Source organism: Desmodus rotundus, chromosome 6 (assembly GCF_022682495.2).
Source record: "Desmodus rotundus isolate HL8 chromosome 6, HLdesRot8A.1, whole genome shotgun sequence".
Lineage (NCBI taxonomy): Eukaryota > Metazoa > Chordata > Mammalia > Chiroptera > Phyllostomidae > Desmodus > Desmodus rotundus.
In genome coordinates this window covers 115,302,504-115,364,323 of record NC_071392.1, presented here as the reverse complement: position 1 = coordinate 115,364,323, position 61,820 = coordinate 115,302,504, and the positions used below count along the sequence as shown (strand labels likewise).

General features: G+C 48.6%; 3 protein-coding genes and 1 pseudogene across 7 annotated transcripts; 2 read left to right on the top strand and 2 right to left on the bottom strand.

Moving 5' to 3' along the window:
* Positions 1 to 1,736: 1,736 nt before the first annotated feature.
* Positions 1,737 to 6,671, bottom strand: SOX12 (SRY-box transcription factor 12). Its single transcript, XM_024559240.4, has one exon. The coding sequence runs from the start codon at positions 6,248 to 6,250 to the stop codon at positions 5,297 to 5,299; it is 954 nt and encodes a 317-aa protein (XP_024415008.3). The 5' UTR covers positions 6,251 to 6,671; the 3' UTR covers positions 1,737 to 5,296.
* Positions 6,672 to 23,715: 17,044 nt separating this feature from the next.
* On the bottom strand, positions 23,716 to 26,415 carry ZCCHC3 (zinc finger CCHC-type containing 3). Its single transcript, XM_024559537.4, has one exon. The coding sequence runs from the start codon at positions 26,413 to 26,415 to the stop codon at positions 25,198 to 25,200; it is 1,218 nt and encodes a 405-aa protein (XP_024415305.1). The 3' UTR covers positions 23,716 to 25,197.
* A 72-nt stretch (positions 26,416 to 26,487) lies between these two features.
* Positions 26,488 to 48,477, top strand: C6H20orf96 (chromosome 6 C20orf96 homolog). Of its 5 annotated transcripts, none has more exons than XM_053926716.2 (13): positions 26,488 to 29,061; positions 29,911 to 30,015; positions 30,601 to 30,747; positions 31,028 to 31,076; positions 31,646 to 31,763; positions 38,591 to 38,694; positions 42,865 to 43,023; positions 45,256 to 45,355; positions 46,244 to 46,401; positions 46,481 to 46,582; positions 46,746 to 46,832; positions 47,437 to 47,555; positions 48,176 to 48,477. In XM_053926716.2, the coding sequence occupies exons 3-13, from the start codon at positions 30,728 to 30,730 to the stop codon at positions 48,234 to 48,236; spliced, it is 1,077 nt and encodes a 358-aa protein (XP_053782691.1). In that variant the 5' UTR covers positions 26,488 to 29,061; positions 29,911 to 30,015; positions 30,601 to 30,727; the 3' UTR covers positions 48,237 to 48,477. The 5 variants fall into 5 exon arrangements, with proteins under 5 accessions (XP_053782691.1, XP_045050822.1, XP_053782690.1 ...); XM_045194887.3 differs by having other exon boundaries at positions 30,527 to 30,747; XM_053926715.2 differs by having other exon boundaries at positions 29,911 to 30,747.
* Positions 48,478 to 58,700: 10,223 nt separating this feature from the next.
* Positions 58,701 to 59,243, top strand: LOC112303995 (ubiquitin-ribosomal protein eL40 fusion protein-like; annotated as a pseudogene).
* The last annotated feature ends 2,577 nt before the right edge of the window (positions 59,244 to 61,820 follow it).

The window sequence follows — 61,820 nt, the reverse complement described above, 5'->3', positions numbered from 1 at the left end:
ATTTTTAGACAACCCAAGCTTGGGGTGCCAATTAGATATCCCAGTAGACATGATAAGAAGGCAGCTAGACATACGAGCCTGGCAATGTTGGAATGGAGCTACAGACCTGAGAATCCACAGCTGAGATGAGCGGAATTCTTCTTTTTTTAATTGTATTTATTTTATATTTCGAGAGGGGAAGGGAAGGAGAAAGAGGGAGAGAAACATCAGTGTGTGGTTGCCTCTCATGCGCCCCCTACTGGGGACCTGGCCTGCAACCCAGGCATGTGCCCTGACTGGGATTTGAACCAGCAATCCTTTGGTTCACAGGGCAGCACTCAGTCCACTGAGCCACACCAGCCAGGGCAGATAAGTGGAATTCTAACATTGCTCCCAAGATTCCCACCTCCTGGCGTGCCTGCCGGACATAAGCCCTTCCCTACTGTGGGCAAGACCAGCGAGCATAATGGATGTCCCTCTCGTGATTAGGTTACATTATATGGCAAAGGTGAAGGGATTTTTCAGATGCGGTTCAGGTCCAAAATTAGTTGAGTTTTAGTTAAATCTAAAAGGAGACTTTTCTGAGTGGACCTGATTGAGTCAAGCACGTCCTTTGAAAGAGAGCTTTGCTTGAGTCAAGTGACCGGAAGCTGAGTCTCCTGCTGGCTTTGACAAAATAAGCGGCCACGCTATGAGATGGCCTCTGAAGAAAGAAACTGTGAGCGGCTGGCTCCTAGGAATCAAGCACGGCACCAGGTGACGGCCAGTGAGAAAACAGGAACCCTGTCCTTAACCACAGGAACTGAATTCTGCCCACCACCGTGTGAATTTGGAAAAGGTTGCTGAGCTCCAGAAAGGAATGCAGCCCAGCCAACACCTGGACTGCAGCCTTGTGAGACCCCGAGCAGAGAGCCCAGCAAACACATACCTGGACTCCTATGAAATAATAAACACAGGTTGTTTTAAGCTGCTAAGTTTCTGGCAATTTGTTGTGCAGCAACAGGTAACCAACACATTAGCGTGGAAGCGTCTTTAAATTCCTGGGACCAAGATGGCTCAAATAACCCAGACAAGGAACCTGACAGTGAAGCCAGACTGCAGGAATGCTGTGGGACACACCCCGACCCCAGCCCCAGCTGCTTCCTACTCCTTTCAGCCACTAGGTGTCCCCAGAGTCCACATAAGCAGATCTTCCCACCTTTCTCAGGTCAGAATCCATTTCCTTCTGAAATGGAAGGAACCAAATAGTAAATGGTGTCTCTTCTATTCCTGTCCCACCTCCCCCACTTTACATACAAGGAAACGAAGGCCTGCCAAAGGGAAGGGCCTGGCCCCAAAGTCCCCCAGCGCTGGAGCACTGTAAACCGCCAGGAACTTTACCTCCCCTCTCCCTGCCCTGCCCTGGCCCTGGGGATTCTGAAGGGCAAACAGACTGAAGATGGCTCTGAAGATTTACCAGGGAAGGGCTGCGAAGGAGATGACATCAGCAGAGGGCTCTGGAGTGCCCTGGGGGATGAAGCTGGCGTCTCTGTGATGCCTACTGGAAAGGGTACAACCTTCAGTTTGGGGCAGTGTTGGTGGTGAATGGAAGAGGCTTCTCCTGACACACCAACTCCTGAGAGTGGGGGGCATCAGAGGTGCCCCGTTACGGTTGCTGAGCCCATGAGCCACGCCCTTGGCCCAGCCCCTGCACCCTCCATTGCAGACTGGGTTCTCCAGAAGCAGACACAGAGACTGAATTTGGGGTGCAAAATATTTATTAGGGATAAACACCTGCGAAAAGAAAAGGGAGGAGGAAGCAAGACTGGTACAGGAAGTCAACCAGTGGTGCAGGCCTGGCAAAATCCCCTCACCCTGGAGGGGCCCTGGGTGAGGGGGGGGGGCGGTGCAAGTACTGCCTGCCAGTGTCTGTCCCACACTGAAGTGAGATGGCCAGGTGGTCACACCTGATCCCGCTGCGACACCAGACACAGGCTGCGCGGGCTGAGGGGCTCTCTGCAGCCAGAGCAGACACCCGACAGCTGGGGCTCCCCACTGACCCTACTTGCCACAGCTGGGGAAGTCCTTTCTGAGAGGGGGTTCTGGGTGACACACCCGTCTTCCCCACCCCCTCAACCCTTTAGGACTTTGGTTTTTTTTGGTCGTCTTGCTTCCAATCCAGAGGCTGAGAAGCCGGCACTTTAATTTCCACACTGCCCCAGGCCACCTTCCTGTACGCGCTCAGCCCTCTCAGACCTGCTCTAGTCCTCCTTTAAGTCTCTTGTAGGTATCCCAGTCCCCAAATACCCTCTCTGAATGAGGTCTGCACACTTGGCCTTGGTTCTTACTGGGGAAATGGCTTTGTCCAACCTTAGGAATTCACAGGACCTGGTAGAGTGAAAACTAGGGTGAGGGGCCCCAGGGGGACAAAAGGGTTTTGAAAAGCCTTGGTCTCGGTTTCTGAAACACACTGGTGAGAATCTCAAAGGCAGGAATCATTGCAGTTTGGTGCTTTTCTTTACTCACTCAATAAAAATATACTTTGGACCAGTTAGGTGCCAGGCACTGGGACCAACCCCACAGCTCCAGGCCCTGAGCCACGCCTTCTACCATCTGCCGTTTCAAGCAGGGAGAGGTAGCGCCCTTAAGGAACACACAGGCAGCTCCGAGATTTGGAGCCGTCTCTGACCTTGGCTGCTTGCGGGTCCTCTGGCAAGTCGTGTCACCACTCTGACCCTGTTTCCGCCTCCTGACAGGGGAGTCATACAGCTTATGGAGCACCATGTCAAACGCTTCTCACCTCACACTTCATTTCGCCCTAAGCAGCAGGTACTGTCAGTTCCCATGCTACACACACGGCAGTCAGGGTGAGGTGAACTCGCTCAAGGTCACGCAGGGAATGGTGGATGGAGCTAGGCTCGGAGCTCAGACAATGTGGCCCACCCAGCTTTTCAATCCTCATTAAGATAAGGGTCAAACTGGCCCTCCCAGACCAGGTATGCCTGTACCTTTCATTTGGTCCAAAAGATTGAAAAGTCAGCTTTCACTTTGAAATTGGGATGTTCAGAAATACCCAAATTCCACTTTCTCTTGAAAAATCTGGCCACCCAGCCACTGTGGGCAGCAATCCCACAGGGTCACAACTGGCAGAAGGTGAGCAGTTGTCCCCACCTTGAAGTGGGTCATGAAGCTGGTATCCACCCAGACATTCATTTATGCTACCTGCCTGGCCCCTGCAGGAATGAGCTTGCCACCCTTAATGAAGACCAGGGAGTTCTGAGATAGAGGGAGGCAGAGGCCTGGAGGAGCCAGGTGCCTTATCCTGGAATTCCCAGCTCTTCCTGTACAGTGCTAAATCAAAAGACTTGAACCTGGCAAACTGTTTGGGAAGGGTTGAGGAAAGGCACAGACATGTAGAACCACAGGGCGAGGTAGGGGCAAATACACTTTATTCAGTCCTGGCATCAGACTGGCGGAAGTCCTGCTGTGGGTGCCAGTGCCCCAGATGGGAGGGATCCCTCCCCTCAGCTACTAGACTAGTTCTCCAAGACCACAGACAATGACATCTCTTCACTCACATGACGTTTTCTGGGTTTTTTTTCATTGTCTTTTTCTTGTTTTACTTAAAAAAAGAGAGAGAAAGAAAGGAGAAAGAGAGAAAGAGAGAGCGCAAGAAAGGCCCAGAGCCGGAGCACCAAGCGTAAAGGAGGCAGCTGGTGGCTTTGTCAGCGATGGGAACGCGTGGGGCAGAGACCAGCAGAGACCCTGGGCAGGGGTCCCGGAGGACTCTGGGACCGTTTGTTCCTGAGATTTGTGTGTGTGAATGAGAGTGTGTGCACACCCGGGGGAGGGTGAACACACGCCGGTGAGATACAGGTAGTGAGGGCAAAGGAGGTGGGGGCGAGGGAGGCCGGAGGGGCGGGGCCTGAGCGGGGAACTGGGAGTTAAGACGGGTAACATCAGGGGCAGGGTCCCTAAGGCACCCCGAACTGGACACAGCTTCCTCCTACAGTATCGCTATCCCTATTTTTCACGTGGAAAAACAGGCGCAGGGCACATCTCCACTGCTCTGACCACCTTTCAGTCTCACTGGTCCAATAGATGGTCTCAAGACAGCTACTTAAAAACGAGGCTCTTAAAAATGAGGCTTTTTTGACACTCCATCTGCTACCGTGCCTCGGTCTCAAGCCCCTAGTAGCAACGTGCCTCGCTTCTCCCACTGAATACTATCACTGGGGGCACAAAGAGGTTTGAATGATAGGAAGAGGTTGTGGGCTTCATGAGCCCAGGCTCAGGAGTGTGCCCTGAAGTGACAGGGCACTTCCGGGGGAAGGGGGGCAAGCGGCAGAACCCTGTCCCCCAAATATACTGTTAACGTGTCTTGGTTCTGAGTTTTCTTGGTCATCCCTTCCTCTCATGGTGAATTTCCAGAGAAAGATCCTACCCCCAATTCCCAGGTTGAGGAATGAAAGAGAGGTTCCTGGGGACCAAGATAGGCCGCAGAGGCATTCAGGTAGTCGGTGTGTGTGGGGGGGGAGCGGGGGCTGCCGGTGGGTCTGGGCGACCCCATAAGTGAAAGGAGGTTACTCCACTTGGGACATTTTCAAGCTCCAAACCAACCCTTCCAGACCGTCTAGTTAGTCCCTTTCTCCCCCTTCTGAGTGCTCCTCCCATTAAGGCAGTGACGCCCCGTCGGATTGAAAGGAAGCCGCAGCTCCCGGATCAAAATATTTCTCAGGATAGCTCTGTACCCCCACCCCATTTCTGCCCAGTGCTGGCCAGAGGGACCAGCCCCCTCCTCCCAAGGAGCATTAAGCATGCGCAAAAGGGGGCGGGTCCCTGCTCTTCCAGAGTAAAAGAAGCGCGCCCCTCCCCCCGTTTGGGAGGGGAGGGGCCTGGGAGGAGCGCGCGGGGCCTCGGGCCCCAGCGCCCACTTAAATGAGAGAGGAAGGCTAGGCGAAGGCGGAGGGATTCCGGAGCAGGGGCAGGGGTGTGTCCTCCGGCCTCGAGGAGGGGCAAGTGCATAGTGGGGGAGGGGCACAGGTCTGTAGGAAAGGACGAGAGGTGTACCGGAGGGGGGCTGGCTGCTGGTGGCTGTGCAGGAGGGGGAAGGACGGGGAGGAGCTTGGATGTCAGGGAAAGGGTGGGGGTTGGGCTGCCTTGGGGTGTGTCTGCGGGGGAGGGGCATGTCTGGATTCGAGGGGGGATGGGCACGTCCAGGAGGGGGGAGGCTGCGTGGGAGATGGGGTGCCAGCCTCGGCCTCCGAGGGGCCCCAATACCTGATTCCTGTATGTAAACAGCTGGTTTGGGGGCTTGCGCGCCCCGCTGACGGTGGGCTCAGTAGGTGAAAACCAGGTCGGCGATGCTAGACGGGCGCCAGTCCCCCGCGATCATCTCGGTAACCTCGGGGGTGCAGTAGTCCGGGAACTCGAAGTGCGACGTGCCTGACGGAGGCTGCAGGTCAGGGTCGCGGTCCAGGGCGCTGCAGTCCAGGCCGGCTGGGCCCGGGGGCAGTCTGGACAGAAAGCCCAGCGGCTCCTCTCCCGACGCCACCGTCTCCTCTTCGCCTTCCTCCACCGTTGCCGTCTCCTCCTCCTCTTCCTCAGGCTCTTCATCTTCCGACGGAGTCGGGGAGGCGGTGGTGACAGCTGCTCCCTCGCCCGACGGCCCCTGAGCGCGCTCCGCCGGTCCCCGGGCAGCCCGCCCTGCCGGGACCATCTTCCACAGCTCCCGCCCGGGGGTCTCGACCAGGCGCACTTCTAGCAGCTCCTCGTCGTCGTCTTCATCGTCGTCCTCGGGCGCCGCCGCGCTGCCCCCCAAAGGCCCTCCTGCCGCTCGGCGGCCCCCGCGGCTAGGCAGCTGCGGCCCGGGCTTGAGCCGGCTGCCACCACCGCCACCGCCGCCGCCGCCGGGGGGGCGGGGCCGCGCCTTGGCTGGCGCCCCCTTGCTCTTTTTGCGCGGCCGGTACTTGTAGTCCGGGTAATCCGCCATGTGCTTCAGGCGCAGCCGCTCCGCCTCCCGCACGAACGGGATCTTCTCCGAGTCCTGCAGCAGCTGCCAGCGGCGGCCCAGGCGCTTGGAGATCTCGGCGTTGTGCATGTCGGGCCACTGGTCCATGATCTTTCGCCGTTCGTGCTGTGACCACACCATGAACGCGTTCATCGGTCTCTTAATGTGGCCGCTCGGGGTCTTGCACCAACCGGGCTCACGCGCCCCCTCCTCGGCCGGCCCCGGCCCCGGGGGCGGCGGCCCGCCGTCCCGCTTGGCCCGCGTGCCCCGCTGCTGCACCATCGCGCCTGGGCCCGGGGCCGCTAGACGCCGCCGGGGGCCGTCCGCATCCTCCGCGGCTGGGGGTGGGGGAGGAGGCAGCAGCGACGGAGGGGCGGCCCCGCCCCGTAGCTCGGCCCGGCCCCCGAGAGCTGGGGAGCGAGGAGCTGGGCGCTCGGGCCCAACGGACGGCGGGGGGAGGTCAGCGGCTCGGTCTCAGGCGGGCTCGGCGCGTCCCCGCCGCCTCCCGCAAGTTGCGTCCCACTGCACACTACACATTGTTTTACGGGGGCGGAGGAATCGCACCCCCGGACCCCCGCGGGCTCTCCTAGCAGCCTCCTGCTCAGCCGCGGCCCGCGCACGCCGCTCCCCGCCCGGTTGCCTTCCAGTGTCTTTCTCCCCGCGCGGCCCCGCCGGCGCGCGCACCACCCCTCCCCCTCGCCGTCTGCGGGCCGCTGCGGCGCGCGCGGGGCCGCCCCGTGTAAACACCGAGGTGCCCGCTTGGGCTGAGGCCGGGCCACGCCTCGCGCTCGAGTGGCGCGTCACCCGTTGCTGGGCAGAGAACCCAGTATTTGCATCTCCCAATCGCTGGCAGCCGGGACGGGGCGGGGCTGCGCGGTTTCGCGTCTGGGATTGGGGGTGTCGGATGAGATCGGTTTCTTTTCTTAGGTTGGGGACTGGAGGGGGGTGGGCACCGATGTTGCCTCCCATCTGGTGCCGAAAGCTTGTCCCTGCCCCGCATTGCCTTTGAAATTTTAGATTATTCGGTGACACCTGCCATCAGGTAAGACCTGTCCCTTCCTCTTTCGGGGCGTCTTTTTGGACCGTCCCAGAAAAGAATTTGGGGGTCCCAGGCTCAGTAAAGCTCCTTAAGGGGACCGACTCACCGGGTCACAGATATAGTTCCTGCCTACTACAGACAGGGTCCAGCTACATAGGGGCTCAACAATGCTTTTGGACCCAATGAGCCCTTTCATTTAGTATCTGGTTTGAGGCGCCAATAGAATTCTCTAAGAAGAGTATATTAAGCTCACATCCAAAGTACGAAACACCGAGGACGTGTGGACTAGGGCTGGAATCCTAGGCTCGCGGTCCCAGCTCTCTCTTCCCTGCTCAGCGCAAAAGGAGTCGGGACACGTCGCCTACCAACGAAGTCCTGAGCAGAACGGACGTCCCGCTTTTCACAGTCCTAGGGCGAGGTTCGAGAATGTGTAGATGCCCCGTAACCAGGTCTCATCACCTACTGCAGCAGGTCTACTGCGGGACTAGGGCGCGACGCCCGTCCGGGACTAGACCTGCGGGCAAGGGGGCGGAGCCTGATTAAGGGGCGTGTCGGCGACGCACGGTCAGGCTCGGGGCGGGGAGGGGCTGCGCGCTCCCTGCTCACCACGTGTGAACCTGCACGGGCACTGCGGGTTGTGTGTTAACCCCGGGAGAAGTCACCTTCACTGAGACCAGGACCTGAGTGATGAGAGGGGCCACTGAGGCCTAGTCCCTTGAAGTTAGTTGCTGGAAGGGGTCGGAATTAGGGGCTCTAAAATGGTATTCTGCTGGGGCGTAGTGGGTGGGCACTGCCGGAGGCGGACGTTACTTATCTCTGGCAGTATATCTTACCTCCACTCGGAGGGTGGAGGCTGAGAGCCTAGCCGGAGGGTGTAGGGAGTGGGGGATGGGATGAGGTGATGCTCCGCAGTAGCGGCATGGGGGAGGGGTGATGCTCTGGGTGCCCTAGAGGGAAATTGGAGCATCGCAGGCGGGAGGGGATGACTCTTAAAGGCACAGGACGCTCAGAAAGGGAAGGTCCTGCTCCTACCAAATGCTTCCTTCCCAGTCTCACTAGATGCTATCCCCGATTTTGAACATTCACCACGGTAGCCTGTTCGTCTCAGTGCTCGATGGGGTCAGAATTACTGTATTCATATCCCGGTACCTCCTTTGCTTATCTTAAAATGGAGAAAAACCAGTTTCTCTCTCCTGTGGTTGTTTCACATTTTAAATGGGTTAAAGGATGTAAACACATCCCTGGTACCTACTAAAGGTATCAAAGAGTAATTAATCATGGGGAAAATAAAAGCTTTAAAAATTTTTCTAACACTCCCACCTTTTCTATTTAATATTTGTTTTCTTTAAATCACATGGACACCGCCATCTTTTAAATGCTTAGGGCCTCTCAGAGGTCTTACTCTGGCCCTGTAACTGCTGCTGCTATTATTGTTGTCGTTTACATGTTGGCCTCCTGGATGTTCCTCAAAGACAGAAGACTTGGGCCCATTCGTGGCCTTTGTACACGCTGTCTCCTCTGCCTGGAAAACTCTTCTCCCCCCACCCTCACATGGCTGGCCCATCTCATTGTAGCCTCAGCTCAGAGGGGACTGTCCAGAGAGGCCCTCCTGACCACTCATTGCTCTTGCTGACCCGTCGCTGTACATATCAGGTGCACAGAATTACTTGTCTGTGACACGTTTTCATCCTTGTCCATGACGGGCTTGCTCTATGTTTGTATGTATTCATGTATAAATAAGAAAAACCAGTGAAATCAGAAACCTCATACGAGAACTGGAAAATTGATGATAACCTCCCTTCCCTGTGAACTTTCGGGTCCCATCCCCTGCCTTCCTACACCTGATGTAATGTCTATCCTGAATCTTCCCTTTAAAGAGGAAGATTCTTTAAAAAAAACTTTTAAAAGTTAAAAAAAAATTAACAGCTTTATTGAGATGGAATTCGCATACCATACTGTTCACCCATTTAAAGTGTACAAATCAATGGTATATGCAGAGTTGTGGAGCCATCGCTGCAACCACTTTTAGAATATTTTCATCATTCCCGAAAGACACTGTACTCCCCTTTGTTCTAACCCTCAGCTCTCGGCAACCATTAATCTTTGTCTCCCTGGATTTGCTGCACCGTTTTACATTCGTGCTAGCAGTGTATGAGGATTCCAGTTTCTCCTCTCTTCTTTTAAAAATATTTTCTCAAAAAAGATACTCTCTTTAGCTTTATCAAAGTATGATGCTGTATGCCATATTCTGGTATTTACTTTCTTGTGCAATATTACAGTGCTAAAATCCATCGAAATTCTTGCCCCTGTGTGGGGTAGTACCATTCATTTTCTACTGAGGGATATATGTACATACTTTTCCTTCCGGTCAGTTCTCCTGTCCGTGGACACTGGCATTATTGCCGGGATTTTGCTTGTATGAAAAATGTTACTGCTGCTCACGATGTGTCCCTGGTGCTCAGAACAGGAAGGTCCCCCAAGTATCTTACAGAAGGTGTGATTGTGCATCTGAGGACATGGGGTTGCTGGCTTTTGCAAGGTAATGCCAAACTTCCAAGTTGTACTAGTTTACTTTTCCACCAGCAAATACAAATGATTCTGTGCACCCAAATCCTGTCCCGAGTTTGGTATTATCAGGTGTCTTTATTTTGGTTGCGTTGTTCTCTTCCATCACTTTTTCTTCTTCATAGTACCTGCCACATCTGCAGTTATTTTATTTGTTCACTTGTTTTTCAACATCTCATCTACACTGGAGTGTCAGCTTCAAGAGGCGGGAGATGTTTGTCTTTGTTTACTGCTTTATCCCTAGGAGATTGCCTGGCATACAGTAGGTGGTCAGTAAGTACTTATTGAAGGAGTCAAAGTCAGTGCTCTATGATGAGTGCATTCAAATTCCTATGGAAGCCCAGCGAAGGAAGTAAAATTTTGGAGAACAATATTGCAAACTCCAGTCTGCATCGAGATGTGGTAATTAGCAGCACACACAGGCTACCTACCCGAAGCCCTTTCAGATGGGAGCCCCAGGGTCTAGACCTTACAGGCGCTAGGAGTTCAAGTCTCGGCTCACCATGGAGCGGCTCAGTCCAGACTGCAGTAGGTAGGCAGTGAGGTTCTTGGAGAGAAGCTGACCACCACTACCCCACCAGTCCAGGCCACCATCATCTCTTACCTGGACACCTCCCCAGCCTCCTTTCTGGTCCCTATGGCTACCAGGTCCCCTTCCATTCCACTCTCCTCCCTGAAGACAGAGTGATGGGATCTTCCAGTCACGAGTCTCATGGTGTCTCTTCCCTTCTAGCCACTCTTCAGTGGTTTCGTCATTCTTCGCAAGATAAGCAGCAGACACCTGGCTCACCAAGCTAAGCTTGGTCTGACCCTTGCTCACTTATCTGACCTCCTCTCCTCCTTTCTCTGTTTTGAGCCATCTTGCAGTCAGGCCTGCTGAGTCCCCACACTCTTCTCCCGCCCTTTCTAGCACTTTCACCATCTGCCTCCTTAGAGCCCTCCGTGTTTCTTTTCTTCCATGCATCTGCGGCTTACCTAGCTCACTCGTCACTTGGAACAGATCATTTTAAATAGCCCCCTTCTCTAAATGACATTATTTTCAATAACAGTCATGAAATAAAATAAATAGGATAATGGCGAGAAAAGGAATGCAGACAGTGAAAATATTCTTTTATTGAACTTTGCATGTAATTGTCAGTGAAAATAAGTAGTATAATACAAAAAAGGAGAAGTATTGAATCAAGGATTTTCAATTACATTAATATATTTCTTTGGGAAAAAGCATACTTCTATAGCAGTCCATTGCAATAATTATGTTACATTAATTACAGTTTAAAAGCAAAGCACTTTAAGAATCTGTAAAACAATTTCACTAAATAATAATACAATTTTACTAAGTAATAAAATTTGCAGTAGCCACACTTCACAGATTGCTCTTTGTTTTACTGTTTTAAGTTTTCAGTGCAAAAGCTTTAAGTGGTCACGTGAAATGAGAGAATCGAAGCAACTCAAGTTCTAGTTCTTCAGCTGCATCATCGCTGTGCTGTCGTTGTTTATATTGCATCTATTGTTGAAACACAGACATATGTTGTGCCAACAGGGCTGGAGACACAAGTGCTCAGGAACAAGCTTGAACAATTCCAGACTGTTAGGGACTTACTCTCCAACTAATGTGTGTGGCTGGGTCTGGCTCGGCATGTGGTGGGGCCTGAGTGTGTAACTGGGAGGGCTCTGAATTGGCTTCCTTGTAGACCATAATGTTTATTAGTGTATAAGGAATTCAAATATGCTGATTTGAAGCTTACAAATACTTTAGACTCCAGTTAGACTCAACTTGATCTTTAGGGGGTGGAATTTTATCAGTGACAGGGCTTAGAATTAGGAGCACATGGTGGTGATAAAATGCAGAGAGCCTCTCAGTCAGTTGTACTACTGTCCTAAATTCTCTTCAGACACAGCCCCGCTTGGTACATCATGGCAGAGCAGAAGCTCCATGAAATTGGAGGACCCACCTGATCTCCTCTCTCACCTTTGTATCCCCAACACCCAGCTGAGTTTGGCACAAGGTAGACTGAATATCTGTTCAAGGAAGGGAGGAGGGAGCCACTCAGATGGGTGTGGCTATGCCAGGCACCATCAAGTAACTCCACCCACCCCAACTGTCTAGCTCCAAAACATCAGTCTGCAAATGGGCATGATCCTTAAAAACGTTCATAATGAGTCAATGAGAGCAGTAAGAGCAAGGTAAGTCATTAAAAAAAAAAGTCCTCACCTGAAGATACGTTTTTATTTATTTTAGAGAGAGAGGAAGAGAGACAGGGATCAGTCACCTCCCGTCTGGGCCCCAACCAGGGATTGAACCTGCAGCCTAGGTATGTGCCCTGACCAGGAATAGAACCTGCGACCACCTGGTGCATAGTACGACGCTCCAATCAGCTGAGCCACCTGGCCAAGGCAAGTCATTTTTTGATTCATCTAAATGTATTCTTAAAACATTCAGAGGTTATGATCGTGTGTGTGTACTTCGGGGCTCCTCCTTTTACCGCATAATAGTATAGAACTGTGTGTGTGGCCCTTGAGCACTTAAACATGGCTAATGTCAATTGAAAGGTATTGTACAAAACTCTCACCACTTTCAAAGACAGCATAAAAATGTAAAATACCCCATTAATGTTTGTTCTATTGAGATTACATGTTGAGATTATACTATTTCGACATATTGGGTTAAATAAAATATGTTAAAACTAACTTCACTTGTTTCTTTTCTACCTTTTTAAATGTGGTTTTTGGAAAATTTAAAATTGCATTTAACGAGTTGCTTTGCATTTCTTTAAAACAATTTTTTTAAGATTTTATTTATTTTTAGAGAGGGGGAAGAAGGGAGAAAGAAAGGGAGAGAAACATCGATGTATTTCATGGATTGGCTGCCTCTTACACATCACCAACTGGGGACCTGGCCTGCAACCCCAGGCATGTGCCCTGACTAGGAGTTGAACCTGTGACCTTTTGGTTCGCAGGCTGGCACTCAGTCCACTGAACCACACCAGCCAGGGCTAAAAACAATTTTTTATTGTTTTTTTTTCCAGCTTGCTTTATAGCCAATATTTCAAATAGACAGTGTGAATATAGAAATTGGAGGTTTTTCTGGTCTTTACCTAGCCAAATAAAAAAGTTGGTAATCTTTTTGCCCACTCCTAAACTTTAAAATATGTTCTCTTTTGGGGGAGATTATTTTTTTAAAGCTTCTCTATGAAATCCCAAAGTCTTTAAACCCCCTGACGGAATGCTGGATTGCCAACCCGTGAGATGCAGTTCGAATCTCAGAGAAGCACGAGGTGGAGAGGAGAGATCAGAACCGGGGGTATGGTCACATTGAGAAGAGGACAGTGTCAGAGTCTTTTCAGCAGCACAGCCAATGGCCCTGGGGGATAATCAGATCGAGAGAAGGAAGGGGAGGGTGACTAGATTCGAGAGAGGATTATATCTGGATAGTGGGTCCCATCTGGTGATTCTGAAATCACACCCCATTGGCCCATCTCTATATCTCCTGGAGTAAAATCCTCCTCTCAGCTGACCCTGAATTCAGTAGGCTTTTCTCTTTGGAGTGACTATACAATTTATCATAAAAGGGGATACTATTAGTGATTATGCTGGAAAAACAGAAATAAACTGAGACTGCCCAGGTGAACTGGGAAGTCCCAAGTCATCCTCATCTTATTGGCTAAATTATAGTGGATTCCCATAATTCTCCGAAGTCAACCATGGACATACTGGGGCTTTAACCAGTCACAGACCCAGGATATTAAGTCAAATTTGGTTCGATGTTGAGTCTTTAAGGAGTTATTTTACCTCATTTGCCTCAGTTTCATCATCTACAACATTGGAAGAGCCTAATAGTTCAGGACACGGGGCACGGGAAAGGGTCAGTGAGTGGTAGCTATTACAAGAGCAACAACAAAAATACTCTGTGTCTTCTGTTTTTTTTTAAAAAAGGAGAAAAAGGCGAAACCGTAGAGACAGTATAAAGATCTGTGGTTGTCGGGGTTTGGTGGGGAGAGGGCTGAACAGGTGAAACGGAGCGGTGAAACTTTTCTGCGTGACCCTGCCAGAGTGGATACAGGGCATCATGCGTTTGTCAAAGCCGCTGGAACTGTACGACACAAAGAACCTCACTGCACGACATGTTAGAGAATCATTTGGGACATCTGGAGAATCCCGAGACGGAATGTGGCATGTGACGAAATAATCAACTGTACTACAAATGTATGAAACAACCTCCTCGAAGGGGGTGGGGGAAAGGGCGCTGACTGCGGTAACTTGAGAAATGAGTGGGGTCTATAAAACTGAAAGCGTAAGAAAGTGTCCTGAAGTACTACACTCTAGTTGATGAAGTTTCCCGCGGGCGTATGGGTGAGCAGTGCTGGCACTGCTACACGTGTGTACTGGAGCCGAACGGTTGAGTACGGGTGGTGGGTGGTGGGTGGTGGGTGGTGGGTGGTGAGAGGTGGGAGCCGGGCTCCTCACTGTTGGAGTAACGATTTATAGGTAAGAAGAGAAGGAGGCTGGAATGATTCACATAGTAATGGATGAGAGTAGGAAATAGAAAAAGTAACTCATGTTTAGCTTAATATAGATACACATGGTTACATACAGAAATATTCATAGATAGGTGATAAATACAGGTTAGTATGGAACTAACATATTTATCACATATCTATAAATATAAATATGTGATAAATACAGGTTTATTCTAAAGAATATATTTATTTTATAATATACTCACATAGATTTCTTTGTTCTGTTAGTTGAGAAGGCTTCCAAGAAAGAACACCCCAGAAATGAGCACACTTAGTGCCAGAGCTTGGTTTCTAATATCATTCTCCAGTAGGGGGAATCAGGGCTGAGTTCCTCTGAGAAATGGCTGATTCTCGGACTGGAGCAGGAAGTCCGCAAGCCGAGCCTGGGGCATCACACAGTGCCCGAAAGTAAGGGGGTGCTCAAGAACAGCAACAAAAAGGAAAGGCAAAGATGGGGACATGTCAGAGCAACACAGGAGCCAAGTCAAAGAGTCTCAAAGGCCAAGGCTGGAACAATTTGAGTAACACCATTTAGTATTAGATTATAACCTAAAGTATGAAGTAAATATCGATGAGTCCATAGTGATAGAAATAAAGAACTGAATTAAAAAAAAAAAAAAAACGGGTAAAGAGACAAACCTTCAATGCAGAACAATTCCAAATAATTTATGTAGAAACCCCACCCTGGAGGGGGTGGGGCATAACCCCCCCTTCTTAAGTGTGGGCTAAGCATAGTCACTTCCTTCCCAAGAGGATGGCACGGGAGGGGGAGAAGAAAAGTGACTTCACAGTGGAGAAGCCTGACAAACCCTGCCTCAGCTCAGCAAAGTCAGTACCAACAGGGAGGAGTCTTGCTGATGTCTGAGGAACAGCCCAGCCAGGAGCGACCTGAGGAGACAGGAGCTAAACGCAACGTGGAATCTGGATGGGATCCTGGGATAGAAAAAAGGCCATTATGTGAACACTAGGGAAATCTGAATTCACTATGAATTTTAGTTAATAACACTATCAATATTGGTTTACTGATTGTACAAACACACCATGTAAATACTAACAATGGAGGAAACAGGATGGGAGAAGAAGAACTGTGTTTTCAATGTTTCTGTAAATCAAAAACATTTTAGAAAATAAAGTTTATTTTTTTAAAAAATGGCACTAGGTTTTAAAAAGACGTTTAGTTTATCTAGACTTTAGAGCATCAAAGCCATTAACAGCCTGCCTTCAGAATGGAGTGTCTTCAATGGATGAAGAGAAATTCTAATTTGTCCTACAGTTTTAATATGCTTTGAATCCAGGAGTTAAATTGTCTAATAGAAGTCAGCTACCAGTTACTTGGGTCCATGTCTCGTGAACTCAATAGCAAAAACTCAGCGCCTTTAATTTGCATGTATTATATTTGAAATACAAACAAGGAAAGATGACTAGTTCCTTGATCATTTTAAATTAAATGAAAATACCCGTAATGAAAGAAATCCACTTAGAGGAGATTTCAACCCCATTGTCTAAATTTTCATTGCCTAAAATTTAGTAGAGAATGCCATATGGAAGTTTGTTCTCTTTAAATAAAATGCCAGCCAAAGATTACTCAAGGTACAACTGACAGAGGCTTGACTGTTAATTCCTTCTAATTTGGAGAATTCCTTTTTTTTTTTTTCTTTTTTGAAAATCGAGTCTGTTGCTACTTTGAATCTAGAGGGAAAGCAGAGTCGAAGTTCATTAGTAGTGTCCCTGGGCCGAGGGCGGGCTCTAAGCTAAGGGACCTGTCCATTGGTAGGCTGCGGGGCAGCTGTGGGGCGGGGGTGCCTGGGATGGAGCTTGGAGTCCAGGATGGAGCTCGGAGCCCATTGGCTGTGTCGCTGGAGGATGGTGTAATGGACCGCCAAGGCCTATGCAGCCCGTTTCTACGGCAACGGAGGCTTGAAAGAACCACTCAGATTTCGGCGTTCGCCCCCAACTCCCCCTTCCGGAGGGGGCAGGGCGGCCTGGATTTGAGGGCCGGTGCAGGAGGCGTGGGGGCTGGGAGTTAAGGAGACAGGGCCTTCTTCGGACCAACCTAGCCAAGCAACATTTGAACTGGGTTCGAGGAACCTGGCCTGTGTGGCCACTGGGAAAAAAATCAGCCAACTAAAAAGGCATAAAGAAGAAAGAGGAAAAGGACATACAATTCCATCCTGCACTGATTTCTGCACCGTTAACATTCACATGTGAATGAATACAAAGCCTGACACAGAGTAGGAACCCAGGGCTCCATGGGAGGGAGAAAGAAAGGAAGAGCAGAGAGGGAGGGAGGATCCAGGATGTGGGCAACGTGGCGTGAGACAAAGTGCCCGCCCTCTTGGGCGGAAAATCCGTAGACCCCTAGAGTTGACGGAGTACGACAGTCGTGGCCATGGGAGCTTGAAGGACAGAAGGGTCGCCCACACACTGCGAGGAGGGAGGCAGCGGCAAACAGAATCCTGACTGTGCCCTAAGACAGCCTGGGTTCACAATCCTGCTGGCTCTGCCACTTCCCAGCCGCCAGTGCTTCAGCTCTCCAGATCCCAGTGTCTGTGTGTTTGGGGAGAAACACACAGCACCTACTTCTCTGAGTTGGTGTCAGAACTGAACTGAGATAATACCTGTCAAGTTCTTAATACGATGCCTGAAACAGTAAACTGCCCTCACCAGTAGCTATTATCGTAATTGAAGAAGCAACAGGATTTGACTAGGTGGAGAGAATAGGGAGGTTAGCATTGCTGGTGTGGGTAAGGAGGGAGGAACGGTGTGGAAGTCCTCCAGGAGAGACGGGTTTGGATGTCCTAGAGAAAAGCATGGAAGGTGGTAGCCGGAGGGCAAAAAGGAAAAAACAGCAATGATAATTCCTGTTTACCGAGGGCCTGGCCCTCTGCCAAACCTTTACATGAAGTGTTTCTCTTCATTTTTTCACCAGCCCTGCTCAGGCAGATGCCATTAAACCCATTTTTCTGGTGAGGAAACAGCCCTGGAAAGGTTGTGTAGCTAAGAAATGACACAACCAAGCAGGCATTTGTACAGCCCGGGACAAGAGTACAGCTGGAGTCCCGTATACCACATGCCTCTAAATAGAAGTCATTCATCAATCTACAGTAATGTGTTAAATGAAATATATTCTATTCACTTCCCTGACAAATATACCTTCATAACTAACTGGAAGGCCAGGTTCAAATTAGAATTTCAAGAGCCTCAGAGTTCTGGGCCTGAATGTGTTGGCCCAGAGTGCACTACCCCCTGGATCCTGCCTCCAGCCTTTGTCCAGCTGCCGCCCCTCCTGCTGTGAGGGATGCTATGTCCAAGCTGTCTGGCAATGAGCTGCTTAGAGACCTAAGCCTGAGGTCTATAAAGGTGCACCAGACAGTGCAACTTGCCCTCAGCTGAGATGGACCCAGGGGTGAGGCCCACGAAGGCTCTGTAAAAAAGCTTATGGATATTTTGGAAGGGAATGCTGGGGGCTCAGAGAATGTTCTAGAAAGGGAAGGCAGTCCTGTAAACTGAAACACTGCGGTTCCATTCCCAGTTAGGGCACATACCTAGGTTGCGGGTTCTTTTCCCAGCTGGGGTGGGTTCGGAAGGCAACTGATCCATGTGTCTCTGTCTTTGTCTCTCTCTCTCTCTCCCCCCCCTCCTTCCTGTCTCTCTAAAAGCAATGAAAATATGTTCTCGGGTGAGGATTTAAAAAAAAAAAAAAAAAAAGGAACAGGGAGGGCAAAGACTGTGGGTAGGAAGTGTCTCTTGTGCCTACAGAATCCTGGCCCTGTTCCCTGAGGAGAGGTAGTGGGGGCTCAGCGCTGCTCTCTCTGGGGGAAGGGAGTGTTGAAGCCAGGCATCGGGAATCCAGGAGCTTGGTGCCCTCCTCCGTGCCTCTTAGTGCCAGTCGACGTGCCCGCGACCTTTCAGTGATATTGCCTCAGAGAAATAGGGAGCATGGGCCTGACCTCCCAGGCTGAAGGAAAGCCTCATCAACATGTGAGAAGACTGAAGGAATGAATTACTTTTTTAAAGATGAAGGCTTAAGCCCTTCTCCAGTGTGGAGTCAGTGATGGCTGTGCTTAAGGGTATCATTAAATAGGGACAAGTAGACACATGTTCTGACCTGTAACCTCAGCCAAGTTTCTAGATCATTCAAGCCATAAATATTTACTGGGCTTTTACTGTGGTCCAGGCACAGTGCTAAATGCTGGAGCTACAGCCAAGAGCAAAAAAGCCATGGTCCCTGTCCCCTCCGGAGCTCAAAATTGAGAGACAGAGGCAGGTATCAATCAAACCATGGCATAAACAAACATGTCACTGTACCGGCAGTAACTGTTGGAAGGAGAGGAGAATTGTAAGAGAGAGGGTGTGGTCTAGAAGGTTGGGGAAGGTTGAACTAGGAAATGGCATCGGAGCTGAGCGCCGGGGAAGGGAAGGGTTAACCTTGTCCGGGAGGGTGAATTCCTGGAATGACTAGCAGCAGCCCAGCCAGGGTAAGGGGTGAGGCCCAGAGGAGGCAGGGCCTATGGGCCCCAGGGAGAACACATAGTCTTTGAAGGTCTTTAAGCTCAGATTTCATTTTGAGGACTGTTTTTTTGCATTGAAGGAGACCAAGCTTGGAAGCAGGGAAACCAGATTTGGTTGCTGCAGAGTGTTGAATTTTCCCATTAAAGCTGCTTATTTTTCAACATGGGGGGAAATGGACTCCTGCCTTTGCAGAGTCTACAGGAACTTCTTTGAAGTCTTCTGCTTCGCACTGAATTTTTGTTATTAGTTTTTGGCCAGAGATAATACATTAGTCAAAACAAAAACAAAATAAAAACAACCTTCCCCAAAATGTTTACCTTCCATCCCAAATCTCTAATATCTAGTTCTTCTCAGAAGCTACAACAGTTACCAATTTCAGTAATATCCTTCCAGTTATTCTGTGCATAAATAAGCACATATATTTATTCCATCATTTAAAATTGTGATACGTACATAATCACATTGAACACTTTACACCTAGTGATTTTGTCAATTATACCTCAATAAAGCTGAAAAAGTGAAACTAAAATGTAAACAGCATACCATATCTTGCTTTGTTCACTTTAAAATGTGTCTTAGAGATTGTTCCAGATTCATACATACGGAACTGTTTCTTTAACAGCCGCACAGTGCTCTCCTATTCGGATGTGCCCTAGACGACCTACGTGGCTCCCTGATAGACAGTCAGATTATTTTCGGTCCTTGGTACCCCAAGGAAGGCTTCAGTGAGCTCATCCTGGTACACTCATATTTGTGATCAGGTCCAAGTTTAGTTATAGATCCATTTCCTATAAATGATTGCATGTTAAAGGACGTGTGAATTCTAAACGTTAATAGTGCCAAACAAACTGCTTTCCAAAGACGTCAGTCCACGTTGTATTTTAAAAAGCTGCAAAATTGCCATTCTTTTCTATAATAAACTGTGTGTATTTTCATGAAATCTGCCCTCTGCAATATACTTAGTCACACTGACAAGCCAGCAAGTGGTCTGTCTGTATGTATCCACTGGCTTTGCACATGTCTGGTACACTCTTCACGGAACTCCACCTTCAACTTGGTGTGATCTGACCCTGCTCATCTTTAGCTTCCTCTTGTACCATTCCATACTCCACCATAATGAACTCTTGTTGGTGCCACACCTACGGTGACATGAAGAGAAGTAATGGGCATTCTGGCTGAGTATCAAGTCCCGAAGGAGCCCAGGAGCCTCCTGTTAAAGGAATTGGATTGGCATTTTTAAAAAAAGATTTTATTTATTTTAGAGAGGGGAAGGGAGGGAGAGAGGGAAACATCAAGGTGTGGTTGACTCTCTTGCGCCCCCTACTGGGGACCTGACCTGCAACCCAGGCATGTGCTCCGTCTGGGGAATGAACTGGTGACCCTTTGATTTGCAGGCTGGCACTCAACCACTGAATCACACCAGCCACGGTTGGATTGGCATTTTAAGATTATTTTTCCTTAATCTGTCTCCTGCCCCCATCATTCTGCTCTGAAAGGCTCCCATGAGTAACCTCCACATTACTCAATCCAATAGGTACTCTTCAATCCCTTACTTGACATTTCTGAAAGTCAATTTTACGTGATCTCTTGCAGCACTCAAAACACTTCTTAATCCCTGCCACTTGCAACTCTCCTCCCCAGTTTATGTGTCTCCACACTCTTGTTTTCCTTCTGTCTTCCTGGCTGTCCCTTATGAACTTGTCATGGTATACTTTTCCATCAGGGAAAACTCTCACAGAGTTGCTTAAGGTACGATCCAATTTGCTGTAATTTTTCTTTCCTCTGCTTTCTCTCATGACCCATCAGGACATTGTAAAATCATATAATGGGTCATATAAGCACTTATGAAACAATGAAGCAATAGAATAAAAATATCAGGGCACTACCCACAGGGTTAATATTATAGATCTTGTCGATTTTTTTTTTTATATATAAATACACATGTGCATACACGTCTGATGGCTGCAGTGTAAAATGTACATCTTATGTGGGTTGTGGATGGAGTGTGAAAGCTCTGGCTACAGGACTCGTGTGTTTATTTCTCAAGCCCGGAACTCTCCTTAGAATTTAAGACTCTGCATATTGAATCACCTATTCCACACCTTCTCTTAGACAGCTTCTATGGAGACCTCAAATTCAACACATCCAAAAATCAAGCTCAAGCGCGGGCAACCTTTCCCCAGGTGCTTCCTTGCCTCTCTTTTTCTCCTAAGCTCCAAGGGCCCTTCTTTTGCCTCTGTAACTTGTTCCCTGAGGCCACGCAGCTCAGCTGGCTCATTACTTCTTCTTCAAAAAGTATTCTAAGCACTGCTAACCGCCCCCCTACGATCTCCAGCCTTACTTCGTACTACCATCTCCCTCCACCTCTTCGTGGAGAGTCGCAGACACACATTGAGTCGCAGACACACACAGGGAGACACACATTGTAGCCACACTGGCTGGGCTGGATATAGTCAGTCGGCAAACAACATCCATTCTCACTCTGTTTATGTGCCTTCCTGTGAGATACATGCAGGAAAGCTACAATATTTCCTTCCAGGGGCTCCAGCAAGTAGATGCACTTGCATGAGATTTGGAAAGTGGAAGAACGCAGAAGTCAAAGTTTCAGCTATTTTTGCTTGTAAGGTTGTGCAGACACCAGCTTATGGTTTCTGGCTTCACTTGACATTTCACTGTTCCAGCAGAACTGGCAGTGGCTCTCTGATCCCAGCATCCTGTCCTTGGGTGGCAGCTTCAGCAGTGTGTTCTCAGACCCAGCCTTTCCAGCAGTGACCTCCTGGCTCCTTCCTGACTGTGACAGAGGCCACGGCTCCCCTGGTAGGTGAGTTTCTATGGAGTTCTAGGAGTCATTCCATATACCCAGCCCAGGACCTATCACTTTCTTCAATAACTAGTGGTTTCTGCTTGCAAACCTGAACTCCATTTGCTTTCTAGATTTGGACAGGGCTCCTCCTACTATAGAGTCCTTATACTTGTTATCCCTTTTGCTTAGGCTAATGCCCCAGTCACCCCTTCACTCCCACCCCCCACCTCTCAATTACCTCCTTATATATCCTTTCCATCTCAGTTTAAACATGTTCACCCTGATGTTATCCCTGATCTCTCAGACCAGCTCGGTTTTCCTTGTTAAACACGATGTCACTGCATGTTTCTTTTAATGCGTTAGCACACTTTGTAATTATGTACCTGGTTGTGGGACTCTAGAATTTGAGCTCCAGGGGACTGGACTATCTTGTTTTATTCCCTTGTCTAGAGTCGTTGCTTAATGTATGTGTTGAATGAATGGACTGGAGGCAGCCAGACTCAAGGGTGTTAGAACAAAATCAAACCTCCAAGTAACACTGACAAGCCCCGTGTCACCTCCTTTTGGCCTTTTCCCAGCCACCTCTTCCTTTGACTTTCTAGCCAGCTTGAACATGCACTTTTCCAGGTCTCTGCACAGGCTGTTTCTTTCTTTCTTTTTTTCTTCCTTTTATTGATTCCAGAGACGGGGGGAGAGAAAAAGAGGGAGACACACATTGATGTGAGAGAGATGTGAGAAACATGGATCGGTTGCTTCTTGCACACTACCCAGGTGGGGACCAAACCCGCCACTGAGGCATGTGCCCTGACCAGCACTGAACCTGCAGTTTGCAGGGCAATGCCCACCCACCTGAGCCACATCATCCAGGGCTGCACAGACTGTTTCTGCTTCTTGGACGTCTCTTCCCTCTTCACCTGGCTTCATTCATCCTGCTGGTTTCGGATGAGACATCATCTCTTCTAGGAAACTTGTCCTTCGGACAATTCTGTACTCTGTATTTTTTCCAGTGTTTAGAAGTACTTAACACTATATTAAAAATTGCTTGTTTCTTGTCTACATCTTTCTCTGCAAACACACTGTCTTGTTCACGGGTGTATGCAGAGAGCCTGGCAGCTAGGGGATCTCTGCACACTCCCCTGCAGTCCATGAACAGTGAGGACTTGTAATTTGGGGCTGCTAGATGGGGAGAGGAAGCTGGGGGAGGTTTGTTCCACTCCAACCCTGTGGCTCACTACCCAGATGGCCAGGCAGGAGGCCCTGGAGCCGATTCTGTGGGGGATGGGCAGGGAAAGTTTCTTCCTCTGCTCCCTCCGGGAGAGTTGCGGGGGAGGAGCAGAGAGAGGGAAGATCCTTCCTAGGCGGCTTCTTGGCACAGAGCCTGCTAGGAAGAAGGGGGAGGGGAGTATGATGAATGCAGGCTTTCTCCGGACCACTGGCCTCCAAACCCTTCGAGGGAGAAAAACCGGAGGCAAAGAAGGGGAAGAGATGACGGCAAGGGAGGACTAGAGGGAAGGATCTGTTTGCTTTGGGAGATGGGATGCAGAGGGGCTGAGCTGCCTCTGAAAGGCAGGATTCCCAAGAGCCACAACCAGGCCCCAAGTACACCGTATGAGCTCTGGAAATACCCTGAAATCACTGGCTCAGAGAATCAATACAGTGGGAACTTTCTTAGAACCTGATCATCTTAACATCTCAGCTGGGAAGTTCTTCAGAGGGTTGGGTCTGGGGTAGAGGGGAGGGAAATCTCCAGAACTAGCTTGGAGTCAGCTCTCCAAGAAGAGTTCTGGGCTCTTTCTCTCTTCCTCCCTTAATAGCTGGAAGAGATGGCATTTTTTAAAAAGCCTATAAATACTTTGCATCCAATTCCTGGCACTTACAATAACTGTAAGATGATGAAACTGACATCTTCCCTCTGTCCTTCCCACTGGTTTGTAATTTTCCAAGGGTAGAGAGTCCTTCCACTATCTTGGTGCCATTCAGAACTGTGGTCTCAAACCTGGCAGCCCATCAGAATTGCGTGGGGATGCTTGCTAAAAAATGTTTTTCCTCGATCCAGTGATTCCAATTCCTTGGAGCTGAGTTAGGGACTTGAAACTTGAGTTTTAACAGTGTGCTAAGTGATTAGCACACTGGGTTTGGGGGTGGGGGAAGCAACTCCAAAGGGCCTGGCACAACAGGAGGTGCTAAGTGTTGCCTGAAGGGGCTGGAATTGTATTTGCAGGGTAAACAAATGGTGTGTAGGAAGTATGGATTGAACTAGGGTCTGTGTACCCATGGATCTAACACTTTGAAAGGAAATAACACAGCAGTGTTAGCAATACAAAAGATAAATATTTATTCAGAACAAAACTTTTAAACAATGGATTTTACATTCTAAGCCACAAGGAAATAGCAAAACATAATGCAAAGGGAAGACAAAAACTAAAAGTAGTGTATTGTCTTTTCTCCTTTAACTTGATTAACAGTTGACCCAAAGCCCTCTCTCTTGGCCTGTTTCAAAAGTCCATTTTGGAGTTAACAACTCACTTGTAATTCTACTTTGAAACAGCCTTTCTCCTGGGAGTCAGGAGGCTGCAGATGAACTCCATTAGCTGCTTCTCTGGGGTTTCTAACTATTGAGACTAAGGTGCAAATGTAAACCTTTGGTAGGATTCCTTCCACAGGAGCACCCCCATTCGTCAGTGGTGGCAATGAATGGGGAAGGGGAAAGCCCCAAAAGATCAGGCACACTGTAACCCAGATGTGGTACCCCAGGGAGCAATGAGCGCACCCTGGATTATATTCTCTTGTCCCTTTTCTATTATATCCCAAGTATTCAGAAGCCCCTGATAAAATCTTGTTTTTCTGCTTCCTCCCCAGATGATTTCTTAGCATTCCTCTGGGTACATTATTCTGCAGAGATGAGACTTCCTGGGCCCTCAAGTGTTGAGGAAAATGTTGTGAAGTGTGAGAGGTAGTGGAATGAGCACCGGGCTTGGGGTCAGGGAACTCTACTCCAGGCTAGCTTGGGCACCAGACAGCTACGTGATTTTGACCCAGTCATTTAATCTCTCGGGGCCTGTTTCATTGTTGGAAAACCAGGGGATTGGTGTAAGCCAATTTTTAAGTCCTTTCCCACAGGAAAATTCTAGATTCCATGATTCTGTGAAAAATGGCCCCTAAGCCACCAAAAGAGCTGTCACAACGTCCATGCATTGTAATGCCGTAAGAGAGGCCCTTGGCCACGATTCAGACCTTACTGACTCAGATTACATACACTTCTAACAACACTGGTTTCACAAATTCTCAGACCACACAGATCAGAAGCAGCAAGTTAAAAGGGAGGGAAAGAGCTGCAAAAGCTAGACACCCTGACGGAAGCCACAGTCAACACTGTGTTTTCAAGTCAACACTGATGGAGTGCCTACCACGTGCTGGGCTTCGTACCTAGGGCTAGGGCATGAAATTGAGTCAGGCAGCCCAAAAGGGGGAAATCTGGGGAGAACACAAGGCGTACGGAATAACAAGTACAGGGGAAAAAAAAAATCCCCGAATACAAAAACAAACTTAAAAAACAAAAAGGGACTGGCGACATATCTCCACACTAACTTCTCGGTAATCGTTACTGATGACAAAGTCATCAATTCAGAAAGGCTGAAATGGAGTAAACTTGATTTAAAAAGGCAGAAAGAGTTATCTTTTGTAGGTTTAAAAAGATCTCCTTCGAACACGATAAAAAAGGGTCTGAAAAAAAGTTTTGGCACTTAAGAGGGGTAAACTGGCTCTGTAGTCACCCTGGCAAGCAGGTGGGCGTTCAGTGCCCGGCTACACCTGTCAGCTGAGCTGCCACGGAATTGTGAACCGCTTTGGGACACTGGGCAAAGGCGTGTCCTCGCTTGCCACAGAGGTTGCACACGATGCCCTTCCTGCAGTAAGGGCTCAGATGCCCCTCCTCCCCACACCTGAAGCACCTGTCCTGCGTGCAGCTGCCACTCAAGTGGGTCCGGGAACCACATTTAAAGCACGTCTTGGGCTGCCCCTTGTACCAGCTGTAACCCCGCTCGGCCCCTAGGAAGAAGGCCCCCGGTAGGTGCCTGACTCCACCCTCCCCCTGGCGCAGCTCGATCTCGCACTTGTACTCCCCAGTCCAGATCCCAAACCTGTCGGTCACTTTCACAGGCACGGCCAGCACTTCGCAGTGGCGCTTGAGCCAGGTCACGATGTCCTCCACGTCCACGGTCTCGTTCCGGAAGAGGATGAAGAGCGTCTTCAAGCTGGACTTGCTCCGCCCCAGCACCACGAAGTTCTCCCAGCAGTCCTCCTGTTCGCGCTTCTCCTCATAGACACGAAGGAACAGGGCCAGCTTCTCCGCCGAGCGAAAGCTCACGTCGAACTCGCGGCTGCCCGGGATCTGGATGACCGCGTAGATGTCGCTGGGGTCCATGCCGATGGAGCGCAGGATGAGTGAGCCGACCACGAAGTCCCGGGTCGGGCAGGCGCCCTCGTCTCCCTGGAAACAGATGCGCACGAGGAAGCGGCCCTTGCTCGCGCCAGGCGCTGGGCCCGCCACCGTCATCCCCGGCTCCTCCAGGGGCGGCCGCTCGGCCGCGTCTTCGGCCGCGCCGGGCCTGCTGGGGGTCGCCATGGCCGCCCCCTCGGCCTTCTTCCTCCTGCCCGTCTCTGCTGAGCCATTCTTCTTGCGGGGGTCCGCCGCCTCGCCGGCTGGGTCTCTCCGACGACCTTTCGGGTCCCCACGGCCAGCCGGGGGGAAGTCGCCAAGCCCCGGCGCTGCCAGGCCCGCGGGGGCGCCGAGCCCCCCGCCCACGCCGCCGCTGCTTTCCTCCTCCCGCCGCGGCGGCCGCGACTCGCGGAACTCACCCTTCTTCTCGGCCAAGTTCTTCACCACCTGGGCCCAGCCCATCTTCTCGCGGCCGCCCTCGTTCTCCTCAGCCCGGCCGGCGGGACGCGCGGGGGTCAGAAGCTGTAACCGCCCCCTCTTCCTTTCCTCCTCCGGGCCGCCGCCGGTGGCCATTTTACCTCCTTCCCAGCATCCTCCACTCGCTCCCGCAGCCAAAGGGCGCCCATCGCGCGCGGTGCTGTGGGGTTTGGGGTGGGTTTTTTTTTTTTTTTTTTTTTTGTGAAATTTGATGCTGCTTTGCCCCGCCCCGCCAAAAATATTTACCAGCGGCGCGGGGCGGCCGGCGCCCGCCCGGAACCCCCCGGTCGCGGCCGAGCCGCGTTTCCGCTGGGCTCGCCGGCCCCGCCCCCTGGGCCCCGGCGCGGGACGGGGAGCTGGCGCGCGTCCCTGCCCCTGGCGAGCGTCTGGCAGCCCGGGGCCTCGCTCTCGAGGATTTGGTATTTCGCAAGCGGTCCTCGATGATTTCATTCAAGCAGCGTTACCAACGGCCCACAGCCGAAAGGCGGGACGGAGTTGGAGGAGATCTCGCCCATTTTGTTTTCTTTTGTATACCTTTTCTGTTGGGACAGAACAAAACGGAGCCCTCCGTGCTCCCAAAGCGTACCGCGGTGCGATTTTTTTTTTTAAACGTTGTATTATGAACATTTTTGAACTTGCAGAAAGTTGAAAGAATTTCACAGTGAGCATTTTACCTTTAGCTTTTTACTATTTTAACTTTCTATCATTAAGATTTTACTGTACCTCTATCACACTACTATACCTCTATTCATCAATCCTTGTTTTTTTTTTGACACATTTTCAAGTAAGTTCTATTCCATTATTGCCTTAAAAAAAGATGTCCAGCATACTCGATAACAAATATGATACATTGAGCGGGCTGAAGTGCCCTGAACTGTTCTAAGCACATTGCAAGCCTTAGCACATAGAATCTTTCAAAACAATGCTGTGATTACCCATTTACACGGGGACTTGGAGATAGGGTTAAATCATTTGGCCAAGCGGTGGCGTTAATAGAGGGCCCCTAGTTATAAATAGATGGCTTGTATTTATTAAACTTATTTGCTTCTGACATTGTGGATCAAGGACTGTTTGCATCAGGCTCTCCAAGAAACCTCTTCACACATAGTTCCTGGCTGAAGTTAGCGCTGGGGAATCTATTCCTCTATCATCTGCCTCCACTGGTTCTTTGCAAGTATTGATAAAATGTGGGTGGTTGAGAAGGTGGGTCTACCATCTTTTGTCAGCATTGTCTTCTTTTTGTATATCTGTACATTTCAGGGTGCTTCAGGGACCTTTCCAACTTCAGTGAAGGAAAGGTGAACTGTGGAGTCAGGGAGACCCTAGCGTGAATGTGAGTGCTTCGATTCTCAGCCTGTCCCACAGGGCCAATGGCTTGGTGTTCATAGCTCCAATTTTCTCATCCATTACAAAGAGGTATTAATATCTGCTTGTCGGAGGAATGTGGGGGTTCAAGGAGATAACCTGTGTTAAAGAGTCTGGTGCACAGTGGGTTTCCTAGATAGATAACAGGCTGGTTAATTTAATGGCTCGAAAATGCTATCAAGGAGCAGGTACCGCCACTTTCCTTTCTTCGATTCCCTTCGGTTAACTCCCTTCACAGTTCCACAATTCTGAGAATGCCACACAGATGTGACAGTATGTAGAAGCAGATGAGGGAATGTTTTTTTGCAATGTCTTTTTTTTTGTTTTTTTAAGTGTGATGAAAATCTTTCCCAAAAGGCTCTGAGTAGACTTCCTACTCTACTCTTTGGCCAGATGTTTAGTACATGCCTTAGACTAAGGCTGTAACTGGCAAGGGAAATGGACGCACAGCCTAGCTTGGATCAGTCATGACTGCCGGAGAGGGAGCTGGGACTTGGGCTGGGATGTACCTCCTCTAAACACTGTGCATATCGAGTAAGATCAGGGGCTGTTAGCTGAGATGGGTGGGGAGAAATGGGTGTTGAGTAGGCAACCACCTTGGTTTGCCACATATGGTGGTAGCCTACTTTTTAACTGTTTCTTGGTACAGAGCTTCCCAGCTGGAGTGCTGTGGCACAGTGGGCTCTGCAAATGGAGTTGCCTGACATAGTGATTCCTTCAGCGCTAGGGGCAAGCCAGAGGGCCCTGGACGGCCAGAATGCCCAGCTGACCACTTACCATAGCAGTCTCTTCTGTTTACCGTAGTGCGCAGTGCAGTTTAAAACATTTTCCTATGATTTTAAAGAAGGGGATAAGGTTGGAAGCTCTGGTTCCAACCTTACATAAAATACAAATATTTTATGTATTTCTTTTTAGAGAGAGGGGAAGGGAGGGAGAAAGAGAGGGAGAGAAACATAAATGTGAGAGAGAAACGTTGATCCGCTGCCTCCAGCGTATGCCCCAAGCAGAGACTGAACCTGCCACCCAGGCATGTGCCCCGACCTGGAATCCAACTGGAGAACTGTCGCTTTGGGAGACAACACCCAACCCAATGAGCCACACCAGTCAGGGCTGGGCTGGGATTCTTTAGTAACATTTCCTGATTCAAGTTTAAATGATTTCAAGTTACTGTGTAGTACTCGTCAGCTTCAGAACTCCTCAAACCCAGAACTCGTCACATTTTGATGATAAAAAGTATTTCAGCACTTAGGCACTTGCTTGCCACGTGTAGCACTTGCTACAACTTGTATAAGTCATGATGCCGCCTGGCAGGAGAAAATGCTTCAAATACTTTGTTGCTTGCTTGCCACTCGGAACGAATCAAGGACACGTACCAAGGTATCACTACATTTGCTCTAAATCACTTTTTAAACTGGAATGCACTTTTAAATTTATGCTCCATCTAGCAAATCTGGGGTGTGGAGAGAGAATTGGAGTGAGGCTGGAGTGGGAACTGATACTACAGTCCAGGCGCGAGAGGAAAGCGGAGTGTGCGTGGGTGGTGGTAGTAAGCGGTCTGATTCCAGACATGCTTTGAAGGTACTGCTGACAGATTTGGATGACTCCAGGAAGGGAGTTGTCATTTTGACTTGAGTGGAAATGTTTCTGGGGAAAGATTGCACGCTAGTTGCCTATTCGGTGTCCAAATGCAGATACTGAGTAGACAATTGGATGTATGCGACTGGAATTCAGGGGAGAGGCTGAAGATGTGAGTCTGGGAAGCATCTGAAGTCGTAGGACTGGAAGGGAACACGCGCAGTGAAAGCAGATAGAGAAAAAGAGAGGAGCAGATCTGAGCCCTGGTGATTCCGATAATAAAGGGAGAAGGAGGTAGGAAGAAACTCAAGAGAGTGGTTTCCCGGATGCCAAGTTTAGAAAAGTGTGTCAAGGAGGGAGGGAATGACCCATTGTGCCAAATGCTGCAGACGGGCCACGTAAGATGAGAACTGAGACGTGACTGTGAGGTTTAGCAGAGTGGAGGTCACACTGGTGGCGCTGGCAAGGGCAGTTTCAGTGGAGAGGCGGAGAGTGAGAGCCTGGCTGAAAGAGGGAGAGAGGAATGGGCAACAGAGTAGGCAAACCTCAGTTTTGCTGTGAAGCAGAAATGGGAGGGCAGCTGGATGGAAGTGGTCGCTTTAAAAAAATTTTTTTTGATCCTCACCCAAGGACATTTTTCATGGCTTTTAGAGAGAAGGGGGGAGAGGAAGGGAGAGAGAAACGTACATGCAAGAGAGGAGCATCCATTGCCTGCCTCCTGTACATGCCGGGACCTGGGACTGAACCGCAGCCTAGGTATGTACCCTGACCAGGAACTAAATTTGCAACCTTTTCGTTATAGGGTGATGCTCCAACCGGCTGAGCCACACCAGCCAGGGATCACTTTTTTTTTTTAATAGAATAAATTAAAATATATTGGTATGCCAATGGAATAATACGGAGGAGAGGGTGATGGGAGAAAACGGGGTGAGTTGCTGGGGAAATATTTTAGAGAAAGCGAGAATAGGATTCAGTGCATAATTGTAGGATTCCGTCTTACTAGGCAATATAAGTAGTTCAAAGGAGGGAGGCAAGTAGGTGGGCAAATGAGGTGCTGTGAACCTTTGAGTTCACTCGTCACACGACTTTCTTAGTGAAATAGGAAGCAAAGTCAAGAGCATGGATGGGGAAGGAAGTGATGTAGGCTTGATGAGAAGAGAAATATGACATATAGTTCTTTAGGATGTTGGGCGGGACCTGCTGAGGGATATTTGAAACCAAATTGAGAACAATGTGTAGAGAGCTACATTTTGCCCTGCGAGACTAGTCCCTCTAGGCGCTCGGTAGTCTGCGTCCGTCTCCTTGGAGATGCAGACCAAGAGGAAGCATCGGGTCTCCAAGGGAATTTTGAGTGGCCTGAGTTATCCCGTGACCCACGCTGAGACAAGGAAGATGGAGAAGCCGAATAAATAGGCATCCCAAGAGATCAGTGGCCGGCAGACTCACGACGCTTCTTCTATTTTCCCCAATGGCGTGCGTCTTTCCGAAGTAGGTAAAAGGAGCTTCGCGATGTGGTGAAGTGCGCATGCGTGTCCTCCTGCCCAGCTCTCGTTGGGAGGTCCTCCCTCGGACTTTTGACACCTCCCTCTCCCCCGCCCACATTCCCGTAGCCCCGCCTCTTACTGCTGCTCTCCGGGTTCTGGCTTGGCTTGTGTCCCTAGTAAACTGCGGTTTTGGGTTCGAGTCTCCATGCCTTTTTCACGTTTGCTGCTTGTATCCCCATGGATTGGGAATGATGGAAGTTCTTTCCCGTCTCAACTCTTTCCAGACCTTGCCACTCTGGGAGTCGCTCCACAGCCCATAAGTTCCAGATTCTGGTGAGTTCCGGATGGTCAGGGCCGGGATGGGGGGGCTCGCTGAACCTGAGCCTGCTGTCCTCTTTCCCTCCACCCCCGAGGAAGCGACTGTCCCGGGTGGTAGAGTCTGGAGACCTGAATTCCAGGACATGCTGTGTCACACATTTGCAGTGGGACTGGCGCATGACTCCTCAATTTTCTCACCACCTTATCAGAATATAAGGGTATAATATGTCTCTCTCTTATTTATGTCTCATTGCTACTCTGGTTCCCTATTGGGTCTTTCCCATACTTTCTATTTCGCACAGTTCTTAACACCTCACAGCCTAAATGTGCTTAGTAAATTCTGACTGGCAGACTAAAAAAAAGTGATAGCGTTTATGGGACACTTACCACATACTTTATAAATATCTCTCAGAATTCTCGCATCAACCTATGGAGGTACGTTTATAATTAGATCTAGTTTAAAGATGAGAAAATTGAGGTCCTGAGAGGTAAAGTCACTTGCTCAAAGTCACAGATACCTGTAAGGGGTGAAACTGGGATTTGAACCCACCAGGCTGTGTGACTGATTGTGTTGTGACTGGTAGGATTATGGTCCATGGCAGCAGTCTAAGCAGAAAATCAAGCCATTCACTCCGCTTCCAGTCCTACAAACCAGTGGCCCCAAGAAAAGCAAAATGAAGAGTTGGATTAGCATCCAGCCAGGTGAGCAGAGGCACTCGGGGGCTGGTGTGGGAGTTGGGGATTGGACAGAGGGGATGTTCTTGGCCCTTGGTGCCACCGTTTACAAGCAGGGCCCCCCCCCCAAAACCCTGGAATTATCTTGTGGAAGGTGGGCCCCTTGTACTACAGGCTTCCCCCAATGGGTGAGTGTTCTAGGAATCTATCTGTATCAGTGTACCAGCTGGCATTGTTGTGAGAGGCTGCGTTCGGCTTCAGTGAATTTTTTTTTTTGAAGACTCTTTCAACACGTTTGCCCATTTCGTGATGGGTGATTTAGGAACATACCTGCCCACACTGTGCTGAGTGTTCAGCAGTTTTTGACCAAAAACAGCCTGACCCCCATGCCCCACCCTCCCTATTCATCCAGTCTTGCCCTGACCAATTTTTTTTTGTTTCCCCAAATGAGAAAGTCCTCAAGTGGGAATGTTTTGTGGATGTGGAAAAGGTGAAATAAAAAATGGCAACAGCACTATAGGTGTCAAAATCGACGAGTTCAAAAACTGTTTTGAGCGGTGGAAAAAATCTCAATATGTGTATTGCATCAAATGGAGAGTACTTGGAAGGTGACTGAAGTTTAAACGTAAGAACAAATACACAATGTTTTATAAATACATTGTTTTTTGGGTCCCCCCTTGTATATTATGGTAGGCTGATTACTTTAATAAACAATCCTCAGATTTCAAGTATTAATTCAGTAGCTTGTATCTCATATATGTCAAAGTACATTTGTGGGTCTGGGCAGGAGGAGGCGATCTTTTGTATTCAGGGGCCTGGACTCCTTTAACCCTGTGGCTGTGACATTTTGTGAGGCACTGAAGTCCTCTGCTGGATACTTCTGCATCCTGCCGTCAGAAAGAACAGAGAGAGAGCAAGAATATGGCCCACATTTGAAGTGATACAGTATCACTCCCACTCACATTCCAGTGGCCACAGCTCAGTCACCTGACCACCTGTAAGCACAAAGGAAGATGGGAAATGTAGCCCAGCTCTGTGTCCAGGAGGGAGAGAAAACAGGGCTCGGTGAATGCAGGATAATCTCTCCCCCATCCCTGTCATTTCTGCCAGGGGAGAGTTCTGAGGCCTTGGCTCAGGCAGACATGGCTTCGTATCTTGGCTCTGCCATTTACTGTCTCAGGAAGGGCATTTATCTTTCTGAGCTTTAGTTTCCTCATTTGTAAAAAGAGGACACTAATACTTACCTGATGGGATGATTGTGAGAGTTAAATGAGGTCTAAATGAGATCTTTAGATTTTATTAATTTTTAGAGAGAGGGGAGGGAGGGAGAAAGAGAGGGAAAGAATCATAGATGTGTGAGAGAAACATCGACTGGTTGCCTCTCGCACGCTCCCACCTGGGGACCAGCCCACACCCAGGCATGTGCCCTGACTGGGAATCCCACCAGTGATTCTTTTGGTTCCGTTCATAGGCCGATGCTCAATCCACTGAGCCACTCCAGCCAGGGCTAAGTGAGATCTCTTTAAAGCATCATTGCTCAATCTTACCAGACCCAACACTCCTTAAGTAACTAATACTTTCTGATATTCCTTTAGTGTCCTGGAATAAACTTCATAGATAATATAACCTACCTACATATATAATAAAAAGTTAATATAATGCCCTAACTGTAAAGTAAAAGGAAAGTGGTTTATAGTTAAGTAACACATAGTTCAGTATGTAATGCTGAAGTTGGATTCCATGGGAAGAGATGGTAAATTAGAAGTGTACTCATTGATGCTGAGTCCTGGTGAATGTAACATTTTCAGAGGCAACCACACATTGATGTTTCTCTCCCTCCCCTCCCCTTTCTAAAAATAAATAAATAAATAAAATCTTTAAAAAAAAGAAAAAAATAAATGTAAAAGTATAAAAATTTCAGAAAAAAACATAGGGAAGAGAAATCTTTGGGCCAAGTAAAGAGTTCTTAAACTTTACAGACAACTTGATCCATAAAAGAAAAGTGAAATAAATGGGTAAGTTGGACTTCATTAAAAAAACAACAACAAACTTTTGTTCCATGAAAGTTTCCATTAAGAGGATGAAAAGACAAACTACAGACTTAGGGAAAATATTTGCAAACCCACATATCCGACAGAAGACCGCTATGTAGGAAATACCAAGAATTCTCAAGCCCTGGCTGGTGTGGCTCAGTGGGTTGAGCACCAGACTGCGAACCAAAGGGTCACTGGTTCGATTCCCAGTCAGGGCACATGGCTGGGTTGTGGGTCAGGTTCCCAGTGGGGGGCATGTGAAAAGCAACCACACATTGATGTTTCTCCCCCTCTCTTCTTCCCTTCCTCTCTGCCTAAAAATAAATAAATAAAACCTTTTTAAAAATTCTCAAAACTCAACAGAAAAACAATTCATTTAGAAAATGAGCAAAAGACATAAAGAGACATTTCACTGAAGAGGATATACAGATGGTAAATAAGCACATGAAAAGATGTTCAGCATCATCATCCATTAGGGATATGCAAATTAAACTACAGTGGGATGTCACTGCACACCTCTCAGAATTGCTAAAGTGGAAAATAGTGATAACGTCAAATGCTGGCAGACAGGAGAAGCTGTATGATGCATTCATGGCTGGTGGGAATGTAAAATGGTGCGGCCGTGCTGGAAAAGAACATGGCAGTTTTTAATGAAACTGAACATGCACTTCCCATGATGATCCAACAATTGCCTTTTATGCATTTCAGGGGAATGAAAACTTCCTGTCACACAAAGACCAGAGCATGAGTATTTCATAGCAGCCTTATTTACAGTAGCCCTAAACTAGAAACAATCCAGATGTCTTTTAGTGGGTAAGTGGTTACACTGTCTGTGGTACATCCGTGCCATGGCGTGCTAGTCAGCAGTAAAAAGGAAAGCACTATTGATACACTTAATGACCTAGATGAATCTCCAGAGAATTTTGCTGAGTAAAAAAAAAAAGCGCCAATCCCAGAAGTTACATACTTTATGATTCCATTTGTGTGATATTCTGGGAATGACAAAATTACAGGAATGGAGAACAGAGTAGTGATTTGTAGGGTTTAGAAGCAGAGGTGAGGAGAGGGTGGTAAGGGGAGGGAAGTGGGTGTGGTTATAAAAGGCAACGTGAGTGATCTTGTGGTTATGGAACTGTTCTGTATCTTGCCTGTCTTCATGTCAGTATCCTGGTTGTGATACGCTATTAGTTTTGCAAGATGTTACTGTTGGGAGAAACTGAGTTAAGGGTACATAGGATTTCTCTGTAGTATTTCTTAAAACTGCATGTAATCTGAACTTACCTTAAAATAAAAAGTTTAATAAAAAAAAAGATAAACCAGGATTACTACCATTAATGAAAAGAAATACTAATTAAAAAAAAAGATTTTATTTATTTTATTTTTAGAGGGGAAGGGAGGGAGAAAGAGAGGGAGAGAAACACCAGTGTGTGGTTGCCTCTTGTGTGTGCCCTGCTGGGGACCTGGCCTGCACCCCAGGCATGTGCCTTGACTGGGAATCGAACCAGGGACTCTTTGGGTCTCAGTCTGGCACTCAGTCCACTGAGCCACACCAGCCAGGGAAGAAATACTCACTATTAAAGCTATAGATTTCCCTGAGTACTGAAGTTCAATTTATAAATCTTACTATTTTTATAAATACTTGGAAGGCAGCTATGCTCACCACTATACCACCAACGCCACCTGTGATGGGGATTTGGGAACTCAGTTAATTAAATTCCCCTAAATCTTTTAAGGTCCATTTATAAGTGAATATATTTATTTTTATTTCTAAATAATTCACTTAATCTGATTAACAAAAACCATTGGGTATTTAAGTAACTCTTGTATATATAATAAATAAATTACTAAATACAGTTAATCTTATGTTCTTTTAAAAGTTTTGGAATTTAGCCCTAGCTGGTGCAGCTCAGTGGATTGAGTGTGGGCCGGCTGACCTAAAGGCGGATAGTTCAATTCCCAGTCAGAGCATATGCCTGGGTTGTGGGACAGGTCCCCAGTTGGGGGCGTGGGAGAGGATCATTGTTTCTCTCACACAACAATGTTACTCTCCCTCTCTTGCTCCCTCCCTCCCCCTCTCTCTAAAAATAAGTAAATAAAAATCTTTTAAAAAATTAAAAAATATTACACTAATAAAGTAGAACAATCAGTGATAGGCAGCTACTAGAGCCAGAGGCAGCTGTTGCCTGGAGAGGCCGCCACTATGGGGACAAGCAGCCACTATGAGCTCAGGTGGCTACACGGCCATTCCTGTGATGGGTAATAATAATAATAAGGGGGAGATACAGTTCGGTCTCCTGACAGGTGGGTACTGGGACTGTAGGGGAGCTGCTGCGGGGATGGGAGCCTGCCACCCACCGGTACCTCCCCTCACTGGCGCAGTCCACTCTGGGTATCGTCAGCCTTGTTATTAGAAAGATCTTTATTTTATTGAGACCAAAACATCATTCCCTGTAATTATGACCTTTGGTTCATGTCTAATCCTAAACATATACTTACTCAAAAATTAGCCCCTGAGGGACCTGAAAACTGGATTGGGTGATTTTCCTGGTAAACGTATAGAATCACTGTGCCATGAAAAAGAAAAAAAAAGCAGAACAATCATAACAATATACTGTATTAAAAGTTATATGAAGGTGGTCTCTCAAAAAATCTATTGCATGCCCTGCCTGGTGTGGCTCAGTGGACTGAGTGCCGCCCTGTGAACCAAAGGGTCGCCTGTTCGATTCCCAGTCAGGGCACATGCCTGGGTTGCGGGCTAGGCCCCCTGTGGGGGGTGCATGAGAGGTAACCACACATGATGTTTCTTTCCCTCTCTCTTTCCCCACCCTTCTCTCCTAAAATAAATAAAATCTGAGAGAAAAAAAAGATTCTCTAAAAAAATCTGTTGTACTGTGCTGACCCTTCTGGTGATGACGTGAGGCGATGAGATGCTGAGGCGCAGTGAGGTGAGTGAAGTAGGCATTGTGACTGCGTTAGGCTGCTGCTGTCCTGATGACGTGTCAGAAGGAGGGTCACGGAGCCGTGATGATGTTGTGTCTTCCACCCACGATTCAATGCCTCTTCCATCTCGACTAAGCAGTTACTAGGCACTGTGGCCACCACTTGTGCAGCTTGAGGTGCGGTGGCAAAACTAGCACAGTTTTTTTTTCTTCTTCACAATTTTGTGGATAGAAGATCTGTTCTTATCGTAGACCGAAGCACCCTCGGCATATGATTTTTCTCCTTTCCTTGTTGAGGACTTTCCCCTCCGCACTCACAGGAAGCACTTTTGGCTTCTCTCTGGCACATCTGAACTGCCAGCAGCACTGCTCTCGTGCTTCGTGGCCATCGTTGAGGCAAGAGAGGGTGCCTGGCACACAGGCCCTGCGGCCCCTGGACAGCTGGCACAGATGGCCACCAAGTGCCTGAGTGCAGGGGCATGTACAGGGTGGAGATACTGTGAGGACAAAAGGAGGGCTCACGCCCTGGGTGGGGCGAGATTTCCTCGCGATTCTCAGAGCAGTGGACAATGGAAAACTTAGGAGTTGTTTATTTCTGCAATTCGCCGTTGTATGTTTTTGGATCGTGACTGTGAGTAATTGAAACTACAGAAAGTGCAACCGTGGAGAAGCGGGGACCACGGTACAGGAATTCATGTGTTCACACAAAACCGTTTGAATGTACTTCATACTAAAATTTTCCAGGACTACGGATTTTGGTTCATTAGAAGTAATATTTTTCTGACATAAACCAGGTTGCATCAGAGGCAGGGACTCTGGCGGGGGCCGAGAACACAGCTGCGGCATTTGTGATGGTTTGGGTGACGTGTGTCATGCTGGTGCAGGACACACTGACAGGAAGCAGGGATTCTAAGAACAGCCCCCCCCCCTTTTTAAAAGATTTTATTTATTTGTTTTTAGAAAGAGGGGAAGGGAGGGAGAAAGAGAGGAAGAGAAACATCAATGTGTGGTTTCCTCTTGCGCGCCCCCTACTGTGGACCCGGCCCAAAACCCAGGCATGTGCTCTGGCTGGGAATTGAACCAGTGACCCTTAGCTTTGCAGGCCAGCGCTCCATCCACTGAGCCACACCAGCCAAGGCAGAACAGGCCCTTTAAATGCCTCATTCTGATTGGGATTACTTCCCTATACTTCTTTTCTGGCAGGACCGCAGCTTTTATAGGTATGTCATAGTCCGTCGGAGTTTTGCATCAGCCTTTGGTTGTGTGGTCCTGAGGCCCATTCTCAGGCCATTAGTGAAAACAGACGACTAATAATGTGTATTCAGCACTCAATATATGTTAGCTACTATTCCAAACACTTTAAAATACAGTAACTTCATATTTACTTTTCATGACAACCCTACCAGCTAGGCATGATGCTTATTTCTGCTTCACAGATGGGGTGATTGGGGGACAGAGAGATTGTGAGATGGGCACTAGGTCACACAGCTGGTAGAAGCAGAGCCTAGGTTTCAACCCGCGCCGTGTGGCTCATTAGTTCTTGCTCTCAGTCCCTACCATGTTCGAGCTTGCCAGTGGTCAGGTTGGTGGGAGAGATCGGGGGTGCCTGGCTGTTTCCTGTGCTCCTCCTCCCCTCTGGCCATACCCACAGTCACTGAGTATGTGGAAGTTCCCTGGGCTTCTCCCTCCCTTATATCGAGGCCCAGAGGGGAGCCCAGGAGTCTACTGGTGGATGTGAATTTCATCCTTTGCTTCACTGTCACATGTTATAAAGTTGTGAGTGCACAGAGCTGGGAGCCTGGACCATCTCTCCTGGATTCCTTGGGACCTGATCCCAGGCCTGCCTGTACCCTCACTGTATCTGCTCTGTCCCATGCCCTAGGGTATTCCAAGCCCCCTATGTTGAGGACAGGCCAGCTCAGGAATCCACAGGAACCTCTGAGAATGCGGTTGGACTCTGCAAAGGCCAAATTCCGGCTACTGAAGGTATTTGGAGCATCCTCCCTCAGGCTCTGGGGCCTGGGGTGGGGGTGTGGGGATGGGGACGGCAAACATGTGCAGAGCACTTTGTGAGTCCGACTTGATTCATTTCCCCCTCACAGCGGCTCTGTGGACACACCATCATCTCTGTTCTACAGATGAGGAAACTGAGGTGCAGGGAGATAAATGACTTGCGAGAGGTCACACTGCTAGAAAATGGCAGCACCAGGGGTCAAAGCCAGTTAAGCAAGTGCCCTTGTATTTAAGACTCAGGAAAGACAATCAGAATCCCTTTTCATTTCCCTGCATTAGGAATGCAATCTGTGGCTAGTTTATTTTCGGGAAATTCCATTCATGGAACACAGTGCATCTTGAAACAAGGCTTAGAAGAGTACTGTTGATTTTTTTACATCAACTGATGCAATTTTGAATAATTAGTTTTCTCACCAGCCATTGTTTTTTACAGCTTCTGAATGATGTTTCCAAGTATTTGAAGTAACTAAAAGAAGGAGGGGGCTTTCGTGTCTACGGCAAAAAGTACAATACTAAATACTATAAGTATTACAAAATACTGTAGAAGAATTCTTAATTTCTCCAAGAAAGTGTTTAATAGCTCAATGAACAATGATTACTATATAAAGAAATAGCGAAAAATGTATTTGCTTTGAGACCTTTCTTTCCTTTAACTTTTAATTTTGCAAAACGATTTAGAGGCAGCCCAGCGTTCTTAAAGGAGGAACTTGTATTTGTGATGTTATCGCTATTCTGACTTTAGAAGGGTTTATGTGTTTTTGTTTGATAAAAAATGAACTGAGACAATTTGGCTCTAAAACCTGTGCTCCTCCCAGTTTCTAACGCTGTCTCTTATAATCATTCATTCATTTACTTAGTCAACAAACATTTATTGAACACCTACTGTGTTTTGCCGGGTATGAGGCACCCCGAGTGTAATGCACACCCACGTTTTTGGGTCAAACTTTCAGGAAGAAAATCTTCAGTTTTAATTTTTAAATTCAGTGTATTTATTTATATTTAGAAACAAAACCAATTTTCATATTCCAGGGTATTATTTTGCATACAGATATCGTTATTGCTTTCTAGAGTAACTCTTTTATTTTTTAAAAGATTTTATTTATTTATTTTTAGAGAGAAGGGAAGGGAGGGAGAAAGAGAGGGAAAGAAACATTGATGTGCGAGAGAGACATTAATCAGTTGCCTCTCGTGCACCCCAACTGGGGACCTGGCCTGCAACCCAGGCATGTGCCCTGACTGGGAATTGAACCAGCGACCTTTTGGTTTGCAGGCTGGCACTCAACCCACTGAGTCATACCAGCCAGGGCTAGAGTTAACACTTTTAACCCCTAGGCATAAATACAAGAATTAAAAACATTTATACAGATATGGAATTAGTACCACCCATGTATAACATGCATCCTTATTTTCCCCTCAAAAATTTGGGCCAAAAGTGCGCATTGTGAATGGCAAAATACGGTGCTATGTGCCGGGCCTGTGCCAAGTGCGGGGATTCACCAGTCGTGTGGCCTCTGACACTCGGTAGCTCACGTTCTACTGGGGGAGACAGACAATAAACAAGACAAGTGTGTAGTAAGTGTGGTGATGCTAACAGCTCATGAAGAGGCGTAACGATAAGGTGAGGGGGCTAAAGAGGCACAGAGGAGAGAGTGGCTGTGACTGTTTCGGACAAGGTGGTCCGGGAAGGCTGCTTAGGTGGTAACATCTGAGTGAGGAATGTTCGGGGTAGAGGAGCCACGAGCAGAGGCCCTGAGCGGGGGTGAGGTTGGCGTGTCTGGAGCAGTCGATGAGGGAAAGATGCTGGGATGTGAGGATAGGCGGGATGGCTTGTGTGCCGCCCTGTAGACCACGTTTCCACTTGGTGGGTTTATGCTGAGTAGAACAGGAAGACCCTGGAGGGCTCCCGAGTGGAGCAGGCACGTGACCTGACTCAGATTTTCACAGGAGTCCTTGGGATGCTGCTGCTGTGTGGAGAATGGACTTGTGGAGACAAGGGGGAAACAGAGAAAGGGAGTAGAAACTACCCCACTACCTCTTGGAGAGGGAGTAGGGTCCTGACTCTGCCTCTCAGCCTCAGGACAATTATTTATTCAATCTACAACCCGAGAGAGAGTACCTACTGTGTGCCAGGCACCATGCCAGGTGTTGGGGACGCGGCCATGAACTTGGCACTCAGGATTTGTGCTGTTATGGAGCTTCCGCTTTAGTCGGGGGAGACATAAGCAAATTGAAAACACCCGGAGAATAGGTACTCTTCAGCTTATTCAACCCCCACTTATGGGGCTCGGGGCACTGTTCTGTGTGCTGGAGATAGAGTTGTGACAAAACGACCGATGCCCCTGCCCCCTTGGCTGTGACATTCTAGGGGGGAACAGACAGGAAGCAAGATAATAAGAAAAGTATGTTATGTTGAGTGGTGATAAGAATTTATTTTTCTCCTGGGGAAAGGGGAAGACATAATTACAAACTATAATTAGTAGTTACAAATTGGGGTAAGGGTCAGGAAAGAAGCAAAAAAAAGGTTTCTACACTAGACCTGGTGGTGAGAGAAGACCCATTTCTAGAGCAGGGGTCATTCATTCTACAGTTTATCTGCATCACTGGGAGTGGGGTGTGTTAGAAGCACAGATTCCTGGTGTGAGCCCCAGCAATGCTGGCTCAGTGGGCCGGAGACTGGCATTTTTCACAAAATGCTTCTGGTTCCTGTGGGCCATATTTGGAGATATTTTGGGGTGGAGATGTGGAGGCAAGATCGTGGAGTGAATTTACCAACTCTCGCTGACCCTCAGTTTCTGCATCTCTAAGGTGGGGCTAAACACAGTGCCAGGTGAGGCGTGTGTAACATGCTTAACACTGTTCCAGGCACATAATGAGCACCCCATAGGTTTGCCCTCTGACTCTTATTATTACGTGAGGAATAGGGGAGGGTTCTAGCAAGGGACAGAGAAATAAGGAAAAAGAGAAGGAATAAGGGAGAGAGCACAGAGGTATGTCAGAGGTGGAAATATGTTTAGAGCTGGCAAAAGAGTATCAGCAGTTCCTGCTCACTGATTGCACAATGAGTGTGCGAAGCGTTGCCACTACGTGGCCTGATTGTGAATATGATCTCACTAATTTTTTTTACAGCAGCCCTCTGAAGTGGGTGTTAGTTATCCATGTTCGAAATGAGTATAGTGGGGCTCTGGGAGCCTCACTCACCCCGTTTCCTTTAGGTGGTAAGTGACAGAGCTGAGATTTGAAGCAAATGCAAGTCCTAACATTCAAGTCTTAATCACTTGGAGGTTCAGCCACGCCTTGCGGCTTAAGCCCACTCAGCTCCTTGTCTCAGTGTAGTGGAAAGACAGACACACTGGGAGTCAGAGGTCTGCCTTTCCAGTGCCTGGGCTCCCACTCCCTGACTGTGTGACTTGGTGCAAGTCACTTAACCTGTCTGAGCTTATATCTGTCAGTAAAATTGAGTTAGTAAACACAGGTTTGTTAGAGGATGAACTGACACCATGTGCCATGTACCAAAGGAGGCACAGTGCTCAGACACATAGTAGGTCCTCAGCAGTTGGTGGTGGTGGTGTTACTGTGGATTCTGTGTACCTGCTGGACGGGACTTAAGCTTAGACCCTCGCTGTTTCCACAGGGGTGTTGTATGAGATGAAAGGGTACACAGCTCAGCTGCCTGATGGGAAATGTTAGCAATTATCATTCAGTCTGCCTCCCTGCTTCTCCTCCAGACATGGCCCATCATCTCTGCCACCTTTTTTTACCTACCTGGGGCATTTTCTATTATAATGATTATTACTACTATATTTCATTGATTCTAGGGAGCCATTGATGATAAGGCGCACCTTTATTTTATTCACCTACTAATAAAATATATGTCAGTTAGATTGCGACACGCACTAACTGGAAGATGCATCCTTGCATCAGAGATGTAAAATGATGGGAAAATGGGCATTTCCGAATGGATGAAATAGTTGGAGGTGCTGTGACCCATAGACAATGGGGAGCCGCCTTCCAGCCCGGGCTGCAGTTACCAGTCAAGGCCACTAGGAGGCGAGTGTGTGACGGGAGGGAAGTGGTCCCCAGACACCGAGGAGCACCGACTGCCTGACGCGGCCCTGCCTCCCATCCGCTTCCCTCCTCCCACAGGTGATGCTCAGGAACCGGCAGACCTCACTCCAGGAGCTCCGCAACCAGGAGGACTTCCTCACCAAGTTCAATCAGGATCTGATCAAGACCATCCAGGACATGGAGGACAGCTCAGCCCTGAAAATGCGCTGCATGCTACAGCAGCAGAATATCTTTGGGGTGAGGCCTCACCGGTGGCCTTGCAGCCCCGCCTCTGCCCTCTGCGCCTTGGACCTGCCCACCGCGCCGCCCTCCTGAGCGCTCTGGCGCCCTCTCCTGGCCTCTTCGGCTGGTTGCACAGCACCAGGGCTTTGGAATTAGACGAGGGTTTGGCGAGGCTCATTCTAATGTCAGTACTTACCAGCTGAGCGACTTTGAGTTAACCTCTGAGCTCTGTAAAAGAGGGCTCAATAGCACCCAGTCCAAAGGTGGGGGGTTTGTACGTGGTACACAGTAGGTGTACAAGAGAAAGTCGCTGCTATCACAAGCAGGCACAGTGTGATACTGAGTGCTTTGTAGATACTCAAGTATCCTTACAAAAACCTTGTGGGTGGGCATTATCATTTTCTTGATTTTACATATGAAGAAATAGATACACAGGCTAGGTGACTTGCTCAAGGTCACTTTCAAGGTCATTCAGCTAGCAAGGGTCAGAGTTGAGATTTGAGCCCAGGCAGTCTGGCGCCAGGATCTGTGTTCCCTCCACCAGCTGTGATTACCACCCTCATGCAGTGGTGGCACTTCTGGTCCATGGGTGAAGAGTGACTCTGCAGAGAGCCCAGGGAATGTCCTCCACCTCCTCTAGGAGAGGCTGGGGGAAGCTGTGGCGAGAGGCTAAGGTTCACAGGGGACCCAGGAGTCTGAGCAGAAGAAGAGGCAGAGTAAGCGGTTTAGTGGAGAATTGAGTCCCCTCTCTGACCACAGTTTGCCCAGGAAGAAGAGAGGCTGAGTTCGCCGGAGCCTGTGAGATGAAGAGAGAATTAAGTTTTGGGAACTTGGTTGGTCTGCTTCGGCTGCCATAAGCAAAATAGCACAGAAATTTTGGCTTAAACAACCAAAATTTATTTCTCATAGTTCCAGAGGCTGGAAGTCTAAGATGAAGACGCCAGCAGGGTTGCTGTCTGGGGAGGTCTTTGCCCTTGGGGAGCAGGCGGCTGCCTTCCTGCTGTGCTGTCACACCGCCTTGTCTCCGTGCTCACGTGGAGTGAGAGATCTCTGGCATCTCTCCCTCTTCTTATAAGGACACCAGTCCTATTGGATTAGGGTCCTGCCCTTTTGACCTCATTTGTCCTTAATTACCTTCCTAAAGGGCTTATCTTCAACTACAGTCCCGTTAGGGGTTAGGGCTTCAATATATGAATTTGAGGTGTGGTGGGAGGGACACAATTCAGTCCATAACAGACACCAAGGGCATACAGAGTTACTCAGCCTAGGGAGACTTAGGATATTCTCCATTCCTAGACAAAGTCATTGTCTGATTTCCTCTCGTGGATCCATTCATTTTTTTCATCCTGAGGACTTCCTGTAGGCCCTTGGGAAACAGTGATCAGTGGAACATCTTGTCCACATCAAGCTCCCATTCTATGGGGTCCCAAGCAGTTAGGAAGACAATTGTGCGTACTGTGTTGGGGCCTCGGGACTCAGAGCATAGTGGGGCTCTCTAACCCAGACATGGGAGGATCAGGAAGGCCTCCTGGAGGAAGTGATGCTTGGGTTGACACATGCAGCCATAGGTATTAACTGGCAGAGAGCAGGTGAGGGTTCCAGGCAGAGGAAATGGCTACAGAGGGCTTGGGGTGAGAAGGAGCTTGGCCAGCCCACGGAGCTACATGTTGCATAGTGTGGCCAGATAACAGGTGTGAGGAAGGGATCAGAGGGAGCTAAGACTGGCCCAGGCCGAATGGAGGAGGGCCTTGTTTACAGGGCAGAGGGGAGCCATTGGAAGGTTTCAAATACGAGAGGGACAAAGTTGCTGTTTTTTAAAGAAACATTCTGACTTCTGCATGGAGGTCAGAGGAGAGGACCCGTTAGGGGTAGCTGTTGCCACATTTCAGACCGGAGATGAAGAGAACTTGAATGGGGTAGTGGCGGTGGAGAGAAAGGTGTGGCTCTTGGTGCAATTTGGGGTATAAAGTCCATACTACTTGGTGACATTCTGGGTGGGGGAGGGTAGGGACGGATGCCTGGGTTTGGGCCTGTGTGCCTGGCTGGGCAGTGGGGCCAATGGCTGAAGTGGGTGGTAGTTAAGGGGAACTGTGGGAGGGGGTAGGGAAGTAGGTGACTGCTTTCCGGCCTCTGGAAAGGTTTCTGGCCTGGGAGTGGGGTCAGGTCTGGGGACTCCTCCAGGGCAGTGCTGAGTACCCCAGGCGGCCGTGCTCTCTGTGGGGCGAGCCAACCCTACCGCTCCCACAGACCATTGTCCACCTCTTGGCGTACTCAAACGAGAAGAAGCTGCAGCAGATGAAGTGTGAGCTGCAGGAGTGGAAGGAGAAGGAGGACTCCAAGATGAGCTGTAAGAATCGATGCAAAAAGCTTCTTGATCTTCACCTGACCCTCTGGGGAGGTCATCCGCAGGGCACTCACCTGGGACCTGCTGTCCCGGAACCATCAGGCCCATCGTTTCCCTTCTTAGGCCGGTGGAATGGCAAAGACCCAGAGCTAATAGCTTGCCAGGAGAGCATTCGGCACTTCCAGGCCCCATGTGTCTTTGTTGTTATGGGCGCTCTGTCATTACAGCCACCTGTGAGGCAGGGGCTGTTCTCCTATTTTACAGATGAGGAAACGGAGGCTAAGAGAAGTGATGTAGCCTGCCGAAGGTTGCACAGCTAGGAGCCAGAATCCAATCTGGGTCTGCCTCTGTTTCCCACCAGGGTCGCTCTGGGGGTCAGTGCCTGGGCCAGGTGCCAGGTCTCCTGGCGTTTTCCTGCTGAGCCCATGGCTTCTTTCCCCTGAGCAGACTAAGAAGCCTCCAGAGCGGAGGGTCGGTGTGTCAGACAGCCTCAGATACTGGGGACCCCCTCCATGGAGGGACTTAATCCTGCTGTGGTTGTGTCTTGGGAGCCAGGGTGGCCCCATCTCCCTGGGCTTATTGTGTTGGGGCTGAGTGTGTGAGGGGACTGGTGTCCAGACAGGGATGGTCTTGGGGAGGGTCACAGCGCAAGTCAGGGGAAGAGCTGGGACTAGTCTGGGGATGTCGCGCCAGCTTTGTTTCTCTTTCCTACCCTGTACTGCTGCTTCTGTGGGGGTAAAAGACTCTCTGGGGCCTGGCCTTTTCACCACCTCCCAGCCCTGTGTGAGCTGGCTTCAGCCCAGAACCCAATCCATTGGCCAAGGAGAGCTTTGCCTCCATGGGAGGGGGTCCTTGAGGGAGGGTCCTGCCTCCTGCTCCTGACCTCTCCAGACCTGAAGCAGCAGGTGGAGCAGCTGAATGCCAAGATCAAGAAGACTCAGGAGGAAGTGAACTTCCTGAGTACTTACATGGACCATGAGTACCCGGTCAAGGTGGTCCACATTGACAACCTCGTGCACCAGCTGCAGCAGGTGAAGGACAACCAGCAGGTATGTGAGTCCCTGGTTTTACCCTGTTGGACAGGGGCGAGGCAGGGCTGGTGGCCAACATGCTCCTGGTGGCCCCCAGGATGAGTTGGATGACTTTAAGGAGATACTCAGAATGGTCCTGGAGTCTTTGTCTAATGAGATTCAGATGAAGAGGAAAAAGTTTCTGAGTTCTCTGGTGGTGGTGAGTAGCCCGTGGCTGCGGCGGGTATCCAGGTCCTCCATCCAGTCCTGCTTGCTTCCCTACCCTCTGCCTCCAGGCCCCCCGGGCCCCCACTGGCCTCTGTCGTGAATGCGCTGCTGCGCAGGGAGAGGCATGTGGGGGCCCGACTCTGCTTCATCCACAGAAAACCCAGCAACCCCATCAGGAGGGTCTTCTGCAGAGGATGTTGGAAAACCGGAACATGGTGAAATACACGAACAAGTTCAGAGAGGTGCGTGGGCAAGGACGGCAGTGGTTCCTCTGTGAGGGAGCAGGAGGGTGGGCTGTCCCCAGGACATCTGAGAAGGGGATTTGTGGTGGCCTAGGCCTTGCCTTATAAACTGTCACCACTGGGCATGACCCACTAGTAACATCACCGAGCAGCGCCCACTCCACCATCACTTCACTGTCACTAGCCACCCCCTATCCTCACCCCTTAATTCTTGTCTTGACCATCACTCATTACCTGTGTTAATGAACTTCACGGTCGTCACCCTTTTTATTTTCATTATCCTGCACCTTCACCAGTTATCCGTGGGAGTGGCCTTCACTGTCTCCGCCGGCCCTCGTTAATCGTCATCACCAAGCACTGCCCCCCACTCTGCAATGTCTCCATTCTCCGCGATCCCCTCACCTTTTTAGGACCATCAAGCATTGTCACTCACTTGCGAGCCAGCCCTGCCCTGCCCGAGGGGCCCCTCTCTGGAGTCCCTGGATTCCCGGGGACAAAGCCCAGGCCACTTCTCTAAATGTCTCGACTCCTTGTCCACTTCGCCCTCTTCTTCCTTTGCTTGGGGGGCACTTGGCTTCTCAGTTTCCCCTGCTGTTCCCCTCAGTTCGTCAACCAGTTCGAGCAGGAAATACCCAAATTAAGGGCCGAGGTGGGACAGCTCCAAGTCCAGATCAGGGACCCCCGAGAGGTCGTGTTTGCAGACGTTCTGCTTCGGAGACCCAAGTACGTGATCTCTGCGGCGGTCTTGGCCTTGCCAGGAACCGTTCCTCTCACTCCCGGTGCGGGAAGTATAATGCCCGTCGCTTGCTGAGCCCTCGCCCCTTGCTGACATGGTCCCATTTAGTCCCCTGCCGATGACCGAGGTTGGGTCATTACCCGCTGGCAGATGTGGAAGGGAGGCCCCCCGGGTGGGCTCTGTCCCACAGTGAGGTGCACAGGTGCCAGCTGGAGGAGAGCGGCTCTGAGAGGGGCGACAGGACGCTCAGAGTGGCTCGCAGCCAGGTCTCCAAATGGGTCTCTGACTCCAAAGAGCGTTGGACCCAAGGGGCCCCAGCATTTTAGAACGGAGTTCCTGCTCCCTCTTGACCTTTGGCCTCTGTAAGGCATCATCAGTCCTGTGGGACCCGTTCTGTTTTCATTCTGAGTGAGTGTGTGCGTGGTGTACATGGGCGCGACCTCACACAGTTGGGCTGCGAGGTTGCAGATGTGTTTTGGGATGGGGCTCCCCAAGCAAGTACCCCTGTTCTAAAGAGCAGGGTTTCCTTGAGGACATGCTCCCCCACCCCGTAACTCTGGGGTCCCTCCTTGGCCTCTCACAGCCCCTCTTTGCTCTTTCCTACCAGGTGTACCCCAGACATGGATGTCACCCTCAACATCCCTGTGGAAGAGCTGCTACCCTTCTAGGTGGCAGGGTCGTGGCTGCCCCTCCTTCCCTGCTCTCTTCCCCACACCTGGAGCCTTGAGTCATCTCCTTCCCAGGCCACACCCCCATTTAGACCCTCCTCGGCTGCCTCCCCAGCATCTTTTCCTTTCCCTGCTCCCTCTCTCCCTCCTCCTTTTGGTCTTGTGCTGCCGCTTGGGCCAGGTGAGAATTTCCAGTCGGCTCTACCATTTCTTTTTGCCAATAAAACTGGATTTGCATTTACGCTCTGCCAGTGCCTGGGGGTTCCCCGCAGGCCTTGTGAGAAGATGCGGTAGGAGTGGACTTTGTCGTAATGTCAGGGCAGCTGTGCTGGCTGCACCTGGGGCGCAGAACTTCACTATGCCACACTGACCCCTGCCTGAATCTCCATAGCTCTGTGGCTCCGGCCACCCCTCCCTGGTGCAGTGGAAGCCCAGGTTCCCTCCCAGGTTGTGCCCAGACCTGTTAAGACCAGTGCAGACCAGTGCCAGGGTGGAGGGGAGACTCCGTCAGTTTGGTACACATGGGAACTGGCTGGGCCCTCATTGCAGGTGGCCATCTCTCTTCTAGTCCTGCTGTCTGTCTGTCCACAGCCTCACCCCAGCTACGTATGGACACAGACACAAACTAATACTTGGGTGCACAGTGAGGCACAGCTCCCCACTCCATGCTTGTCAGTGCTGGACTTGGCGCTGCATCGTCCAGACCCCACTTCGATCAAGGACCTGCTGCTCTGGTTACTGGGAGTGCTGGCGGGTGGCCTTCAGCTGTTGGGCCCGTTAGGGTTTGCCTGGGCTGCAGAAAGCTACCATTTTACTTTCCCATGAGGGTTCCAATTTCTTGTATCCTCGTTTATACTGTTATTTTCTTTTTTTTTTTACTTTAAAAAATAATTTGTTTTTAGAGAGGGAAAGGGAGAGAGAAAGAGAAGGAGAAAAACATCAATGTGTGTTTGCTTCTCATGCATCTCCTACTGGGGACCTGGCCCACAGCCCAGGCATGTGCCCTGACTGGGATTTGAACCAGCGATCCTTTGGTTCACAGGGCAGCAGTCAATCCACTGAGCCACACTAGCTAGGGCTAGAGCATGTTGTCCTAACAGTGAATCTCTTAATGTTAGCATCCTTTGCCATTGGGTAGCTTGGGTATTTCTAAAGCCATCAAATTCTGCTTGCTTTTGAGTTAACAGTTCTTTCCTCAATTTCTCTCTCTCACATTTTACTATAAGCAGCAAGAAATCAGGGTTCACCTGCGACACTTGGAGATCTGCTCAGCTGGGCATTCAGGTTCATGGCTTACAAGATTTTCTTTCCACCCAGCAGGACACGGTTCCCCTAAGCCACAGGTTGCAGGATCCCTTTGCCTCCAGTTTGCGGTAGCGTGTGGCTGGTTGTCCCCTGACTTCCCACCAGCATCACCTTTAACATCCACATCCCCACCCGTAGTCTGTAAGCGGGAATCTCATTGCAACCTCGGCTCCCCTTTGCCATGTATCGTAGGTATTGCAGGTTCCAGCGATGGGGACGTGGATTTCCTCAAGGGGGCGTTATTCCGCCTCCCATACTTCCAGCCACATGGCACTTCTGCAGAGAGGCCCCCTTTTCTCCATGCCAGGGGACTCTTGTCCCCAAGGCCCATCCAGCACTCAGGCAGCCTTTAGGGGTCTTGGAGCCTATGCTTGCTTGTGCCCGAGACTTTGGGTCACATCTGGGGTACTGTTTCTTCCCTTTTCTGTTTTGCGGCAACCCCAGTTCCCAATACAGCAGAGACAGGAGTGCAGCCCAGATGAACCCCATTCAGACAGGCTCGACTGCCTGTTTTCCAGACGCATCGCTCTCACCCATCCTGTCCTGAACAAACACAGAACCATCCTCGTGTGGGTGGGAGGAGCCCATCCACCTGGTAGACTTGGCTCCAGAGGGTGGCTGGCCCAATAAAACCTGATGGCCAAGAGGATGGAAGATGGCCTGGTGGCTTTGTCAGTTTGGGTTGGGAATGTCCCATACTCATCCTAGGAGACGAATGGGCCCCAATAGATCTAAGCGTAGCAAAAAGGCCGTACAATGACAGTTCATGGTCATGGTCACTGTGGCTGAATCCACTGTTGTGGGTGCGTGGAAAGGGCCAGGGAGCGAGGGGGGTCAGCAGTGTGAGCCCTGGGCTGACTGCACCTGGTGGGGCGGCCCGGCCCCGTGTGTGAGGGTGTTTCTCAGGAGTGTCAGTTCTAAGTCACTCTGCCCCCGACTCACTATCCACACCATAGTGTCTGCGGAGCTGGGTGCCTTGCCTCCGCCTCATGCGAAAGTTCATCACGGTTATTAGCTAGGAGTTGGCCCTTGTGTCCTTGGAATTTTGGCAAAGCTTCTGCCTTGGTCAAATTAGGATCATCAGGATTCTGAATCAGCATATTTGGGGCCCGGGCCATGGTTGGCGGGGCGTGGGGGGAGGCTAGGTAATGAAAGGACCCCATGCTGTTACCTGTGGTCAGTCCGCCCACCACCCTTAACTGGAGCATTAGAAGGCAGCAGGAGTGCAAACAGCAGTGTGGAGGTGGGGAGGAGGAGGGGAAAAGCAGCTTGGTATTGCCTTTAATGTCAGGAACAGCTGTCTCCAGAGCATTTTTACGAAGGTGTAGAACGCCCAAAAGGTGGAGAACTTAGTGTGGTAAGGGTTGTGGGCAGGCATAACCCAGGCACTGTTAGATGAGCAGGCATTATTTTTAAATTTTAGTAGGGGATGTTTGAAAAGCCTACTCTGGCACACAGTCCAGCTAATCGAGTAAATATAAGTTTCTTGTTCTAAGGCCCATCTCTGTGTATATTGTGAAGTTCCCCGACCTAAATCTACTGTAGCACACCAGTAGGATTTAGGAGGGTTTTGGTAAGGTTCTGGGCACGGAGTCCCACGGGGTCCAGTAGATGCCTGCATTAAGCCATTGTGTGTCGACTTTGGCGTCAGCGTGCCGAGTATAACCAGAAGGTGGCGGTAAAGGGCAAATGAACGTGTCAAGCACTTTCAGGTCCGGCTCCTGGGGAATGGAATGGATCCCCAGCTTGTAAAATTGCCAGTGGCGTGTTTTATTGAGGAATTCACGATTGGAGACGATCATTTTGGCTATCAGTGTGCAAGTGGGAGGTCTTTGTTTTGCTCCCATTGCTACTCCTCACTCCCCGTCCACCTGAACGGGCCTCCAGCCTCATCTCACCGTTCTCCTGTTCCTAATTCTTAGTCCCAGGCGCTTTCTTTACTTCCGCCAAGCAAGCTCCTTCCCCGCTCAGCCTTTGCAGTGGCTGGTCCGCTGACCCGAATACTATTCTCCAGGTCTTCATGCAGCTGAGTCGCCACGCCCTCTTAGTTCTAGTTTCTTTTCTCAGGGAGGTCTTGCCTGACCACCGTTTCCCCTTGCCCGTCGCTCTCCATCACATCACTTGCGTTTTCTTTAGAGCAACGATCACTATCGGATATTACACATTCGTTTTGGTCAGTCATGCTTGCCATCGGATTCCCCCAACCGTACTGGAAGTTGCATGATTGTGAGCAATTTGTCACTCTTGTTCACGGCTGCCATAGTGCAGCGGGCAGCACCCGGCATACAGGTGGTGCTCAATAATTACTCATTCCATTACTGAATGGGTGAACTGGCTCTAGCTATTGGAAAACCAGGTTTCAGCAGTGACACTTGCATTGCCATGGCAATACAGCCCCACGTCTGGCAGACGATCCAATGATGGGGCAATACAGTGCGCACGGCTGACACCCTGCGCTGTGGGACTCTTGCCGGTCCGTGAGCCGGTGAGGACAGGCGGGGGGCGCTCAGCCGTGCCCTACCACCCTGCGGAGGCAATAAACAGAGCTGGGAACCTGAGCTGTCTCTCCTCTTTTTTCTTTGAATACCTGTATTTTACATTTTTATTGAATTAATTGGGATGACAAGGGTTAATAAAATTATATATGTTGCAAGTGTCCAATTCTACAACACATCATCTGTATATTGTAGTATGTGTTCACCACCCAAAGTCAAGTCTCCTTCCATCACCATTTCCCCCCTTTCCCCTCTTCTACCTCCTCCTATCCCGCTTTCCCTCCCGTCATCTCTACACTGTTGTCTGTGTCTATGAGTTGTTGTTTCTTTGCTTAATTCCTTTATCTTTCTCACCCAGCCCCCCAAACTGCCCCCCACCCTGGTGGTTGTCAGTCTGTTCTCATCACATCAGCCTCGCGGTTGCCTTCAAAGGGCCGACTGTAACTTTAGGACTGTACAAATATAACTACTCCTTAACTAGTGGCAAGGAGCTCGGCACTGCTGCCGGGTAGAAACGAGGCACCGGGCCGGATAAAACAACATGGAGGGCCAGATTCGGCCCGTAGGCGTTGTGTTTGCCAACTGTGGTTTATTTTGTTCATTAGATTCCACATGTAAGTGAAATTGTATGGCATTTGTCTTTTTCTGACTGGCTTATTTCACTTAGCACAGGGGTGTCAAACTCATTTGGGGGCCACATCAGCTTCGAAGTTGCCTTCGAAGGGCCAAATGTAATTCCAACTCCTTAACAGTTAAGGAGTAGTTACATTCATACAGTCCTAAAATTATTTCAGCCCTTTGAAGGCAACTGCGAGGCTGATGCGGCCCCTGGCGAAAATGAATTTCACACCCTTGACTTAGCATAATAATCTCCAGGTCTATCCATGCTGTTGCAAAAAGTAAGAACTCCTTTTTTATGGCTGTGTAGTATTCCATTGTGTAAACGTACCACAGGTTTTTATCCATTCATCTACTGATGGACACTTAGGCTGCTTCCATATCTTGGCTATTGTAAATAACACTGCAATGAACACAGGGGTGCATATGTTCTTTCAAATTAGTGTTTTGGTGTCTTTGGATATATTCCCAGAAGTGGAATTGCTAGGTCATAAGATAGTTCCATTTTTATTATTTATTTTTTACTTCATTTTTATTGTTTATACTGTGAAAGATGTCCCCATTTTCCCTCCCTGTGCCCACCTCTGCCCAGCCCTCGTTCCCCCTTTCCTCTGGCTGTCTCTACACCGTTGTCTTTGTCTGTGAGTTATGCACATGTGTTCTTTGGCTAATCCCTTCACCTCCTTTAATCTAGTCCTCCCTCCCCATCCCTGTGACAGCTGTCAGTTCCATGTATCCACGCCTCTGTTTCTATTTTGTTTGCCAGTTTGTTTTGTTCATTAGATTCCACATATAAGTGAGATCATATGGTATTTGTCTTCCTCTGACTGGCTTATTTCATTCAGTATGATACTTTCCAGGTCTTTCTATGCTGTTGGAAAAGGTAGGAGTTCTTTCTTTTTATGGCCGAGTAGAATTCCATCATGTAAATATACTACAGTTTTTTAATCCACTCATCTACTGATGGGCCTTTGGGCTGTTTCCAGAGCTTGGCTATTGTGAATAACCCTGCTATGAACACAGGGGTGCATATGTTCTTTCAAATTAGTGTTTTGGGATTCTTAGGATGTATTCTCAGAAGTGAAATCACTGGGTCAAAAGGCAGTTCCATTTTTAGATTTTTGAGGAAACTCCACACTGCTTTCCACAGTGGCTGCAGCAGTCTGCATTCCCACCAACAGTGCAAAAGGGTTCCCTTTTCTCTGCATCCTCGCATCCTCCTCACAGACACTGTTGATTTACAAGTGTGAGGTGATTGCTCATTATGCTTTAATTTGCATGTCTTTGATTAGTGATGCTGACCATCTTTTCATGTCTGTTGGCCACCTGTGTGTCCTCTTTGGAGAAGTGTCTATTTACTGTAGGTCTTTTACTAATTTTTTAATTGATAGATTGGGTTTGTGTGTGTGTGTGTGTTGAATTGCATAACTTCTTTATAAATGTTGGACATTAACCCCTTATCTGATGTATCATTGGTGAATATATTCTCCGATTCAGTTGATTGCCTTTTCATTTTGTTGATGGTTTTGTTTGCTTTGCAAATACTTTTTAGTTTAATGTAGTCCCATTTGTTCATTTTTTCTTTTGTTCCCCTTGCCCAAGGAGATATGTCAGAAAAAATATCGCTGTGACCAGTGTCTGAGATTTTACCCCTTATGTCTTCTTTTAGCATTTTTATGGTTTTGAGTCTCACGCTTATGTCTTTGATCCATTTTGAGTTTATTCTTGTGTGTGGTGTGAGAAAGTGGCCTAATTTCATTTTTCGCACAGATCTGTCCAATGTTGCCAACAGCATCTATTGAATGGAGCTTGCTCTCATCTTCATGGAGGTGGGTCCCAGGGTTAAATATCACAACAGCATTCGTGCCGCTTTTTTCCTGGTTGGGTTGAACTTGCAAATTGTCTCCTGAGAGTACAGCAGCTAGTGGCGCCCCATCTCTCTTCCCCTGTCCCCCCTTCACCCCCACCACTTGACCAGGGTTCAGTTACCTCTGTTTCCTGTGAAAGTTCATCATTGTTATTAGCTGTGAGTTCACCCTAGTGCCCATGGAATGTAGGCAAAGCTTCTGCCTTAGGCAACTTATGATTCGCATAGGGAGGTACATAAGGGGGGTAATGGGAGCTGGAAAGTCAAAAGATGCGAGCTCTTCGCCCTCAGCGCTCAAGCTGGCGGTTTGGTTATTACTAGTCAGCGTCTGGGGGCTGGGGTGGATTTTTGTTAGTAGTGGCATATTCAAGTGTAGATTAAAATACATGTTTAAATAACTGTATAAAACTTACGTAGATTTGCATAATTATAGGTAGAATCACTTTGAGCAAGTCAATGAAAATACTGGTAGGACGGCGACTAAACAACTTTTTGTCTTAAAATGTTTACTGTAAAAACAATTCTAAATTAAAAACAAGTCTGAACACACCGCTCTCACGGCCGGAGTCATTCTTGAGAACCGCAGGCTGTTTCCCACCGCAGTGCCTCTCAGGCGGACTCCTGTCCCTGAGGCTGGCTCTCAGCTTTGGTTTTTGCTTCATTTAAGAAGAAAAAAGGCGCTTTCAGACAGTCAGTTGGCCTTGTGACCCAGAACACTAAACGCGGCCAGAAATGTTAGGATGGCTCTTGACTTCACATCTCCTGTCTGAGCTGCTGGGGACACCGACGTTGCTGACCGTCGTGGTGGACCTGTGCTGTCTTGCTGTGCGGCATTTCTCTCCTCTTTGGTCACAGCCCCACATTTCTGCTTGGAGAGCCGACTCCAGCCCCGTTCACAGTCCGCCAGGAGGCTGATTCTGTTTCTGAATTTGGGGCTGGGGTTTATGTTCCAGACGCAGGCAATCAGAGCATTCCACTGCCCCAGCCGCTGGGGGTTCAAAGATACTCATGTGGCCCGAGTCAGGCCCAGTCAGGCTGGTGAGGCTCAGGCTGGGACTTCTCGTTGTGCAACAGACGGGCGTGAGCTCTCCTTCCCGCTGGGTCTGCTGTTGGAGCTGATGTGTTCTTGCAGTTGTGTGAGGCATCGTGGACAGCCTGACAGTGAACCCAGTATGGAAGCAGGTAGCACATCACCATCGGAGTGAAACATAGATGGGTTTTAATGGTATCACATGAGCCCAGACCAGCTGCCCTTGGAGATTGCCCCTGGCCCTTCCGCCAATAAATTACATGAAGAGCCTTCACTGATGGGTAAATCACTTTCTTTTGTAATTAAGCCTGCAATTTACTTGAAATACATCAGGAAAACAGGATGACTTGATAACATCAAGAGGACTTGCTAAGGTTTGCATTCTTAAGGAAAGGAGGTGCATAAGCTTAAAGCATCATTCTCATTTATCAAAATACATGAATGGATTCTGGAAATGTAGCTTCCTGGCTATTAAATTCTGTGATTAATTCAACCAATGTGGCCTGCCTCGTCTGTGACAGTGCCGGGTGCAGTCCCTTCATGCAGTCCCTAAATGTTTCCATTTGCTCGAATGGCGTGCCTGCCTGGCTCAATCGGAACGTCATCACTCCCACGGAGAAACCAGCAGTTCTCACCACGCCAGCAGCCTCGAGTTCAGATTCCTCTGATGTTTTGTGGCATCAGTAAAAACAATTACCTTGTTGACCACGGGAGTCAGGGATGGCTCCATGGCTGTGTGGCCTGTGCGGCGACCCAGGTCCTCATACTCTGTTGGGTTTAATATCCACTGTGACGCAATGGGAAGCACATCAAAAGCCACTGTGAAGGGCGACGGCTGTGTGAGGGAAAAGCACCTGCGCACTGGACTGTGAGCTGCACCAGCCGCTCTGCTCACGAAGCACCACTTTTACTGAATGAGTGACTTACAAACTATGGCTACCCAGACTCTGGTGTTTGCTAGACAGTTTTCCTTTTAAGTGGCCCATCTGAGCCAGTTACTCCAGGAAAACAGCCGGTTGTATTTTTGGCAATGATAAAATTTCAAGTGTATCCCCCGCTGTGAGTTTGAAGCTGCTCAGGCCTTAAAGTCTTTTCTGGTAGGTGGTGACAGTAATGAACGTGATATTGTGATGTCGTGTAACGAAACATCAAAATGGGGAAGACCTGTACAACTCTGTGAAGCAACATTTTCTAAGGGGCCAGTGCAGAAAGTGACCAAATCATAGATCCATTTCAAGAACGAAATAGGCCAAAGCATTTTAATGTAACGGCGTACAAGAAATTTCTCTGACGTGGTTTCAGATTCCATGTTTCAGCTAACCTTTCGGAAACTGCTACATGTTGGGGTTTGGCGTAATAGCAGAGAAGACTATGCACAAATATCTGAAGAGGCAGTGACTGAAGAAAATACTCCTCCCTCTTCCAACTACACATATTCCAACCGTAACAACATATGGCAGCAGAATGAATAAAGAAACAAATATGAGAACTCTGCCGTCTTCCCTTAAATCTATGAGATTTGCAGAAATTAAAACCAGTTTTCCCATTCAAATTTTCAAAATACATTTATTTTTCATAATACATATGTTAGCCTGTAATGAGTTTGTTGCTGCTATTTTAAAATCATCTAATGAAGAAATATTTAAACTTTCTTAGTTCTAACTTCAAATGTAGTAATTACTGATAGCTCTAACCCACATAAACCAAAGCTCTCTTAGACCCTCCGTGATTTTTAAAGATATACAGGGGACCAGAGACCAAAAATATTGGCGACCTGCTGCCCTCGCTCATCCTGACTGATAGAAATTTAAGTTTTAGCTACATCGTTTAAATGTTCTTTTATTTGGTCATTTATGTGTTCATCCAGCAAATACGCACCGAGCATCACTACATGGCAGTTATTCTAGGCCCTGTGGGTTCAGCAGTGAATTACAGACGTAAGACTATTCACCTTTACGGAGTTCACATTCCAGTGTGTAGAGGGAACAAAAAATAAGGCAAATATGTAACACATCTAACGTATTAGATAGCATTAAGTCTGTGGAGAATAATATAACCGGGGTAAGGGTATTCAATTTTATTTTATTTTTTAAAGATTTGTATTTATTTTTAAAGAGAGGGTAAGGGAGGAAAAAAGAAAGGAAGAGAGGAACACTGATCGGCTGTCCCCCCGCACCATATGTCCCCAACTGGGGACGTGGCCCACAACCCAGGTACGTGCCCTGACCAGGAATCAAACCAGCGATCTTTGGGTTTGCAGGAAAATGCCCAACCCACTGAGCCACACTGTCAGGGCAAAGGCATCCAGTTTTAAATAGGACAGTCTGGGAAGGCCTGACCAAGGTGACATTTGCGAGAGGACTGGAACAGAGCAGGAAGGGAGCTGTGTGGATCTTCAGAGAGGCCCCTTCAGTAGCAAGGAGCACGGCGCACAGGCCCTGAGCAGGAGCTCGTGTGGAGATATTCAGAGGTCACCCAGGGGAGCAGTGAGGCTGGACTGGCGGCTGCGGTCAGCATCGCAGGGTGGATGTGGGTCCTAACTTTTTATCTGGTGTGACCGAGTGGGCGTAAGCCATTGTTCTGGATAATTCTGGTCGGTATCATCTCCAGAATGTGACCTATGTTTCTATATTGCTCACATTTTTGATGATTACCTGTTATCTCAGACAGCAGGTATGCAGCAGGCATGTCCTTAGGAGGATTTATCCCTTAGCTTGGTGAGGCCAGTGGGAGCAAACACAACATTCAGAAGCATTAAAATCTTTCGCGCATGACTATTACAATTGGAGGAAGGTCTTCATTCACTCCTTCAACCAACAAACATTTACTATGCGCCAAGCCCTGCTCTCGACTCTTGAGATATATTTGTAAACAAAACAGACAAAGATTCCTGCCATTGGGAAACTTGATTATTAAGTAAAGGGAGGTAGAGACTACACAATTGACGTCACAAGTAAGTGAATTATGTGCTGTGTTAGGAGGTCATATGTTGGAGAAACCTGTGGCTTGATCGTGGCGATGGTTTCTTTCACAGGCGTGTACGTATCTCCCAACCCATCAAGTTGTATATATTAAATATATACAGCCTTTTGTATGTGAATTTTACCTCAATGAAGTGATTTTCAGAAAAAGAAACTGGCTCTTTCTTCTCAACGAGGCGGCGGAGTGCGTTGGTTGTGGCGTCTGTGCGGCCTCCCCAGCAGACACACAGATGCAGATCTTTGTGAAGACCCAACTGGCAAGACCATCACCCTTGAGGTTGTGCCCAGTGACACCACTGAGAATGTCAAAGCTAAAATCCAAGACAAGGAGGGCATCCCACCTGACCAGCAGCGACTGATTTTTGCGGGCAAACAGCTGGAGGATGGCCGCACTCTCTCAGACTACAACATTCAGAAAGAGTCTACCCTGCACTTGGTGCTTCGTCTGCGGGGTGGCCTCATCGAGCCCTCCCTCCGCCAGCTCACCCAGAAGTACAACTGTGACAAGATGATCTGCCGCAAGTGTTATGCCCACCTGCACCCCCGTGCTGTCAACTGCCGCAAGAAGAAGTGTGGCCACACCAACAACCTGCGCCCCAAGAAGAAAGTTAAATAAGGTCCCTCCATCACCTCCTCTGGCCTATAGGGCGGTCTTCTGCCTAATCCCTGTGACCCTGGGGCCTCAATAAAGTTTCCCTTTCATTGACTGGAGCAGTAAAAAAAAAAAAAAAGAAAAAGAAACTGATAAATGCTGTGGGAAAAAGGCAGAGAAAAGGATTCTTTTAATTTTTACATATAAGCACATAATCAAAAACTTGTAGTGATCAAAAATTTATTTTCATTTCTTAAAAATTTTATTGTTGTTCAAATAGAGTTTTCTGCCTTTTCCCCCCACTTCCCCCTGCCCCTGGCCATCCCCACCTCCCTCCCCTGATTCCACCCCCACCTTGGTTTTGTCCATGTGTCCTTTATAGTTGTTCCTGAAAACCCTTCACGCTTTACCCCCCATTATCCCTTCCTATCTCCCCTCTGGTTACTGTCAGTTTGTTCCTTATTTCAGTGTCTCAGGTTGTACTTTGCTCGCTTGTTTGTTCTGTTGATTACGTTCCACATACAGGTGAGATCATATGGTATTTGTCTTTTTTTTTTTTGGAGTTAATTTTAGCAATATATTTTCTTTCTTTCTTTCTTTTTAATTGTTGTTCAATTACAGTTGTCTGCATTTTCTCCCCACCCCTCCACCCCACCCCAGCCAAACCCACCTCCCTCCCCCACCTCCACCCTCCCCCTTGGTTTTGTCCATGTGTCCTTTATAGCAGTTCCTGAAAACCCCTCTCCCCACTGTCCCTTCTCCACTCCCCTCTGGCTATTGTTAGATTGTTCTTTACTTCAATGTCTCTGGTTATGTTTTGTTTGCTTTTTTCTTTTGTTGATTATGTTCCAGTTAAAGGTGAGATCATATGGTATTTGTCCCTCACTGCCTGGCTTATTTCACTTAGCATAATGCTCTCCAGTTGGTATTTGTCTTTTGATCAAAAAAAATTTTTAAACAATTTTGTGGCAAATGCTCTTTTACTCTTAAATTTAGACACACAGAATCTACTTAGATAGGAACCTAAGAAGATGGATGTGGTCACTGATGATTATCAGGGTGATTTTTTCCCTGCTAAGTCTAGATAATTTTAGTGCCTGTTAGGTGACTCTCTTCTTCAACAGAGGAGAGGTTACTACTGTCACAATCTGTCTCTGCTTCTTACATATTTTGGTACTAGTTGTGACAACATTAGTTCATATAACATTCTAATTCAGCAGTTCAGACTGTTTACTTGTCACACGCACCCAATCCAGAGTGTGAGGAGTGGTTGGCTCCTCCGCCACGTCAGAGACCCAGGCTGACGGAGGCCCCGCCCTCTTCAGCTTGTGGCTACCAGGTCACTGGGGATTACCACCCCTCTGAAGGATGCTCAGTGAAAGAGAATGGGATATTATGCAGGAGGATTTTACAATTACCAAGAGGCATAATCATTTCCACCTACGTTTGATTGGCCAGAAAGAACTCAGTCACATGACCTCCTTCATTGCAAATAAGTCCATGAGACATAGTCTCGTTGTGCACTCAGGAGGGAAAGAAATTAGTTTTGGTGACCAGTTACCCCGGTTCTGCCTCTTTTCCTCATGGTCACATCTTCAGCAGGGAAAGGGCCAGTGTGCTGTTTCTGCTCGAGAAGCTGTGCTCTCGCATTGGCTGCCTGTGGCCGAGACTGTTGCAGGAGAAACTGAGACAGGGGTGTGCTGACATCGCACAGGTCAGAGGCTGCAGGCTCTCGTTGGCCCGTGTTAAAAGGCTTGTCATTTTTTTCCTTGAAAAAAAATTGAGTACCCAAAGTATCGGTTATAATTTTAGCATTTATCCAAATACTAAAGTTTTCAATTACTTTTTTTTCTGATTTTTCTCATTCTTCCTCTCACTTATAACTTGTATGACAATCTTAAATCTTAGTTACTACTCCCCTTAATAATATTAAAATAACCTTATATGTAATGTCATAGCAAAGGGTATGTTTAAATGGTAACATTATTTAAAACAAAAACAATCTTAATGAAAAAACACAATTAAATCTAACTCGAGCATATTGTTAAGATACTATCTACAATGTACTATTTGATTATGGATTTCAGAGAAGTCAAGATGTTCACAGTTACACCTACACAAACACTGTGGGATGGGAGTACGCCCTTTTCTTTTAATTTTGTACAATTTGATAGCTCTAGAATTAAATTCCAATTTAAACAAGTCTCGAGCTATATACGCACGGGTACTCATCACTGTATTGTGTTCAAGTCTCAAACGGCATTCTAAAGTCGCAGAAAATATGACATGTCAAAGCAAATAATGTTAAGAATTACTAGACAAATTTTTTATGTTGAATCCGTTCAGAAAATTTTAGTAGAATTTCAGTTCACCAATCTTTATAGTGCAATCTGTGGACGTGAACCAATTTGTAAGTCACTAGCTCATGAAGTCAAGAAACATTTTATTTGGAAATCTGTTAGATCGTCATCACTGCCTAACAAATGGCCGCAGAGTTAGCAACTTAAAACACCAATGAGTTTGTTAGCTTGCAGTTTTGGGGTCAGAAGCCCAGGCGGGCTCTGCTGGGTTCTATGCCTAGGGTGTCACGACTCTGAAATCAAAGCGTGAGCTGGGTTGGCCTTTTGTCGGGGGCTCTGGGAGAGAGTCCGCTTCCAGGCTCATTCAGTTTGTTGACAGAATTCAGTTCCTGGCAT

Excerpts from the sequence above, each read along its gene's own strand:
- SOX12 (XM_024559240.4), bottom strand. The coding sequence starts at position 6,250 with ATGGTGCAGCAGCGGGGCACGCGGGCCAAGCGGGACGGCGGGCCGCCG.
- ZCCHC3 (XM_024559537.4), bottom strand. The coding sequence starts at position 26,415 with ATGGCCACCGGCGGCGGCCCGGAGGAGGAAAGGAAGAGGGGGCGGTTA.
- C6H20orf96 (XM_053926716.2), top strand. The coding sequence starts at position 30,728 with ATGGCGTGCGTCTTTCCGAA. Across the intron at positions 31,764-38,590 it reads TTGGATTAGCATCCAGCCAG|GGTATTCCAAGCCCCCTATG; the intron begins GTGAGCAGAGGC and ends CCCATGCCCTAG. Across the intron at positions 46,402-46,480 it reads AGGTGAAGGACAACCAGCAG|GATGAGTTGGATGACTTTAA; the intron begins GTATGTGAGTCC and ends GGTGGCCCCCAG.